This window comes from Daucus carota, chromosome 7 (assembly GCF_001625215.2).
Source record: "Daucus carota subsp. sativus chromosome 7, DH1 v3.0, whole genome shotgun sequence".
Taxonomy (NCBI): Eukaryota; Viridiplantae; Streptophyta; class Magnoliopsida; order Apiales; family Apiaceae; genus Daucus; species Daucus carota.
In genome coordinates this window covers 11,453,142-11,525,230 of record NC_030387.2, presented here as the reverse complement: position 1 = coordinate 11,525,230, position 72,089 = coordinate 11,453,142, and the positions used below count along the sequence as shown (strand labels likewise).

General features: G+C 35.1%; 4 protein-coding genes across 5 annotated transcripts; 2 read left to right on the top strand and 2 right to left on the bottom strand.

Moving 5' to 3' along the window:
* Positions 1 to 21,855: 21,855 nt before the first annotated feature.
* Positions 21,856 to 27,621, bottom strand: LOC135147893 (uncharacterized). Its single transcript, XM_064081929.1, has 4 exons — positions 27,123 to 27,621; positions 26,464 to 26,651; positions 25,004 to 25,678; positions 21,856 to 21,915 (listed from the first exon to the last, which is right to left on the bottom strand). Exons 1-4 carry the CDS (start codon positions 27,619 to 27,621, stop codon positions 21,856 to 21,858), a joined length of 1,422 nt encoding a protein of 473 aa, XP_063937999.1.
* Positions 27,622 to 40,435: 12,814 nt separating this feature from the next.
* On the top strand, positions 40,436 to 43,421 carry LOC108196801 (transcription factor bHLH62). Of its 2 annotated transcripts, none has more exons than XM_017364237.2 (8): positions 40,436 to 41,409; positions 41,511 to 41,675; positions 41,773 to 41,838; positions 41,949 to 42,017; positions 42,115 to 42,186; positions 42,276 to 42,506; positions 42,617 to 42,695; positions 42,942 to 43,421. In XM_017364237.2, exons 1-8 carry the CDS (start codon positions 40,675 to 40,677, stop codon positions 42,992 to 42,994), a joined length of 1,470 nt encoding a protein of 489 aa, XP_017219726.1. In that variant the 5' UTR covers positions 40,436 to 40,674; the 3' UTR covers positions 42,995 to 43,421. The 2 variants fall into 2 exon arrangements, with proteins under 2 accessions (XP_017219726.1, XP_063937632.1); XM_064081562.1 differs by having other exon boundaries at positions 40,533 to 41,409; positions 42,357 to 42,506.
* A 3,652-nt stretch (positions 43,422 to 47,073) lies between these two features.
* LOC108196623 (kinesin-like protein KIN-12B) lies at positions 47,074 to 55,283 on the bottom strand. The gene is made up of 16 exons (XM_017363993.2): positions 54,815 to 55,283; positions 54,130 to 54,267; positions 53,957 to 54,040; positions 53,690 to 53,815; positions 53,547 to 53,606; positions 53,391 to 53,444; positions 53,205 to 53,297; positions 52,396 to 52,491; positions 51,613 to 51,758; positions 51,153 to 51,302; positions 50,925 to 51,054; positions 49,286 to 50,812; positions 49,096 to 49,194; positions 48,865 to 49,017; positions 47,962 to 48,762; positions 47,074 to 47,545 (listed from the first exon to the last, which is right to left on the bottom strand). Exons 1-16 carry the CDS (start codon positions 55,124 to 55,126, stop codon positions 47,237 to 47,239), a joined length of 4,278 nt encoding a protein of 1,425 aa, XP_017219482.2. The 5' UTR covers positions 55,127 to 55,283; the 3' UTR covers positions 47,074 to 47,236.
* An 8,249-nt stretch (positions 55,284 to 63,532) lies between these two features.
* Positions 63,533 to 64,561, top strand: LOC108194602 (uncharacterized). Its single transcript, XM_017361561.1, has 2 exons — positions 63,533 to 64,083; positions 64,348 to 64,561. Exons 1-2 carry the CDS (start codon positions 63,533 to 63,535, stop codon positions 64,559 to 64,561), a joined length of 765 nt encoding a protein of 254 aa, XP_017217050.1.
* The last annotated feature ends 7,528 nt before the right edge of the window (positions 64,562 to 72,089 follow it).

Here is a 72,089-nt window from a genome sequence, read left to right as displayed (position 1 = left end):
CATGTAATTTTGGTGCATGCCTTGTGAATCTGTAACTGATATTTTTTCTCCCAAACGTAGATATCTCAAGTGTGCTCTGGGAGGAAGCGAGAGAGATCGACTCATCCCAATCAAGATGTGCTTCCTGAGGTGATACATAATAACAGTTAACTAAAAGGGCCAAAAGCGTATATTTTATGTGATGGGAAAAGACAAATTTTTTGATGTTCTAGTTTAGTTTTCAATCTTTATAAAGTCGTAATATATGTATATTTTTTTTAATTTGCAGAAGCATTCCAAAACCGGGGGTTCAGATAAGGGCAAACAGAGTATTCCAGAAATTGAGGTTTGTCAGAATTATTATCGATCTTAAGACCTAAAAATACATTGCTTCCTCTTGTAGAATAATAGTAAATGCTTAGCCTAGCATTTTAAATTTCTATAATTACAGTTGTCTTGTACACTATTTTATTGATAATATATTCAATGTAGAACAACAAGTTCTGTAAAGTGATCCTCGATTCATTAAAGTACGTGGGCAAATCGGTATAGTATATGCATAAAGATAAGAAATTAATATAAGATTTGGATGATGGATTTTTACATCTGTTTCCCCAAAAAAATGACTTTATGATTATGTATTTGGTTAAGATTCTCAACACTTTTCTATAAGATTCTGTAAAAGGGAATTTGGTGAAGATACAATTTTTATAAGATAAGATATCTGATTATGTTTTTAAATATGGTAACTTCAAAATTCTTATGTAGTTTTTTGAATGAGTTCTCTTCTATATGTTTCACAACAAATATGAATACTCTATGTAAAGTTCGTAAGTCTCGTCTGATTGTATGCAGACTGAAAATATAAAAAAGCTTGCTGGTGACAAAACTACAGAATTTGTCTGTGAATACACTGATATGGAAGAAGGTCGAACCATTGACATCGAGGTTTGTAGACTATGATAACTAATATTACATATTAATTTAGAATAATAGCATCTTTTGATGTGTATAAACGATTGCGATGTTTTTGAGCCTAGAACCTTTGTATAATCTTTTGGTGTGTTTATTTTTGCAGGGAATAAATAGACAACTTCATTCTTATCAAGAGATACAAAGGAAATTAGTTTTGAAGTTGATTGAACTAAACAGTCGACCGGGTTGCAAAGAATATATTCAAGAACTATCAATGAATTTTATGAATCTGAACAATGATTTCAACAGGATGGTTGAATGTCTATTCGATAGCTCTAAGTGAAATAGTCTATTTGTTCTAGACGAACAAACTTTATCATTTCACTCTATGGCGGTATTAGTAGAAAATTTTGATGATCCTAGATTATTATGTTCTTAACGGAACAAACGTGTTTGTGCAGAAGATTCTAGAACACTTTTCACATTATTGGTCGTCAAACCGAGATTACATTAAATAGCAGTCAATTAATATATTATTATTATGTAAAATGCTTCCAAAATTTACTAGTATGTTCTTATGCTCTAAAAGTCTTTTGTCTCACTTCTAATTAGTCTTACATACCAGTGAATCTACATGCATTGTCGTGGAGATTTTTTGACAATTTTTCATGTTATTGAGTATTCGAGATTTACGCATATTTTTGTTTCACATTAGCTGTCAGTGTCTGGCTCTATTTCATCAGATTTAGAGTATTGTCTGTAATGTATGGAGATGTAAAACACGCCAAAATGTAAACATATTTTTTTTTGAAAAAAGTTTACATGCACTCCAAGTACAACATTTTTTTTTTCATAAATTATGAAAATTAAATTAGGCTTTATTGTCATTTTTTCAAGAAAAAATTCATTATCTTAACAATAGGCATTTTTTATGGGTGAGGAAACCGGCGAGTATAAAATAATGTGTTATACATTAAAAAAATCTAGATACTAATTTGTAAAGCATATAAGAATTAAGTTAGACAAACGAATTCACGTAAAACAAGTAAAATTTTTCTGTAGGGATTCTAGTTAACATAATTATAGAGACCAGAGGTCAGAGATTCCCCTAGTTAGTCTTATGCTGCGAATGTGAATAAAGTTGATCAACCAAATATCATGTCAATATGTATTTTAATTGAAAATCCATTAACAGATTCAGACAGAGGGTTTGTACTTAATCCTCATGCAACATAGTTTTCATAAAAAGAAATTCTTTTACGTTACTTTTTTTCTTAGTTTTATAATTTTCAAGAATTCACATCATTATTCTATTTAATATTGGTTTTTTACTAATTATATCAATTTTGGGTAAAAGACCTAATTTAAATTTTTCTTGATTTTTTCAGTCTACATGCATTGCTAATTCAAATTTTGTAAAGTGAATGCGGATACATCTACTGGTTGTCTTATGTTTTCAACAAATTTCAACGGTTCTTTTTTTATTGTATGTTATGTTCGTTTTATTTATTGAATAAAATATTTTACATTGGTCCTTTCAAAAATAATCATAATATTATATTCATGAGTAAGATTCTTAAAATAGTGAAATGAACTAAAAAATGTTTGTGGAAAAAGTAATAAAAGATATTAATAAAATTTACATCACACGTAACAAATGTTCTAGAATTTTAAATGTAAAAAATTAAATTCCCATGTAGTTTTATAAAAGAGCTTAAAAAAGGATACATATATTCTACTTCGTTTTTTTTTCAATTATAATTTTTTTTATGTTTACCGAACTATAGTTGTAATTTTTTTTCCAGGAATCTGTACATTTAACTAAAATTTTTTAATATGTTTACTGTATGGATTACTCGTATATTAATGAAAATTCATACTGGTAACATTATTTTGTATATTTATTGACATGCAAGGAAAGCATACGATGGACTCATTATTTTTAAAGAGGATCTGTAACAATGTAATAATTGACATTTAATACACCTACCATAAGAAAGTCCAAAATTTTATTAATTTTATTACAAGGATAGTGAATCTGCAGATTGAGAATCGAAAAACGTCAATCACGAGAATCAGTAAAGGGAATTTCAAAATTAGAATTAGCGCCTGTTTTAAATATTGCATTACAACATAAGAAGGTATTCTCTCAAACACAAGAAGTTATTATAAGACGATTAGCTTTGAGAACACTTATTCAAACAATGGCGGATAATAAAGGTATTCTCTCAAACAGTTCTTACTTAAAACTTGTTCATCATTATGACTTTTTTTTCCAATATGGTTTGATTTTTAAAATCTTTACATTTTTGGTTCATAGAAAATATTAATCAGAATCGAGAAGATCCGCTGAACACTATACAAACGCCAAGAAAGGATGCAAACAATGTTGCAAACTCCATGATGCCTATACTAATTGAAAGCGGCTCTACAGGTATGGCTACCTAAAATCATGTTCTGAAGTAAATTATAGGTTACTGGTTATATGTTTGATATCTAGAATCTTTGATTTTAAAATATTCTATAGGTTCGATTCTAAAAAGAGTAAAACGTCCAAACTATGTGGAGCGTTTCAACAACAATGGTGGTTTTCTTAGCCCTACTACATACAGTGATAATCCTAATGATTATCACTCTGTGAAAAAAGTAAGGTTTATGAATGAAAACGGTGTGGTGAACGGTGGACTAAGAAATTCTGGATTCCAAGATTGGAATGTTAATAAGACTAGCGATATTAACAACTCAAAATTCTTGTCAAATAAACTAGAGAGGGACACAGGTCATCAGAGCCTTTGTGAGAAAACAATAATGTGCAAAGAAGCTGATGTCTCGTCTACCTTTGAGGTATTAAAACTGAACATGACACTTAGTTTCTTTCATTTCCTTTTTGTCCTGTGTTCTCCCTAATCACACATGTGTTAAAATAACTACACAGCTCTCTATTGACGATATGATTGATTGCAATCCGAGTGAAAAACCATTTTATGCAAACGAGAGACCAAGGAGAAGATATAGAAAAGATTTTGAACATTGGATGTTGGTTAGATTTCAACCAAAAATCCTGTGTGACGCTGTCAAAACCCTATCAACAAATCAGAGACAATGGGTAAAGAGTACTGGTTTCAGTTCAATACTATCGTTTCGAATGAATCAATATCCCCAAGCATTGGTCTACAACATCGCCAAGTCATTCCAGACAGTCCCAACTGGTTTAAATTGTGGGGGAAGCTTCATTCCCATCACAGATGATGATGTTAATGAAGTGCTTGGTTTACCTAAAGGTCAAATCAACATGCCATTCATTCGAAGCACACATGTTGAGGACATGTGGAGAGATCAGTTTAAACACCTTGGAAGAGTAGGCTGGAAGATAACACCAAACATGGTTCTTGATGCAATGAAAAAATCATGTGTAGCTGATCGATTGTTCAAGTTAAATTTTCTTGTTCTTCTGCACAATGTGCTGATTGAGGGGCCTACTAATCCTTATGTTCGCCAGTCAGTGTTGGGCTTTGCAGGAGATCTAGACAAGTGTTATAATTACAACTGGTGTAAATTAATAGTTAGTAATTTGAAGCTTGCTTCACTAGCATGGAATGAGAACAGAGAAACAAAGTTCTACACTGGCTCTGTGCCTCTACTTGTAGTGAGTATTCCATAACTTATATCCCACCGAGTTGATATACTCTAAATTAAAATTCTTTTTATTTCAACTTTTAGCGTGTTTTGATATTTTTTTGTATTGTTTTTTCAGTATTTTTACATGGACCGTGTGGTCAATGGAAGGAGACAAGTTAGGAGGAAAAAACCAACATTCATTGGTTGGTCCGATACGATTATTCATGACAGGCAAATGTCAGACCTGACTTCGGATCTTTTTTTCGTTGGTAGGATTGCACTGCCAATAAGGCACAAGGATGAGGATGATGAAAGTAGTTATGAGGTCAGCAATGAGAAAACTGTTTGATTCCCTATTTAAATATTATATATATCTGAACTCCAATTCTTAAAAGTTTATTACTTTATTTGCAGGACCACACCTGGAACACTGATGACAATTATTATTCAGATGAAGGTGAAGTCGAAGGAAAATTTAACGAGGAACTTGTTCAGACTTCAGCTTCAATGGATATTGTCCCATTGAAAAGAGTGGATGAAGAGAATTTTTCACATCTGTCAAACAGAGAGTGCAGAAGAAATGTGTCCACAGCTTCAATGGATATTGTCCCAGTTGCGGTAAAAATAATTTAGTTGGATTGGTTGTAAATACTCTATGCATAAAATGTCTTTTTGATTGATATTTTTTATACATTTACATACAGGTGCTAGAAAATCAAGAAAAAAGTGTGATTAATCACTTGTCACCAAATTTGGCTGAGAATGACACAAATTCTTACAATAAGGTAGCTTTAGAGATATTATTATACATTAAATACTGAGATTTTGGTTAAAATTTTATTATTACATTACTAATCTGTGTAAGTTTATTAGGTACCCCCTTATGTCCTTGACAAATTAAAGGAAAACGTCGACTACTATGAGGACGTACAGAAGAAATGCATGATGTATCTGCTATCAGCTAAAAAATTGTTCAGAAAAAACCAGACTCTTGATAAACTTGAATCTAGGTTTTTATTGTTGGTCGAGAAAGCAAATGGTTTCATAAAGGAGGAGTTGATTGGAAGTCATGTGCTGGAAAGCAAACCAAACACTGATGCATCAAGTTGTCCTACTAAGGTTGTTCAGGCTCCATCTGGCCTTGAAATTATTAACATTCCTTCCGGTAAAAGCTGCACAGAATCGATAAATGATCTTGATGAAGAACTTTGTCTATCGTCTCAAGATTGGTTATTGATCGACAACTTGTGTGCCACCAGACATGGATGTAATGTAAAAGCCGCTGATGTATTCAACAGCATGGGATCTCAATCAAAAACCATATCTTTCAATATCAACAGGAATACATCTGAGCTCACCACACCAGCTGATGCTAATACATTCAAAGTACATCTTGATACATCTATTCCTAGTTTCAATTTATTCATCGATGAAGTCGATGTTATAAAGCCAGATAATGTTGATGTATCAACAAACAAGGAAGACCCGAACCTGATTCAAAATAACAGGCCAATACGTGAGAGGAAGGTGGCTGATATACATAAATCGCCGTATTTTGACAGATTGACGAGTATTTATGGAAAATCGTTCAAGAAAGAAGAGACTGAGTTATGGGAATGGCTTCACGCAAATGATCAATATCCAAAGTAAGTAATATAGATTTTATTTTATTTCTACTTGCATAACTGTAGTTTCTAATCCTTATATTTTCAATGCAGTCGGATTCTATTCAAATGGGGTAAAATAATTTGTTACAAGGTAGATTTTCAGTCAATGATGGATGGAGAAATGATTATGACATCTGTGATGGATGTATGGTGTTGCTTCCTTAATGCGCTGGAAGAGCTTAGGGCCCCTGTATCACCTTACAGGCTATTCTGCTATATAGAAACGACAGTAAGCATTCCTTCCTCAATGTATACACTAAATTATCTCACTTCATATGTACATGTATTTTTTTTTTTTGGAAAAACAGCTCGGTACATTAAATGCATCAGACGAGGCTACAGTAGAAGAGAAATACTTGATCTTTGAAACAAATATGGATCATGTGTTAACATCAAATCGAACAACACTCGCTGAGGTTGACATGGTAATATTCAATGAGTTATGGAAAATAATTATCTCATAGTCATGTACCTATAATTACTTATAGTTTGTTTTTCCAATGTTACAAAAGGTCTTTTTCCCCATACATCGTGTCAATCACTATTATGTAGTCTGTTACAATCTCAAGAACCCCGCTATAGAGATCTTGGACAACAGAGTTAGTGAGAGGACAATTCAGTATCTCTATGGACATCAGCTGACTATTCTGGTAATTTGATAACTTATTTTAAATTGAAAATGAAATTCTCATATTAATGAGATAATGAACAATTCTTAATGGTTCACGCAGCATACACACTTCATTGAATTCATGAAGAGAAAGAATTTTGGTAAGTATTCTGAATTCCAACGGATGGATGCGCAGCGACTAAAAATGAGGTGGCAAACTAAGGATAATGCAATAGACTGTGGGATTTTTGCAATGCGTCACATGGAGACTTACTTTGGAGGTGGACCACGCAACTGGGATTCTAAGATACAAGTAGAAAGTGTATGTTTCAATTAATAATAATCTCTAGTCATTTTTATAAAATTATTTTTCTATATTATCGTCTTTTTGATCACAAATTCTTACTCGTGCAGTACACTCAAAAGAAACAAATCAGCAGGCTCAGACTACTTTACACATATAGGGTTCTTACAAGTGCAATCAATTCTTTATCAGAGATGATTTATGACGAGATTCAAGACCCAACACTGGTACCAGATGAAAGTTCCTATCGCAAAGCACTTGAGAAGCTTAGCCAAAATTAAGTGTTCCTGCATTTTTATCATCTGCTTGTGACAATCTTTTCTTTTCGTTTTTGCTTGATTTGGTTTTTAGGTAAAACTATTTGTGATCAACCTGGTTTTGAACTACTAGTAATTTGAATAACGAGTTATATCTGTTTGTAATGATATAACAGTACTCTGTGATATATGCATTTTCCTTATATCTCTAACGTTTTTTTTTTTTGTTATTGAAGTTATAATAACACACAAACATGTAGCTATACAAGCCTGATCTTGATGAAACCATAGAGATGGTTTCCATATGTGATTAGCTTCAATCCATGTATAGTTTCTGATTTTGTCCGTCGGGCTCCTGTGTTATCGTAATAAGCACGGGACTAAATATAAGTTCATACTTCTAGTGCAATTCTCTCACATTCAGAATAACAACTAAGAATTTTAATTGAACTCTCTTCGGAACACAACCAAAATTAATCCACAACAGGGGACCATCTGAAGATATCTACTTCATATGTTACACTTGATATTTGGATATCTACCAAAATTAGACACTGATATCAACCTTTAAATGGAAAACCAATGTGTAGATATCATTATTTCGTATTACTACTTTTAACGAACACTCTAATTCCATCGCCAATATCCACCAGTCAAAAGTGAATTCAGCAGTATTCCAAACCAGTCATGGTGAATTCAGCAGTATTCCAAACCAGTCATGGTGAATTCAGCAGTATTCCAAACCAGTCATACAACAGAGTTTATATGAGTAAATTATTATGTTTTTTGAAGTTCCAGTCATAACTTCACACACAATACTTAAATTTAGTGTTCCTAATGAAGTAGAAATGAGAATCTTGATTAAATGCATACCATTGTTTTCAGATGCCGTTTTGTATCGTATGCATAGGTACAAATTGTTTGATGTGCAAAATGTTTCACAAATTGTTTAATGCAGAAAAGAAATTTGTGAAGTTAGTAATTTTTTACGACAATTCTGAATTCTGAAGTAGAAAGGTGTACCTGGATTCATTTCTGAAATCTGATTAAAAACTCAAACACTCCATGCACAGCCTCTCGTAAAAAACAGACTCGATGGAACTTTTATAGATATATTTATATAATAATCTTTTGTGAAATTTTAGATTCGTATATTCTTATTTAAAATTCCCAACTCTTTAGTTGTTACGTTATTTCAGTATTCCTTATCAATGGATCAAATATAACAACATAATACCAAGAAATAAAGACATATGCAAAACACATATGTTTTTGAAACAACCGTACAATCAATAAAGTCAAAATGCAAATTGTTTTCAAAAGATTCTGTAACAATAATCCATCTAGAACATAATAGGGTAACTTCAAAATTAAGTACAAATGAACTTGAGTATTTAGATGTGGCTTGCAGTATTGGCTGAATGCCAACTTTCCATGATATCCATGACATTACCCCGCTGTTCATTGATGCTGGTGCAAATCATCAATCTCGCATATTCAAAGCGTAGCTTATTGAGTTGGTGCTGCTGCAAGTGCTGTAAAACAGAACGGTGCGAGTGAATTAGTTAAAATTGTATATTAGATACCAAAATACTTGCTAACACAAAACTAGTACTTACACTCTCTTCTACAAATTTTTCAGCAAGGAATAAACCATCACCACCAAAATATGTTTCCATGTGACGCATCAAAAAAACACCACTATCGGCCGTATTGAATTTGGTATTCCATGGTAGATTTAGAGTAACTGGTTCTACCCATTGTAATTTCAGAACACTAGGATGGTTCTTCATTTTCAAGAACTCTACAAAATTATTGTGCTGTGACAACTAGTTAGACAGTAATCAATATACCATATTTAAGTAGATATTCACAAGTAATATATTTATCTTGAATACCAGTAATTCAAGAGTTCTTCCATAAAGGCTTGTTCCGAGACCTCCGCTACTGGAATTGTCAAGAACAACTATTGACGGTTCACTAATGTCATAGCAAACCGTGTAATAATGTTTGCAACTATATATTGGAAAGAAAACCTGCAACATTAAAAATAATAGAAATGTGAGCGAAACCGTATAAAAATTAAGTTTTTATATTAGAATAATCTGCCTTACCATGTTTATGTTTGACATTGCGAAATTGAAGGTTTGTAAGGTTTGTTCAACTTTGTCACCAAACTCATGCAATAGCCCAGCATCATCCACAACCTTACCTGGATGAGTAATATTTGCCTGCTATGAAAATACAATAAAATAGTCAATCACGTAAATATTTGTATTGTTACATTGTATTGCTCTATTGACTAGAGTATTGAATTCACAACCGTTGTATCTAGGAAGCAAAACAATCTGTGTTTGAAAGCATTTGGCATGCTTTTTTCCTTTAAATTCAGTAAGCAGCACCATGCATCAATTGCCCCGACAGAAACATCTTTCCCAAAATTCAAACTACGGATATCTTCCTTTGTACATGAAATCTGATTCCACTTGAATACAACTCTGTCATTCAAAAAAAATAGCAGTAACCTCATTTATCGTCCTAAAAGCATATGCACATTTTTGAGTTGAGATCGGTACTTACGCATCGTCAGCCTCATTTGAGTTCAGCCATTCCCACATGTATTCCTTGTTCCAATTTGTTATGTTGTGTTCAGTAGCTACGTCCTTCTTATAATTACTTATTTCAGTTGACTTCCTTCCAGAATGCTCAGATGAACTAAGTACGCCAAGGACAAAATCTATAGCCTCCTCATTTAGATTAATGAATCTATTCTTCAAGACATCGATTATGTTATCAGAATGGTATCTTAGATTAGCAGCTGTAAACAACTTAAAATGTTGCAACTGTAGGTTTTCTAGTTTATCAACTGCTTCCCTCAAGTACTGGAATATGACCTGTTAAAAAGGAACCGAGGTTATTTAGATATATTATAAAAAGGAAGAAGTTCACTTTGCTGAACAATCACTACCTCATTCTCAACATCTACACCGCATCCATAATCATGATCGATGTCAGCACACACTTTTTTAATTACTTCCATTGCTATTTGCTGTCTTTGCATCATACCAGTTTCACACTATTCAAAATTAAAAAAATATGTAAAGTTTCACATTCATTCGTTTGAGATAAATACAAGAGTAATAGTAATACAGTACATACCTTTGTAGTGTGAGGATCTACAGATTTTATTACCTCTCCCATCTTTGCAATCTTCCCTGAGTAGAAATGTGCTATGTCAATCTTCTGCAATCTCTCCGTTGTCCAGTATGTCAGCGCATGAGTGCTATCCATTACATTCTTCTCCCTCTCCGTGATCCGATCAAGAAAACACACCTTGTAAAATTTAAAATTTTTTATTAAAAACCAAATATGTAAAGTAGTTTAACGAAAAAAGTTGTATTAGATTATACCACAAGGAAAGGAACAGATCCAATAAAGCACTGTTTTGACGGATTTATAATCCACTGTTCAAAATTCTCAGCAAGACATTGTAATAGATACCCACACCAGTTATATTTGAAGCACTGATCCAAATCACCAGAATACGATAGAATCTTTGAAGACACATAAGGTGTTCTGGAACCCTCTATTAGAACATTGGTGAGGATAATGAGAAAGTTCAATTTAAATTCCAAGTTAACCAATTCTGATGATTTGAGAGCATCACATATCACTTCTGCAGAAATCTTATGAGGATACATATAATCTTTGAACTGTGATCTCCAAACATTTCTATACTCTGTATTATAAGAATTCTCAAACATTAACCCCCCCTTCGGCAAGCCAAGTATATTCTGGACATCTTCTTCTGAAAAGTTTACAATATTCTCACCAATTGAAATGCTTGAATCGATTGGATTGTAAGACTTTGATATTATAAAACTCAATGGTTGAGGGTACTCCTTGATGTTGAAAAGTAGAACCTTTTCAAATCCAGTCTCCACAACCCATTGCCTTTGTACATCTGAAAGATTGTCCACGACTCTCATTAAGCAATCAGGCTTGGCTCGAACCAACAAACGGTTGGTGTTCCCATGGAGATTCTTGTCCGCCATTATATATCTGAAGAAGAAGAAAGGTTATTTTGTGATAGTTCGAAAATGAGTACTAAAGTCACAACAATTAAATTGTATGAAGAAGACTTAAGATCGATCAGGATGCTAACAAACCTTCGATTGATGAATAACAGTGTTTTACACGACCTTGTAGCTTTCACCTTCTTACGATTCTTATACGGGGTCTTTCATCACAATGTATATATGTAATGAACTGATACTGATATGGAATGATTTGCGTGCAAAATTTGTCAGCTTTGATTTGATTCTAACAGATGCCAAAATTATAAGATTGGTAATTAATCAAAAATAGATTCTTTACGATTTTACCCCTATGTGTGTTAGATTTTGATTGAATTTATTTTGGGAAATGATATATATGACAAAAATAATCAACGGCATCTAAGAGGGTTCCTCGGTTTTCTTGATAACTCGGTTTTCTCTGGAACCTCACTCATATATATATATATATATATATATATATATATATATATATATATATAGAGAGAGAGAGAGAGTTGGGCTCAATGGAGACCAAAAATTTTGGAGTCATTAGAGACTATAAGATCTACCGTTAAATAATATGGCAATTAATGGACATGATTAAATATTCTTTGTCCTGCATTTCTTGTCCTGCATTTCTGGTTTTGTAATATTAATAATTTACACTATTCTTGTCCTGCATTTCAAGTAATGTATTATTAATATTCTTGTCCTGCATTTCTTGTTTTTAGTTTTAATTCAAAACTATGTTTGTAATTTACACTATTCTTGTTCTGCATTTCTAGTAATGTAATATTAATAATTTGTCCCGCATATTTGTGATATATTTAAGTGTTATTTTGTCTTGCAACAAATTCAATTCGTTGCAGGACAATGACAATGAGTTCAGTGCCAATCATAGTAGTGTCCAACTACATCTTTGTTTTGTATGCAATTATTATTTTTATTTGTTAGGATTTCGGTGATTGAACACCAATATTATGGAATTATTATTTTATGTTATGCAAGATTTAGAAGTACTGCTTGTTGTTCATCGATTTAGAAGTGCAGGACAGGATAGGGAGAGAAAACAAACGTGCAGGACAAAATATATGCAGCCGTTGGATGTTTAATGATTGGATGGCCATGATTAGGTCTCTACAGTCTCCAAATAATCCAGTCTCCATAGAACTTTCTTCTATATATATATATATATATATATATATTGCTCAAAACAGAACACCCTTAAAAGAAGAACAAAGAAGAACATTTTGGAATCGAACATAGAATCTCATCTAAAACTTGAATTAAATTCTAACTTTGAGCTAATTAACCATTTATTATGAATATTAATAGTATCTAACATGTTTAACAACAATTATGGATTAAAAATAATATGATTCTATGTGATATTAATCATGTAAAGAATATATACATGATTCTATTCTGGATTCTGTTTTGGATTCTGTTCCGGATTTTATAATATTTCATATTAATAATTTGGATAGATTTAGATGTTAGGTTTCATATATTAAGTTTAGTTAGTACTTGACTATGTAATTATAATCATAACAAATAATTTTTTATGAAAGAAAAAGTGTTATGATAGTGTTCTGTGTTGTTCTTTTTTTAAAGTGTTCTGTGTGGAGTGCAACCCTATATATATATATGTATGTATGTATGTATGTATGTATGTATGTATGTATGTATGTATGTATGTATGTATGTATGTATGTAAATATCTTTTAGGTCTGGTGCAATCCATCCATTTTCTTTGTCAAAATGTTGTCAATGCCATGTCTCAATTTGTCCAGTAGAAGAAGTTAATGCCATTACATGCCGAATGTGATGTCTTGTCGTGGAAACTGACCCGTTTTTAGAACCCCACTTTCTTTTGGACCGATTATCGATGTTCTTTTTTGCTCGTTCTTAAAAAAGATAATTTGCAAATGAAAACCAGTAGATTAAGTTAGCAGGATTATAATTGAAAAATGAATAAGATACCTTAAAATTTTCAGAACACCAACGCTCACATAAGAACTCCCAGTCTTTTTGTTTGTCATCCTTTAAGTCTGGATGTCGTTTTTTCTTTGCCATGTCAATATCATTTCCACCTCCAATTTGTTTAAAGTACAAGTGTAACTTATACTTTGAACAATATGGCAAGTCAAATAAAATACTTTTTTTACTCCAATTTAACTCATTGGCTCCCACTAGTACAAAAACTTCTTTTGACATCAGTTAAAACTAGTGATTGGCAACGGTGTTGAACCGATGCCTACGGAGACGACGCAAATAATTATACCATATGTAACGGGTATTTAACCGATGCCATAAAATTTTGGCGTCTCCTACTAACCAATGGCATAAGATTTTAAAAATCAATGCCAAAAATTTTAAGTCCAATTCAAGAAACTCTAAAATCCGATGCCCATATTGTTTTTGGCATTTGTACTAAGCCGATGCAAAAAAGTTAATTGACCAATGACAAAGAATTAATGGAAATTTTTGTTACCCGATGCCAATAGTCAATAAAACGATGCAAAAATGTTATTGACATATTTTTCAAACTGATGCCTAAATTTACAAACCGATGCCAAAGTGAAAATGAAAAATTATTTATTATATATAAAATATAACTTGTAAATAAATATGCTCGGGCTAAACACAACATGCACCACACTATAAAATTATAAGCCGAAAAACCTACATGTAGATTCCCAGAATTAAAAATGAATCTTATATTAAACTTGATCCATGATCCATGATTAGATTACATTCTAATATGAAATCTTTACCGCTCTCAGCACCCTCCACATCGGCATCAAACTTCTTCAGATTCACCCTATTGTCAACAACCGCCAATATTTTCTTGCTGCAAAGCCGACTTCGAAGGAAAGATCCATTAAGCATTTCTTTTCCTTGCGGTTTCTTTCTAGTTCCAAACACCTGCTGAAGATAGGCTGCTACCATGCTAGCCCTCAATGGCTTCATAATTACAGTATCTGCAAAACCTGCTACTTTTTCTTTATAAAACTCAGCACTGGTGATATTGGTGGCCAGAAGGATCATCTTAGATAATAAGTTATTATCTTTATCTGCTTGTAATTAATCAGTCGTAGATTTAAGAAATCATCTTCACCAGATAACCATGAATCTTCTTAATCAAAATCATATCTTGTTCCGAACGGTTCCTGCAATAAACCAAAAGTAGTGAAACAGACAGTGATAATGTATACAAATAAGTAGTGTGAAGTTAAAGATTTACCTAGATCTCACAGTATCATTTATACCTGACATTGTAGCTATTATCTTGATGCTATTGGCAATTTCTACTAGGATGCCAAGTCTTTTTAAATAAAAATATTATCTAGGCATTTAATCGAACAGTTGGAAAGTAATCTCCAACTAAAACTTATAAATCAAATTAAAACAAAATTAGAGCACTTTATACCAAAACTACAAATCAAACCAACAAAAAACTATTGGGCATTCAATCAAACAGTCAGAGAGCAATGTATTCCAAAGTCAAGTAATGGTAAATATATCAAACATAAAATTTATATCATGTGAATAATATTTATACATGAATATTCACAAAAAACTGTACTAAACATGCAGATACAACACTTTGTAATTACAGAACTTACAAAAATAGATATAGAGCCAATTAACCAGAAAAGACTGGAATGTGATGAACGGTGATGATGACCTTCAGTCGAGACCATTAGTCGATGCTTCGATTGGATAATTAGATAATAAATGCTTTAATCGATGATTATATTTGGCCAGAAAGGGCATAAGCTGGTGAGATTTTTGCTTTAAGTCGGAAGATGAGAGTAAGCCTAAAAGTTTCTTTCAGGTGTAAGAAAAATTTTAACTCCTCAGATCTAATACTTTTGACTTTTTATCTTATTTTTTAATTGACATCGTTGAATTCAACCTAATGCATCTGGTTGATTGTGGGCATCTCACATATCCAAAAACGATGTTAAAAGTATGTTAGGTCCGGAAGCGATTGTAGGAGGGGGGGGGGGGGGGTTGAATACAATCGTCACAAAATAATCGCGGAATAAATCTGATTGGAATATAATTTTTTTAATCAGATTTTAATTAATTAATATAACAATGTTTGAAGTCGTTATATAATTAAATTGGTTCAGTTTTAATGTCCACTAATGTTCGTAGAATAAATTTGACATGGTATATTCTAGATTAGTGATTAAAATAACCGGTAACAAAGCACAGTAAAACTGTGGATGTAACAATAGCAAGTTTTAGCAAAACTTGAAAGCTTTTACAAGTGCTTGTGTTTGTCAAAGTGAATGAACACTTAGAAATGAAGAATGGTGGCCATATTTATAGGCATAACCATTTGAACTACTAAGACAACTAAGGCTTAGACAATTAAAGAAAGACATGACAAAGTATGGCAAGCTAGGACAAACTAGTAGCTTTGTCATGACAATACAAGACAAGGTAAGACAACTAAAAGCTAAGCATGACAACTTTAGTACTTGTCATGATAAAGTAAAGAAGGGAAAGACAAAAGAAAGCAAGGTAAGACAAAGAGAAACAAGGCATGGCATGTCTTTGCTCCATTAGATGGGAGCATTTAGAAAGACAAGGCTTGTCTTTGTCTTGGAGTAGTCTTGGCTTGCTTTTCCAAAGTAAATGTGCTTTGTCTTGGCATGTGATGAGAAATAAGGTAGGACAAATCATTTAAATGTCTTGGAGTGTCTTTAAAGGAGCTAGACAAAGCAATTGTTTGTCTAACTAATATTGTAGTGCTTTAAAGTGATTTGTTCACTAAATAATAAATAGAATATAATCCACTTAATTAAACTAGTTGAATATATTCATTAGATAAATTAATTCGAGAGGGAATTAATTTACTAAATAAAATATACAACTAATATAATTATATTAGAAGTGAATATATATAATCTATTTAATATTTAATCACTTTCCTTCTTTAGCAGAGCTTCTGTCTTCTTTGAAACTTTAATAACTTCGTCTTGAATTGTCAGTCGATTGAACTACCACCTTTGTTTGACGTAGAATATTTAATCCGAGTAGCTGACACACAAATGTACTGTCTGGTTCATCTGTATCTAGCTGAATAAAATATTCTTCGTCATTAAAACAATTAAGCTGTGGCTTGTTCGTCGAGTCTTCGTCTTGTAAGTTCTTCTTCATAAATTGGAATCATCTGAATAATAAAGTATAGAAACTTCATACCTTCTGAACTCCTGGATGTGCCACAAAAGATTATTTGTGCACTGAGGCTTGAACATATTAATGAACTTCTCTCAGTGGACTGCAGCAGCATCCTGGAATTTTTCTGACATAAAATTCCGATAAATCATTTGACGTTCTTCGTACGGATTCCGGTGACTTGCTATTTACTGAGCTTTCTTATCTGAGTTGAGTTGTACCTCTTTAAATACAAATAGGCTAAACATATGCCTTTCAATCTCCCCCTATTTGTTTGTTAACATAACAGGCAAATTTCCTAGAGGATAACTCAACTAACAGATAAGACAAAGGATTAAACATACGAATGTAAATAGCAAAAGTTTCTGGTATTAAATTAAACATGAACCAGAATAATAATAGATTACAAAAGGATGTTCTATGAACATATCTTACAAATATCCTAGTCAATCTATTTCACTCAGAGCGAGTGACTTCTCCTTCTTCAATATCTGACACATGAATAATAGGAGTAGACGGCTCATCCTGAGTAGGCTCTTCAGATATGGTGGATTCACCACGCTTCTTTCGTTCTCGAGCCAAGGACAGCTGGAACTGAACTTCTGTATCCACAGGGTCTTCTATAAAGTCTGAGGGCTGAGTTGGGTTGATATACTTCATCTTTCTGAAGTAGTGATGTACCTTTCTCTTTGTGCAGTAAGCCACAATCTCAGCATCAGCATCAGCTTTGGCTTTCGAAGCGAAGCCCTTGGAACGCAGAAGAGTAGATACAAGAACCATCTGATTAACACCTTATTTCTGAAGATGTCGATGGTCCAAGTAGAAGGTTCCAAACTTGCTCTCATGAATGAACTTTACACAGTATGGGTTTCTGACGACTTGTGGACTATTATGAACAGCATATTCCATAAGTCGGTCACGAAGGAGTTCATTCAGATTCGAACTGCGTCGGATCTTGTTACGAGCCACCCAGATTTCAGTAAGAGATAACAACTTGAACGAATCAACTGAAACTCTGAATGTCCCGTTTCTATGAGTAGAAATGATAATCTCCCATTGATCGAGGAGATTCCTGACGCCAACAGTTATATATTCTAATTCAAAAGCAAAGGCACGCATAAACATATCCTCGTTAGGGTTTACCTCTCTTAAATCATATATGAATGATTTGAACTTTCTATCTTGAAAAGGTTCCCTTTGAGGTCCAGAGAAGATCCTCCTTGCGATGTCCCAGCTTTCTCCAACTTTCCGAGCAATATCTTCTTTCTTCTGCTTACAAGCAGCATCCCAAAGTTTCTGTTTCTCCAACTTGATATGCTCATCAGTAATCTTCTTTTCATCCACCAGCCTTTGTAGTTCACGAAGCTTTGCCTTGCTAGCTTCATGTTCAGCTTTAAACTTTTGAACCCTTTCCAAGTGCTCAGGGTCAATAGGCTCTTGCTCGGTGAATAAAAATCTTTCCTCAAAATGACCTTCTTCTTCAGCTTGGAAGTAGGCAACATCGAATGCATCATCATCAGCAACATCTTCAGGAATGTTATCATAATCTTGATTAGAGAAGATGTCATCAGATGCAGGCTTTTTGCCTTTAGACTTGTCATGTTTAGCTGCTTCAGAAGAGTCCTTTGAACTTTCTTTCCCTTTGCTTGCTCCACCCTTATCCTCCTGATCTTTGTCCTTATCCTTCTCCCCCTTAGTTGAGGGATCCTCTGGAGTTGACTGAGCTGTAGACTTTGGAACCTTCAAAAAATCAACAACCTGGGCCAATGTTTGCTCCACGCTATGAAGTTTTGACATACAGAGCTCATGATTCTTGTCAATCCGAGAGTAAATACCCTTGACATGTTCGTCCATTTTCCTTTGTAGAGAAGTCTAGGAAGTATTCGCAACTTGCTTCTGTAGAGTGACTAGCTCTCCACTCTTCAACTTAGCATTTTCAGCAAGAAGTCTTTCACATTCAGCTCTCAGGGCAGCCATTTGTTCCTGTAACAGATCCGTGTTGGTGTGTGCACTCACCTCACGAACACTCGAAGAATGATCTCTATTCTCACGTGCATGTGTTTCGCTCGGTGTTTGCCTTTCTTCACTCGTGTTTATCACACCGTCATCAGTACCTGTATAAACTACCAAAGTTCCCTGAGATGGAACCATAGGTAGTGAAGGAACAAATTGTCCTTCGGATGCCTGTGAAGGCAGATGTACTTGCAAGCTGCCAAGTAGTCCCTGATCAATAAAGAAAGAGTGATCAGAAAAGTTTTCATTAAACATGTTTTGAAAATCTGTGCACTCATTAAGTGTAGTAACAAAAGGATCAGGTTGAGTGTTTACTAGCGTGAGTGCTAGTGATGTGCTTGACTCTTTACAGGGTATCGCGGTAGGACGGCAAATTTCAATAAACGCATCCTGTTGAGAGAATGAATCTAGAGACTTTATATTTACCATTTCAGTATCCAAATCCTTTTGGGAGGAAATGGATGCGGCTGCAGTTGTCTCAGGTTCATCCACCCTTAGCTTCTTATGAGACAGAGCTGCGGGTTCACGAATCATAGCACTCCCACTCCGTTTCCGGGCTACCTTCTTAACAACAGGTGTAGTAGTGTTGGTGGAAGTGTTTGACGAAGAACCAGAGGTTGAAAAGAATTCATCAGCTGGGTTATGAACCTGGGTGTTTTCAGGTTCAATGCTGGTAGTCTGACACACAAAACCAATTTCACAATCATAATCTGATACATCAACAGTAAAATTAGATGACAAGTTAGAAAGTACCTCAGCTACCTGTAAGTCGTCACGAAAGTTCTGTAGCTCAATGTCGATGTCAGAATCAGCTGGCAGTGGCTGAGAGGTTGATTGTGTTTGGAGGAAGTATTGTGTTTGGACATTTGAGGGTGTAGGTTCAGATTGTGATGGAAGGATAGATGATTGTTGTACAGGGAAGAAGTTGTATTGAGGTGGTTTTGTTTTAGGTGGTGGTGAAGGGTGATGTAAAGGTGATTGGTGAGGAGATTGGTATGGAGAGTAGTGTGAGGATTGACTAGAGGATTGGTAGTCTTGGATGAGAAGAAGTGGTGGAATGTGATGTTGTTGTTGCATCTCTTGTGGTTCTGGTTGTTGTTGAGGTTGTTCTTGTTGAGGTTGAAATGGTGGAAGTGGTTCTCCTGGTTGAAGTTGTTGCAGTGGTTGAGGAGGTAGTGCCACTTGTAGCTGATATGGCTGTAACTGTGCATTGAACTGTTCCAGCATAAAAGGAGTGACAGTGAGAGGAACCCGATTATGTTTCTTTGCAGCAGTAAGTATGGTCATCAGCTTAGTACAAGACTTAGATGTAGGAGCCACTGGTGAGTTCATGTAGAAGATCTTGTCTTCTTGAGACATCTTGTCATTCAAAAACAACATAAAGAACCTTGGATAAAAGCAGTCAACTCTGGCATTGTTTTGCACATTCCGATTCATTACGGGACCAAGCTTGTTGATAATAACCTTCATAAGAATCTCCCCAAAATTGATAGGACGATTATGCGCACAACAGAATCCAAAGACCTGTAGAAGGGAAGATATATTATCAAAATTTCTCCGGTCAGTGGGAGCAAATACTTTCGCAAAAGTATCAAAGTACAGATCCCACTCAGCTCTTAGGTTGCCCTTAGACATCTTTGACAGCTGGATTTCCCCTTGGTAGTGGATTGTCTGAAAGAAGTGAGTCAACTCATGGTCAGACGGAACCTCAGCAAAATTATTCCTCGGGAATTCAAGTATTCTGTTCACATCATCCGTAGTAATTGTGATTCGCTTGCCTCCTCTAATTTCACCAATGATCTTGTAATTGTCCAAAGTAGTTAAATTAACTGCAGTGGAATAAAAGTCATAGAGGGGTTGCACTTGAATGTCTGCATAGGCAGTAATGGCCGTGCTGACTAAACACTGTTCATTCAGAAAACGAATCCATGGTCTGAAGCGACGCGAGCAAGAATCGGGATCCAAGTATCCATAATAGTTAGTCTCCTTAATTTTGAATTGACCATTCATTTTTATAATTAAAAATTGAATTAAGCGAGAATTTTTCAAATAAAAAGATAATTCTCAAATATCTCGCAAATTTCAACTAATAATTAATGGACAATTAATTAATTAGTGAATGGTCCAAAATTCAATTTAGTCCAATAATCACCAATAACCAAACGCGGTCTTAAGTCCACAAACTCCAAAATTTCCAACTTGAGCTTAGTGTGCCAAACAAACCCTTAAATCCAGACAAGTCCTTATCAAATAACCACAAACAAACACAGCCTTAAAATTAAAAGTAACCCAAGAAGTATCCAAAGCACCCAAACGCAGCCTTAAGATTAAAACCCCCCCAAATCAGATTACCAAAAACCAGATTAACATTCAAAAGCCCGAATAAAACTAAAAACCCCAATTTCAAGTCCAAGAACCCTAATTATACTAAATCAGCAGCAGACCAGACGGATTAAACAACAGCAAATCGGCTGAAAATCAGTCCCCAAACGTTGTTAAGCATACAAAACACCGATTAAAACAAAAAGCCCCAAATCAAGAACTAAAGAACCCTAACTCGGTAACCCCTAATCACAACCAACAGTTCGATTTCGACACTCAAATCACAACAGATCAAACCCAGAAAACGACGAGCAGACTCAATGCAAGGGGTTCGATTTCGTCACGTAAACACACAGGAAGAAACCCAGACACTGAAGCGATCTTGACACAAACAAACACCCGACGAAGTGACTCAACGAAGCTTCGATCAAACCCAGGCGAAACTCTCGAAAATCTGATGAAAAACCGGCAGCGATTCGGCTGTTGTTCAAGCATAACCTTAAACCCAGCAAGCCTTTCAGCTTGAAATCGAAGGAACAAGCAAGTTTTTTCGGGAGAAACTTGAAAACCAGAGCAGTTCGTGAGTATATGTTGCAGTGTACTGGTGTGATTAGCGAAGAAGAGGAGTGTATGTGATGATCGATGAAGATGAAGATGTGCGGGCTAGCAAGACAAAGGGTCGAGTTGTCTGGGGGGTGTGTGATTTTAAAATGATTAAGACAAATGAATAGTATACAGGGGAGTTGTGTAGATGTAGTGTGTGTGGGAAGATATAACTCGGGTAAGACAATATTCGATATTGTCTTACCGAGTCGTGTGAGTACAGCGCGTGTAGGTGTTGTAATGACAAAAGAACTCGTTGTCTTACGGGTTTAATAAGTGGCGCGCGAGTGACTAAGCAGTACTAGGGGAGTGATCAATACCCGGTCAAGACAACTAAACCATTTGTCTTGTCGAACGAATGAGTTGAACCAGGCTGTGTGTAGGACAAGTAAAAAAATGAAAAGATAAATGTCGTACTCGGCCAAAAACAGCTAGCCAACCGAAATACTATAAATATATAACTGTGTTTCTTTGTGTTTTGTTTTTTTTTTTGATTAAAAAAAAATTAAAGATAAAACGTTTTTAATAAATAAAAACTAAAATAAAAACAATAATATATATTACACAAATATTTTATAAACTCCAACTTTAATTAAATATAAATATTTATGAACTTAACTTTAATTCAATAAAATGAATTAACTTAAATTCTAATATTTATGCTTATTTAATTTTGAAAAATACAAAATAATTACAAATAATTATCTAGATGCTTATTAAATAATACAGGGGAGTACGCAAGCATTTAGAAAATTACAAACTAATATACAAACATGCATAATTACACAAAATATTATCAGATAATTTACAGGTTATCATATAAAGTCTAATAACATAAATATAATTACACAGAAAATTCACAAAATTATATAAAAACATATAAAGCATATGAAAAATATATACAATGAGAACTATGTCATATTTAACATCCCTAGCTCACAAACCAACTTAGAGAAAGTGGATTCATCAAGTGGTTTAGTGAAGATGTCAGCAATTTGCTCAGTCGTGGGTACAAAATGTAACACCACTGTACCATTCATGACATGTTCTCGAATAAAATGATACCTGATATCAATGTGCTTGGTCCTTGAATGTTGAACTGGATTGTTGGAAATGGCTATGGCACTTGTATTGTCACAAAATATAGGAATTTTGTTTACTACAATACCATAATCATTTAATTGATTCCTGATCCAGAGTATCTGAGCACAGCAGCTACCAGCAGCTATATACTCAGCTTCAGCAGTAGAAGTAGACACGGAGTGCTGCTTCTTGCTGTACCAGGAAACCAACCGTCGTCCTAGAAATTGACAGCTTCCAGACGTACTCTTCCTATCAATCCTGCATCCTGCATAATCAGAATCTGTATAGCCGGTTAAGTCAAAACCAGTATTCTTAGGGTACCAAATACCTAAGCCAGGTGTACCCTTAAGATATCTAAAGATTCTTTTGACGGCTATAAGATGTGATTCCTTAGGATCAGCTTGGAACCTAGCACACAAACATGTTGCAAACATAATATCTGGCCTACTAGCAGTGAGATAGAGTAATGAGCCAATCATACCTCGATAGCTTGAGATATCAACTTTCTTACCAGATTTATCCTGGTCAAGCTTTGTGGCAGTGGCCATGGGTGTCTTTGCCGGTGAAGAGTCTTCTAGATTGTACTTTCGCAGAAGATCTCTAACATACTTAGATTGGCAAATAAAAATACCATCTTCCTTTTGGCTTACTTGAAGACCAAGGAAGTAGGACAGCTCACCCATCATATTCATCTCGTAATTACTCTGCATTAACTTAGCAAATCTCTTGCACAAGTCATCGTTAGTAGAACCAAATATAATATCATCAACATATATTTGAACAAATATCATATTATTATCATGCAATTTGTAAAAGAGAGTTTTGTCTATGACACCTCTAGTGAAATTATTTTCAATTAAAAACTCAGAGAGGGTGTCATACCAGGTTCTTGGTGACTGCTTGAGGCCATAAACAGCTTTGAATAAGAAGTAAACAAAGTCAGCAAATTCTGAATTTTCAAAGCCAGGAGGCTGTTCAAGATATACTTCTTCTTCAAGCTTTCCATTCAGAAATGCACTTTTCACATCCATTTGATAAACCTTGAAGTTGGAGTGTGCAGCAAATGCAAGAAATATTCTGATGGCTTCAAGACGAGCAACTGGAGCATAGGTTTCATCGTAATCAATTCCTTCCTCTTGGGAATAACCTTTTGCAACCAGTCTGGCTTTGTTTCTCACAACAATGCCATCACCGTCTAACTTATTCCGGTAGACCCATCTAGTTCCAATTATAGACTTACCCTTAGGCCTTGGAACCAGGGCCCAGACTTCTTGTCTCTCAAATTGATTGAGCTCTTCTTGCATGGCAAGAACCCAATCAGGATCCGCAAGTGCTTCATCTATTTTCTTTGGTTCTAATTGAGATAGAAAACCAGAAAATAAACATTCATTAGACGTAGCACTTCTAGTCTTTACACCAACATCAGGATCACCAATAATTAAATTAAAGGGATGATCTCTGCTCCAGATCCTTTCCCTTGGAAGATGTGATCTTGATGATTCAGTAGTATTGTCATTATGCTGAAATGTGTGACTAGTTGATCCATCAGCTCCCCCTGAGTTGCTGCCAGGATGACTTGATGATCCACCACTAGCATTAGTGGAATCTCCAGTATTTCCACCATTTCCTCCACCATTGCCTGGATCATCACCATTATTGTTGTCATCTCCTGTTGCAACCTTAGGTGGCATATCATCATCTGAATCAGAATCTGAATAGTTGTCAAACTTCAGAGACTCGGATGGATCAGCAGATTGTAGACTTGGGAGTTTAGTGTCATCAAATGTTACATTGACACTAACTTTCACTGACAGAGTGTCAATCACAAAAACTTTATAAGCTGTATTAGTGTACCCAACAAAAATAGCTTCATATGCCTTTGTTTCAAACTTGTTCAAATGCTCTTCTCCATCCTTGAGAACAAAGCATTTAGCTCCAAAGACATGAAGATGTTTGACATATGGTTTCTTGTTGTTAAACAGCTGAAATGGAGTTTTCATGTGATCCTTATTGATCAAAGTTCGATTCTGGGTATAACAGGCAGTGCTCACAGCTTCAGCCCAAAAGTACAAAGGAAGCTTTGCTTCAGCAATCATTGTCCTTGCAGCTTCAATCAGTGTACGATTCTTTCTTTCGACGACTCCATTCTGTTGAGGAGTCCTTGGTGCTGAATACTGTCTGTTAATTCCTTTTTCAGAGTAATAGTTGACCAAATTTTGATTCTTAAACTCCGTACCATTATCTGACCTTATAGCTTTTACAGGAACACCCTTTTCTAATTCAACTTTCTTGATATGATTAATTACTGTCAGGGGAGTTTCATCCTTGGAAGATAGGAAGTAAACCCAAGTAAATTTTGAGAAGTCATCCACAATAACCAAAGCATATCTTCCTCCATCAATTGACATAACATTCACTGGGCCAAACAAATCCATATGCAATAGCTGCAATGGATCAGTGATGCTATTGATGGTCTTGCTTTTGTGAGATGCTCTCTTTGCTTTTCCTTTCTGACAAGCTTCACAGATATCATCAGTTGTAAATTCTAGGGAAGGCAATCCTCTCACTAGATCTCTCTTGACCAGAGAGTTCATAGTTTTGAAGTTGAGATGAGAGAGCTTCTTATGCCATAACCAACTATCTTCAGCAGATGCCTTTGCATAAAAACACTGTATTGCATTTCCTGGTCCAGAAGATAAGTCAGCTACATAGATATCACCTTTCCTTATGCCAAATAGTGAAGGACGTTCATTCTTGATATGTCTGATTGTACATGTCTCCTTTTCAAAATGAACAGAGTATCCCTTGTCACAGAACTGACTGATACTGAGGAGATTATGTTCAAGTCCTTCAACTATAGCAATCTCTTCTATGATGATCTTTCCAACTTTGTACTTGCCATATCCTACAGTTCGACCTTTGCTATTGTCAGCAAAAGTAACTGAAGGGCCAGTTGTCTCTCTTACTTCTGTCAGCAGGGAATTCATGCCAGTCATGTGCCTTGACGCTCCACTGTCAAGCACCCAAACAACTCGTACAATTCCTCCGGCACCCTGCACAAGACAACTGATTAAACAATCTTTCGGACCCACACTTGATTGGGTCCAGCATACTTAAAGAATTGATTTGTATCTGGTAAGACAACAGAGCCTTTTGGACTGACATTCGATTCTGACTTGACTGAACTTACTTCCTTAACAACAGCCTTGTAAACTTTCGTTTTAGGCTTTGGAACATAAGTCTCCTTCCTAACACGAGGAGGACTAGCAGTCTTTGCCCTAGCATGCTTGCAGTTTGTGTGTTGTCTTGGGGATGTGTTTTCATTTTTAGCATGCAAATTTCTAAAATAAGCAGACATAGTATTGAAAGCACAAAGCATACAGTTATCAACACCACAATATTTATGACATGCATCAAAAACATGGGCAACAGGAATATCATTCACAACAGTAGGAACATCAATAGATTCTACTCTAACTTTGTTGACAGATTTGAAGTTCTCAGTAGAATTGCATCTATTGTCTATGTTCTTACTATTCATAAAATTATTAGGCTTGTTGAATTTTGTTCTTTCTGAGTTGACACCTAAACCAGCATTAGGCAACCTAACATTGCCTTTCACTTTTATTGGTTTCAGTGATGTCAGGATCTCATCTCTCTTCTCATTACTCTCTTTCAGTTTAAGGTCTTCCTGTTTGAGTTCATAGTTAATGACAATAGGTGTCTCTAACAGGGGTTCAGCTTCTGAGGATTTAAACAGTGGTTGAGGGGAATCTTTCAAAACAAAAGGTATCCCTCTTTCCTCAGCACTCTTCTTAAAAGGAGTAATGTTACTAGCCTTGCCTACAGATTTGTTATAGTCATAACCTATTCCAACAGTTCTGTTAATCTCCTGTTGATCATTTATCTCTTTGACTAAAGTGGAGGCATCCTTAAAGGCTTTACACCTAATTCTTTCTTCTTCTACCTGAAGTCTTAAAGCAGTTTCACTCTTTTCTAAAACTCTGACTTTAGCAAATTGATGTTCTAAATCCATAGTCAGTTTTTCAATTTTAGGCTTTAATACTTTCATCTCATTCATTTTATAATCATGAATTTCTAAGACTAAAGCATTATTTTTAAGAATGGCAGCTTTCAACTTTTTAATAGCATCATCTCTATCTAATCCCAATTGCATAAAAAGTTTAGGGCATGTAGGATCTACCAGAGAGCTTCCAGCATGAGGAGGTGAAGATGATGCAGATCTAGCCATGAAAGCAACATTTCCAAGCTGCTCCTCTTCATCACTATCCGTATCATCCCAGCTTTTCCCTTCTGCTAGATATGATTTGTTCTTGAAGCTTTGACTTCCAGAAGTACCCTGATGCTTTTTCACTAAGGCATCATACTTGTGCTTCAGCTCATCATAGGAATCTTTTCTCTTTCCTTGAACCTTGGGTTGCTTGCACTCAGTTGCAAAGTGTCCAGGTTCACCACAGTTGAAACATTTAAACTTACTTCGATCAACCATTCCAGTCTTGTATCCTTCTTTGTTGGAAGAAGATGAAGAACCTCCCTTTTGAAACTTGTTAGCAAAGGGTTTGTATTTGTAAGAAGGGTTCTTCCTGAATCTCATGTTTCCAAACTTCTTGGCAAACAGTGATAGAGATTGATCTACTAATTGCTCCAACTCTTCCATTGTGTAGAACTCATCATCACCACTAGAAGAAACAGTCTGACCCATCTCAGGCACAACAAATTCCTGAATGGTTTTAGAAGGAACAACAACATCCTTCTTTTCTTCCAGTTGAGGTGTTTCAACAATTAAAGCTCTCGAGTTCCCAAGTGTTTTACCCCAGCCATATCTCTGCTTTGTCTGAACTTGTTCAAGTTCATACGTTTTTAAAACCCCGTAGAGTCTCTCCAGAGATATCTCATGCAGATCTCTGCTTTCCCTGATTGCAGTGATTCTGTGTTCCAGATGTTCAGGAAGTGTTAAGAGAAACTTCAGATTCATTTCTTTGTTGTCATAATATTTCCCGTTCAGATTTAGATTATTAATCAAGTTATTAAATCTGATAAACACTTCTGAAATCCCTTCTCCGGGATTGGAACCAAACTGTTCATACTGAGCCATCAGTATTTCTTTCTTGTTTTCCCTAACCTCTTCTGAGCCTTCGTTTATGATCTCTAGTGTATCCCAGATTTGCTTTGCATTTGTACAGTTCACAACAGCATTGTACATGACAGGGTCTAGAGATTCAACTAATATTAGTTGAAGAGCATCATCTAAATTCATTAGCTCATTTTCTTCATCAGTATACTCAGAGGGTTCTTTTGGAACAGTTTTATGAGGAATTACCACACCATCTACTTCGTGTGATAATATGACATTCGTCGGAGTAGTAACACCCTTGTTCAATATCCCAATATATTTTCTATTGGCAGTTCGAAGGAATAATAACATGTGTCTCTTCCATAAGCCAAAGTGTTCTTTGCTGAACGGTGGGATTTTAATGCTACTAATCTTTTGTGTACTCATTTTGAAGATTTGAAAGTGTATAGTGTTTGGATGAGATATAGAAATTGAAAGAAAAATAATATAATATTAAAATTAATTTTTGGAATAAAATTAATTCGAATAAAATATTATTTGGACGTTTCAGAGTGTGTATAGGATCTAACACGGTATATTCGTATTAACCGCTCTGATACCAATTGTTAGGTCCGGAAGCGATTGTAGAAGGGGGGGGGGGGGTTGAATACAATCGTCACAAAATAATCACGGAATAAATCTGATTGGAATATAATTTTTTTAATCAGATTTTAATTAATTAATATAACAATGTTTGAAGTCGTTATATAATTAAATTGGTTCAGTTTTAATGTCCACTAATGTTCGTAGAATAAATTCGACATGGTATATTCTAGATTAGTGATTAAAATAACCGGTAACAAAGCACAGTAAAACTGTGGATGTAACAATAGCAAGTTTTAGCAAAACTTGAAAGCTTTTACAAGTGCTTGTGTTTGTCAAAGTGAATGAACACTTAGAAATGAAGAATGGTGGCCATATTTATAGGCAAAACCATTTGAACTACTAAGACAACTAAGGCTTAGACAATTAAAGAAAGACATGATAAAGTATGGCAAGCTAGGACAAACTAGTAGCTTTGTCATGACAATACAAGACAAGGTAAGACAACTAAAAGCTAAGCATGACAACTTTAGTACTTGTCATGATAAAGTAAAGAAGGGAAAGACAAAAGAAAGCAAGGTAAGACAAAGAGAAACAAGGCATGGCATGTCTTTGCTCCATTAGATGGGAGCATTTAGAAAGACAAGGCTTGTCTTTGTCTTGGAGTAGTCTTGGCTTGCTTTTCCAAAGTAAATGTGCTTTGTCTTGGCATGTGATGAGAAATAAGGTAGGACAAAGCATTTAAATGTCTTGGAGTGTCTTTAAAGGAGCTAGACAAAGCAATTGTTTGTCTAACTAATATTGTAGTGCTTTAAAGTGATTTGTTCACTAAATAATAAATAGAATATAATCCACTTAATTAAACTAGTTGAATATATTCATTAGATAAATTAATTCGAGAGGGAATTAATTTACTAAATAAAATATACAACTAATATAATTATATTAGAAGTGAATATATATATAATCTATTTAATATTTAATCACTTTCCTTCTTTAGCAGAGCTTCTGTCTTCTTTGAAACTTTAATAACTTCGTCTTGAATTGTCAGTCGATTGAACTACCACCTTTGTTTGACGTAGAATATTTAATCCGAGTAGCTGACACACAAATGTACTGTCTGGTTCATCTGTATCTAGCTGAATAAAATATTCTTCGTCATTAAAACAATTAAGCTGTGGCTTGTTCGTCGAGTCTTCGTCTTGTAAGTTCTTCTTCATAAATTGGAATCATCTGAATAATAAAGTAACTCCTGGATGTGCCACAAAAGATTATTTGTGCACTGAGGCTTGAACATATTAATGAACTTCTCTCAGTGGACTGCAGCAGCATCCTGGAATTTTTCTGACATAAAATTCCGATAAATCATTTGACGTTCTTCGTACGGATTCCGGTGACTTGCTATTTACTGAGCTTTCTTATCTGAGTTGAGTTGTACCTCTTTAAATACAAATAGGCTAAACATATGCCTTTCAAAGTAATTATTTGCATTGTTTTAAAAATAATCGATGCCCGAAATTGTTATTTACATTGGTCTTTATAAAACCGAGGCCAGTAACTAGTATTGACATCAGGTCTAATTATGTTCTTTTTCGCCATGAGTGTAGTGAGCGTAAACAAGACAAAGGAATGATAGGAGTGGTTAAGAAAAAGGGTCAACTTACTATTTCGGGTTATGCTAGAAATAGTTAAGAGACAAAAGTGTAAGGGACTACAAGACAAGCTTTTTTAATGAGCTACAGAAAAAATTAGGGTTTTTCTTGGTTGGAGTTTGCTAACATGCACATGGTCGGGAAGATCATATCTGGGGTGGTTTTGAGAGATTTGAGGTGGATTAGAAACTCAGGTGAGTGATCGGGGTTGCTTTTCGGGAGTTTTCTCGGTGAGGGTGGGTCCAGTGGCTTAGTTTCTACAGGACAGATAGTAGCCCCCTCCTTCTAGCGCCAAATGATAACGCCAAAGTCCGTCGGGTGCTCCTTCCACCGTGTGCGGTTGTTCTGAGGTGTTGCTGCAGGATGGGCACCTACAAAACAACACCGGAGGGGGGTTTTGACCCCGCGGCGCCTCCGGCGTGAGAATCAGTAACGGCTTCGGGGTTATGAACAGTAAATTGGGTTATCTATGTGTGTGGAGGGTGAATATATGGTGGATGTGTGGTGGCTTGGTAGCTTTAATGTTTGTTTTTTAGCTGAGTGCATGTGTGTGTGTAATATGAGTGTGTAGAGAGAATGTAACCCTTAAACCTTTGATCCTTGGTCTATTTATAGGCCAAGGATTAGGGTTTAAGGGTACGTACCTTGGATCTCGACCGTACACCTGTGAGGGTTGGATGTTTGACACTTGTCCAGGTGTCAACTGTGGAATAGTATTTTGGAATGTTCCCACCATTGTCTCTTCTGTGCAGTAGTTGACCGTTAGGTGTTGTCTTTATCATGTCAGATTGCAGCTTGTTCAGGTGTCGGCTTGGACTCTTGTATCCTGGTCCGGGGGAAAGGTGGGGTGCTTGGGTCCGGGATCATCTCCTGGGTCCGGGATCATCTCCTGGGTCCAGGACCATCTCCGAGGTCCGGGACCATTTCCTGGGTCCGGGATCATCTCCGGGGTTCGGGATCACTTCCGGGTTATGTGGTGCTCGGGTCCGGATTCAGCCAGTCTGGGGTCTGGATTTGGCTAATCCGGGTTATACCCTATCAGCTACATCTACAGGTTCTCTTACACCTAACAACAATATTTCAACTGTCAATGATATCTCCGACAATGCACCCATCATGCCTTCATCTTCCTTGCCTGCTCGACCAACCTGGTATCGTATTTTGCTTGGTAAGTTGAAGGATTTTGTGGTTCTACCGGCATCTTTCCCGTCATCCTATGTTCACTTCACCTCTACTTTGTCACCTTATGCTGTTGAACATTCTTTAGATTACTCAGGAGTAAGAGCATACAAATTTCCTGGCCAAAATTAGTAAAATTGTGAAGTCTCATACGTAAAAACGGGTCTCTTGACTGGTGTACAGCCATGAACATTGAACTTGTTGCGTTGGAAGCTAATGATACCTAGAAAATAGTTTCGTTACCACCTAACAAAAATACAATAGGTTGTAAGTGGCTTTACAAAGTTAAGTATAAAGATAATGGAAAAGGTTACCGATTTAAAGCCCGACTTGTTTTCAAGGGATTCACACAAATTGTCGGGCTTGACTATTTTGACATGTTCGCTCTAGTAGCTAAAATGGCTACTCTTCGCATTATTCTTACTTTGGCTGCCAAATTTAATTAGAGTATTGGACAATTAGATGTCACGAATGCTTTCTTTCATAATCAACTACATGAGGAGGTGTACATGGATATCTCACCCAGGTTTGTGAAACCTGGTCATATTATGCAATGCTATCTTAATCAGAAACTTATTTGCAAGCTGGTGAAGTCATTATATGGCCTTAAGAAGGCTCATCGTGAATGATTCCCTATCTTGTCTCTACCTTTCCTTGATTTTGGTTTCAAACACACATATAGTAATTTAGTCTGTTTGTGTTTAGTCTGGGTTCTAAAATGGTTGTCCTTTTAGTCTATGTTGACAACATGATTCTTACAGGCAGTGATCCTACCTTTATGCACTAAGTTTTCAACTTTCTGTCCTCCAAATTTAAGATCAAAGATCTGGGATCACTCAAATACTTTTTAAGGATTGAAATTGCTCGTTCCACTGATGGTATCTATCTGAACTAGCGTAAATACTCGTTGGATATTATTCCTGATGTTGGCATGCTTGATTTTAACCTACTCTTCTCCCCATGGAACAAAATCACAAGTTATACGCTGATATGGTTTCTCCCATATTTCATGATGAATCTTGTTATTGCAGACTTTTAGGGCTTGATCTATCTTACAATAACACGCCCTGATTTGGCTTATCCTGCTCATATACTCTCATAATTCATGCACCAATCACGTGTTTCTCATTGGAAGGCAGATCTCAAGTTTGTTAGATATGTTAAACATACTTGTGGTCAAGGAATACACTTGTCTGCGTCTTCTTAGTTTGTCCTTAAGGCATACAGTGATGCTGACTGGGGTGCGTGTAAAGATACTCGCCAATCCCTCACTAGTTTCTGTATTACTCTTCATAGTTGTCCTGTCTCTTGAAAATGTAAAAAACAACATATTGTGTCTCGTTCTTCGGCTGTGGCTGAATATCGTGTAATGGCATACACATGTTGTGACATTACATGGTTGGTGTCACCCCTCAAAACACTTCAGGCTCTTAAAGTCACTTCAGTTACCCTTTACTGTGACTACAATAGTGCCCTCTATATTGCTTCCAACCCTGTGTTTCATGAACGCACGAAACACATTAAAATTGACTGCCATTTGGTGCTTTATAAACTGCTGGAAGGAATGATTTCATCTAGACATCTTTTTTACTCTGGAGCAACCTGCAGACTTGTTTACAAAGTCATTGTCTTCTACTCAGCTCAGTTACGTTCTTTCCAAGTTAGAAATTTACAATTTCTTTCGCACTCCTAACTTGAGGGGGTTGTTAGCAAAAGATATACGAGATGATTAACAAAGAAGTTGTCATAATGAAAGATGTCACGAACAATAAAATAATGATACTAATAAACACGAAGGTAAAATTCAAAAATAAAGCATGATCAAATAACTAGAGCTTAGTATTGCACAAATAGTTCTAACTACAAAAAAATATTATTTCATATTTTATTTTTATTTAATTGTATAGTTTATTATTGATAAATCATTTTTTATCATTTTGAATATATTTAAAAAATTATAAAATAATTAAAAGGATCCCGGACATTGCACGGCTATAAGTACAATAAACTACTCCACTCGAGTAGCACTGGTATATATAATCAGTTAACTGCAAATCCTGTGTAATTATAGGAAGCAACCGTTCTTTTTCCTATTTTTACAACAAAAAAAAAACTAATTTAATAATAAAAAATCATACAATATCTGAAAAATAATCGAGTCGAATAAATATAAAACATATCATATTATTAAATATTAATCTAGTCTTCAAGCAGCCGTTTATAATCAGAAATAAGCTGCGGCAATTTGCTAAGCTGGGGTTCTGTAGCTTCTCACCAAAGGCTTCCAATTCCATCTCAATCCGAGCATTTATTTCAGTTTTGATATTTATATTTAATCAATTGTCATTCGGACAATTCACGGACAAGTTCGTTTTCAAAGGAGTGCGACACCACTGGCTTTGACGTTTGCACCATGCCATCACCTTCCACAGTCCCTTTTAACGTTGTTTTATCTGCGCTTCTTTTCTAAACAACATACACTCTCTTCCCAAATTGCAGCTTTCAACTTTCTTTTACCGGATATCAGTTAAAACCCGATTTCAGTTAAAATCCGACACAAATCTGACTCGGCTTATTGTATGATATTTTATAATTATATATACTCACATATTTTATTTATAATAAGAATATAATCTCAGACATCATTCTAATGAGAATGTTAAAAATATGCTTTTTGACATTAAAAGAGACCTATACATGTAGTTATAATTAATAATATAATATAAAACATATTATAACTAAATAGATGCATAAACCTAAACAATGACCCATCTTACTAACCTAATTTTTAAGATTTTGGTTTAGTAGTTAATAAAAAATATATTATAAAACGTTACAAATTAAGGAGGTCTACGAGTCGAATAACAATCGGCTCATCAAACTCGACCGACCAACGGACCATCTGGATTTTTCATGTTTCGACTTTAATAGTATAATGATATATAGTATAGTTTACTTTTAAAGAAATCATTGGAGTATTGAAAAATAATGTTAAAGTATTTTAATTGAAAAATATCACTGGCTATTTATTAATAATTATATCTAACAATATTATATTTTTGGTTTCTATATTAGTAAAAAGTTGGAGTTTTGAACTGTATTTTCTCTCATCAGAGTCGGCCGTCCCATATCCCTCTAACCCTAATCGCCTCCATCCTTTATCCACATCCTCTGCCCATCTTCATCTCCACCTCCATCTCTATCCTATTTCTTCTTATCACAATACTCTCATTCTCTCATCTCAATTCCTAATCACCGCTTCTCCATCTACAATACACCGCTTTTCTTGTTTTTAATTTTTTATAATAAACATCCTAGTTTGTTTGTTTCTTCATCAATAAATCGATTTTTGTGGAACAAAACCTTGTAAAACCCATTTGAGTTTTTTTTTTTTTTGTTTCTTTCTGTTTGAGTTATTGTTTGTGTGTTTGAGTGTCTGCTTTTGTGTGATACTATGGAAATCTCGCATCAACAACACTTCTTTAGAGTATTTAAAATTAAAGTTAATGTATTTTGGTTGAAAAATATCACTGGTTATTTGTTAACGATGATATCTAATAATATTATATTTTTGATTTCTATATTAGGAAGAAGTTGGAGTTTTGAAAGTATTTTATCTGATGAGAGTCGGTCGTCCCGTCTCCCTATAACCCTAATCGCCTCCATCTTCTTATCCACCTCCTCTACCCATCTCCATCTCCACCTCCATCTTTATCCCATTTCTTCTCATCACAATTCTCTCATGCTAATCTCAATTCCTAGTCATCACTTCTCCATCTACAATACACCGCTTTTCTTGTTTTTAATTTTCTATCAATAAACATCATCTTTTGTTTGTTTCTTCATCAATAAATCGAGTTTTGTGGAACAAAACTTGTAAACCACATTTGAGTATTTTTATTTCCTTCTGTTTGAGTTATTGTTATTTGTTTGTGTGTTTGAGTGTCTCGGTTGTGCGATGTGTCTGTTTTTGTGCGATGTATTGTTGTGTTAAGAATGAATTTTACGGTGTACTGGGAGATTTGGAAATCTCGCATCAACGACACTTCATGAGAGTATTTAAACATAATGTTAATGTATTTTGATTGAAAAATATCACTGGTTATTTATTAGTATTTATATATAATAATATTATATTTCTATATTAATAAGAATTTGGAGTTTTGAACTGTATTTTCTCTCATGAGAGCCGGCCGTCCCATCTCCCTTTAACCTTAATCGCCTCTATCTCCTTATCCACCACCTCTACCCATCTCCATCTCCACTTCCATCTCTATCCCATTTCTTCTCATCACAATTCTCTCATGTTAATCTCAATTCCTAGTCACCGCTTCTCCATCTACAAAGCACCGCTTTTCTTGTTTTTAATTTTCTATCAATAAACATCCTCTTTCATTTGTTTCTTCATCAATAAATCGAGTTTTGTGAAACAAAACTTGTTAAACCCATTTGAGTATTTTTGTTTCCTTCTGTTTGACTTATTGTTTGTGTGTTTGAGTGTCTCGTTTTGTGCGATGTGTCTGGTTTTGTGCGATGTGTTTGTTGTGTTAAAAATGAATTTGACGGTGTACTGGGAGATCTATAAATCTCACATCAACAACACGTCATTAAAGTATTTAAAAATAATGTTAATGTATTTTGCTTGAAAAATAACACTGCTTATTTATTAATAATTATCTCGAATAATATTATATTTTTGGTTTCTAAATTAGTAAAAAGTTAAAGTTTTGAACTATATTTTATCTCATGAGAGCCAGACTAACATCTCCCTTTAACCCTAGTCGCCTCCATCTCCTTATCCACCTCCTCTACCCATCTTCATCTCCACCTCCATCTCTATCCCATTTCTTCTCATCTCAATTCACTCATGCTAATCTCAATTCCTATTCACCGCTTCTCCATCTACAAAACATCGCATTTCTTGTTTTTAATTTTCTATCAATAAACATCCTCTTTTGTTTATTTCTTCATCAATAAATCGTGTTTTGTAGAACAAAAGTTGTAAAACCAATTTGAATTTTTTTTTGTTTCCTTCTGTTTGAGTTATTGTTTGTGTGTTTGAGTGTCACGCTTTGTGCGATGTGTCTTGTTTTATGCGTTGTGTTGGTTGTGTTAAAAATAAATTTTACAGTATAGTGGGAGATCCGTAATTCTCGCATCAACAACGCTTTCGGCAGGTCTATAGCTGGTGTCCGACAGATAGATAGTTGGGGTGCGTTTGGAACGATAGTGAATATCACATGTGCTCACCTCTCACAAAAAATATGTCACAGACATGAGTCCTCTAAAATCAGTTTTTCCAACTGAGTCCTCTGAACTTTGCACTATACATGAAATTATTGTGAGGGTCAATTATTTAGCTCGTTTATTTATTTTTCAACTTGGTTCCACGATCAGTTGAGGGTATGTCCTAGGTCTATGAAAATCACTCCTCCTACTCAAAGTCTTTGTATTCGAGTACCAGAAACAGGTCAGACTTTTACGCACACAAGAAGAACAGATCTTCATTCTTGGTAATCATCATCGAGTGCGGATGTCAGATCAAGACAACGTTTTCAAATCCGGTCTTCGGTTGAGTCATATATTTGAGTAAGTTTTATATTTAAAGGCAGTAAATTCATGTCGATATCAAGATGATTTTATCAGGTTAGTTATAATTCGTGAATTTATATTCTTTTTTATTAAAACCTCTTTTAATTATAAATCTGTTCTTAATTTGCATATTTCTTTCTTTTCTTTGTTTATAATTGAGAATGTATCATCTTTCTTGCGAATCACACTGAATTGGTTTTGGATCATTTCTTAGTTTGATGTATATATTCTTGATTTAGTGTGCATGAAGGTGCTTTTTATTAATTTATTGAATTTGAGATATATGATTATTTGATCGTGATGCTTGTTTAGTCTTTGTACGGAAATTTTATATTAATTTTGTTCTTTGGTGATGAGTCACAATTTTGTTAAGATATCCTCATAAATTTTACTAGTTTGTGTGTGTTCCCGTGATTTCTTGATATGTATCTGTAAACAATTTTTTTACTAGTATTTTTTTAGATTACGTTATCAAGGATCATGAAAATCTTTTACAATTATCGTATCTATCTTGATTTTAAAAACGATATATTAGTATTGTTCTTTTTGCTAAAACTTATATTTTAGGCGAGTAATTGTGTAATTTATTTGTCTTAAATGTGACTTTAATGTTTTTAAATGTGTTTTTGTATATTAAGAAAGTTGGTCAATTATTCTTTGATTATAATCAGTTACCTTCTTAATTTGAAAGTTGACTCTTTTTCTTAAGTTTCTAAGATTCAAATTTTGAATTTTTTAAATCATTGCTGTTAATTATATATAGTTATATTTATTAATAACATATAATTTTTTTTTAATATTAATAAATTACTTTTAATATAATGTGTGAATGTGGGTGTTTTACTTAGTGGAGATTGTTAGATAATTGACTACCATTTCTTGGCGGTCAAACCTTATGGCTTGTTTAGTTGCTTTTAATAGATTGAGTACCATTTCTGGGGGTCATAATCGATGGCATAATTGTGCCTTTAAGAGGTAATTTGGTGTCATATTTGATGACTAATAAATATTAGTATATTTTATTGATAATTATTTAGAGTAATATTCTTTGTATTAAATTGCACTTACCGCTTTTTAGCTCTAATTTAAATTATTTATATATTTATACAAATATATATATATATATATGTATATGTATATGTATGTATGTATGTATGTATGTATGTATGTATAATTTTTTTTCATTAATATAACTAGTGAGCTTATATTCATTATTTATGGAATATATATATTTTAGTATATTTATTTTTAATGCCAAGTTTTTGCAATTTAGAGGTTAAATATTATTAATATATTTTCTTTTTATAATTTTTTTAATGATCAAATTCGTAGTCCGTATCTAACCAAAGGGAATCCCTTTGGTTAGATTTATTATATATATGATTTTTTAATTAAATTATTTATTTCGTTTTTTCTAACAAAGTTTAATAGTAGTAGCTCTTTAATTATTTTTATAATTATTATTTTTAGTTTAGTATAATTATTGTTCTGATATTAGTTTGGTTTTTTTTTTTTTTCAGGTTTCATTGGTTTCATTTTCATACATGAATGTTTAATTATCTAAATGTCCGAGGACATCTTTGCATGTCTTTCGGTTAGATGATAAACCTTCTTGAATGAAAGAACTCCATTTCTACGGGTATTGTATTTCGGCACAATTCATCCACGTGAAAGTGATTATGACCAAAAAAGAAAAAAAAAGTTGAGGGTATGTCCGGAGTGAGTCTCTTTCAAAGTATTAATTAAATCCGCTCTAAATTGGGAAAAAAAATAATTGTATTAGTTTTTTATATATATGTCGCTTGTGTTAATTGCAGAAAATCGGTTTTTTAGTTTGAAAATTTTAAAAAGATAATGTGTTTTAGTTAAAAAGGTAATTATTATGTTGCTCGATGTTATTTTAGAAGATTGAGTTTTTTTAGTTAGAAAATATAAAAAAGATAATATATTTTAGTTAAAAAGAATAATTGATTATACAAATAGGCCCGTATTTTGGCCCAATTACTGATCGACCAAATTTTGGTTTTATTAGTACTAGCTTATAACACGTGCAATGAACGAGACCCTTTTAATTATTTTATAATTTTTATTTTTTATATTTCAAATGATGAAAAATTTATTTATCAATTATAAATCATAATTTTTAAATAAATATAAAATTATTTTTTTTAAGTCAGATTTACTTGTGCGGTAAAAAACTGTTGTCTAGTCCTTGCATTACCTCTTATTTTGATTTTTGACTTAGTGCTTATTTAATAGTATTATTGCATTGTTCACGATATCCTTTATTAGAATAAGTTCTTTATTGATATTCTTATGTATCTTTGACATATTTCTCATTAAATCGTGTGCTTATTTTTGATCCTATTGTTCTGTATATGTGATGTCATTAAATTACATTTTGAATGTGTTTTATATTATAATCATTAGGGGTGTTCGCGGTGCCGCGAACCAGCATGCGGTTTGAAAAACTTCCTAAACCATAACCGCACCGCGTAGACCACACCATAAAATTGCGGTGCGGTGTGGTGCAGTTCGTGTGGTTTCTACATTTAAAAAATTTATGCTTTTGAACGATAATATAAATATAATTTTTAACTATATATATTTAAAAGTAAGAGTTGGGCTCAATGGAGACCAAAAACTTTGGAGTCATTAGAGACTACAAGATCTACCGTTAAAATAATATGACAATTAATGAACATGATTAAATGTTTTTTTTCCTGCATTTCTTGTCTTGCATTTCTATTAATGTAATATTAATAATTTACATTATTCTTGTCCTACATTTCTAGTAATGAATTATTAATATTCTTGTCCTGCATTTCTTGTTTCAGTTTTAATTCAAAACTATCTTTATAATTTACACTATTTTGTCCTGCATTTCTAGTAATGTAATATTAATAATTTGTCCCGCATATTTGTGATATATCTAAGTGTTATGTTTTTTCTTGTCACAAATTCAATTCGTTGCAGGACAATGAGAATGAGTTCAGTGCCAATCATAGCAATATCCAACTACATCTTTATTTTTGTATGCAATTATTATTTTTGTATGCAATTATTATTTTTATTTGTTAGGATTTTGGTGATTGAACACCAATATTATGGAATTATTATTTTATGTTATGCAGGATTTAGAATTTCTGCTTGTTCACCGATTTAGAAGTGCAGGATAGGATAGGGAGAGAAAACGAATATGCAGGACAAATATCTGTAAGCCCTTGGATGTGTAAGAAATGGATGGCTGTGATTAAGTATCTAACACCTCCACAAAAATCAGTCTACATAAAACTTTTCTCAAAGTGATACTATTTTTAAATATAGCTAACCATTTTAGTTAGTACCACTGGAGGACAAAACTTAGAGATTCAACAAATTTTTACATAATCATCTATATTTATACTTTTAGCTAACCGTTATAGTATCTCCCTCGGAGATTCTCGAATATAATAATAATACTAGAGAAGTATAGATGTCAAGTTTATGTAATTTGAAATATATTTAATCTGAATCAAATCAAACCGTTGATAAATACGAACCCTACTTATAATCCGAAACGATCAGCACGGCCAAGAGCAGTGATATCCGTTAAACTTATGAAACTCGAATGAGAAGAATTAGAAGTTGTGGTAAACAAATGATAACCCAGCTAATACCATCATCATAACATACAGTTTTATTTCAAAAAGGTCAAACAGACAGTTTGTTTTAAATTTTTTTATTTAATTCTTTTTTCTTGCTTCCTCTCCACTTTCCTTAAATTAATAACTCTCTTTATACTTTTATAATATGTCTGCTAGCTTTTCTGCAATACCTCCCTCCCACTCTGTCTTCTCTCTCCAACTTTTTAAGTGACTTCCAACCTCAACAACAACAAAAAAGAATACCCATCTCATAATTCTCATCAAAATTCATTTTTTAAAACTTTAATCAAGATTTTCTTGCTATGGAGAGGGATAAGATATGGAGTTCACTACAATTTGGCATGGAAATTCAAGCTAATGAACTGAACTCCACTTCAGAACAAATACCCAGTTGTTATTTTAATCCAAATTATGATAATTCAGTGGATCAAAGTGATCCATTTGAGTCTGCTTTGAGTTCTATAGTGTCATCACCAGCTACATCAAATCTTGGACTTCAAGCCAAGAATGGTGATCAGCAAAACATTGTTTTAAGAGAACTTATTGGTAGACTAGGTAGTATATGTAATTCTGGTGATTTGTATAATGCTAACAATAGTACTAATACTTCTTGTTATAATACTCCATTGAATTCTCCTCCAAGATTGAATCTTTCTGTGATGGATCATCAGATCAGAGCTGGGAATTTGCCTTTTTCACCTGATCCTGGTTTTGCAGAGAGGGCTGCTAAGTTTTCTTGTTTTGGTGGTGGGAGTGGGGGGAAATTGGGACAGGTTGGGGGATCTCAGATGGGAATTCAAGAAAGTAAAAATGGGTTTTCGAGCGAGGGGAACATGAAGGTGGTGTCAAGGTCTTCAAGTTTGGAGAAATGTGAGGTTGGTGCGGAGTCTATGGAGGAGTCTTCAGTTTCTGAGCAGATCCCAGGTGGGGAAATTGGATTGAAAGGACAGAAAGATGGTAATGGTAAGAAAAGAAAGGCAATTCCAAGAGGGAAAGCTAAGGAAATTGTATCTGGTCCTTCTGTCAAAGAAGATAAGGTAATTCAACTTGTTTTGTGAAATTTTCTGACATTTTGAATTTTAATTATGTACATATGTATGAGAATTGAGAAGTTTGTGTGTTTAATTCAATTTCAAAGGTTTCGGATGAGAATGATGAATCAAAGGCGAAAAGAAGTAAAGCAGATGAAGGAAATCAGAAACAATGTAAAGACAATTCTAAGCCTCCGGAGCCTCCAAAGGACTATATTCATGTTAGAGCTAGAAGGGGACAGGCCACTGATAGTCATAGTCTGGCTGAAAGAGTAAGAATTCAGCAGTTCTATAGTTTTCGATCTTTGTTCCAATTATCATTAGTAGAATTAAGTTGATCAGTATTATAATCACCAATTTACTCAATAGGTTCGGAGAGAGAAAATTAGTGAAAGAATGAAGTTCCTCCAAGATCTTGTCCCTGGCTGCAATAAGGTAATTAAATTAACAGACTTTGCAGTGTTTTCGCTAAATTACATAGGAAATACTGGGTTTAATAACAAAATTTGTGTGAAGATTTAAATTGAAATTGAATTTTGATTTAGGTTACTGGGAAAGCTGTTATGTTGGACGAGATTATAAACTATGTGCAGTCATTGCAACAGCAAGTTGAGGTAAATTCGGACAATTTTAAATCTAGAAATAGTTGCTGCAATTCATAATGCTTGAGTAGTTTGATCTAAAATTTTGAATTGTTTGTGTTTCTCTCAGTTCCTTTCGATGAAATTATCTACTGTTAATCCTCGAATGGACTTTAACATGGAAGACATTCTCTCGAAAGACGTAAGTTGGGGTGTTCTCATGGTCCATGCCAATTCAGTTTAAGAATAGTTTATGACTAATCATATATGTATATTTGTGCTAATTTCCAGATTTTCCAGTCTTGTGCTTCCCTTCCCCAAAACATTTATCCAGTGGATGCTTCGGCTCAGACTTTCCCTTATGCATTTCAGTCTCAGCAAGGTTCTAATTTACAAAGTTACATGATGCCTAATGGAACAAAAAGTCAATCACTCATGAATTCTTTAACTGCTACAATTCGTCGAAACCCGGGAACGCAACAGCCTCCAAATGATGGATATAACACTGGTGTTGCCTCTCAGGTAATTCATATGTGCAGTACCCTCAGCAGAAGTCAATCTGCAAAATGCCCTAGTATTGAGTATAAAGACTACATGCATACTTATGATGATGTCTTGTTTTTCATGTTCAGATTCCTTCATATTGGGATGATGACCTCCAAAATGTTGTGCAGATGGGATTTGGCCAGAATCAACAACAAAACTTTTATGGTGAGTATAATTTTTATTTGTACAATTACAATTATTTAGACACAATTGTTACTGTTTTAAATTTTGAAAGATTACATTTAAATATGTTGAGAAGACGGTACAGCTGCTTTCAGTTTTTGATGTAGAATTACCTCTTCCAACAGTGCTTCATCGATTCATATTCAGACACATCACACAAACCATAACCTCGATTAATAGTATCAAGATTACTAGATAAGTATTAATCTTGTATCATCTCATGTGCAGCACTTCCTAATGCAGCCTCAGATGCCACAAACCATATGAAAGTTGAGCCATGAATAGTGCCTGTCAGCATTACGGAATTGATTTGAGGCCCCAGCTGATGAGGGGCATCTGTATATACAGAGACAGGCCATGCCGAAACAAATTTATATCAAGATAATAAGAGGAATTTTTTTCCCTCATTCATTCTTGTTTTCTTCTTTATAGTGATTTTATCTGAACTAATACAAATTTTTTAGAATTTTTTGAGATCCGTCTATTGTATAAGTTTAGAACTAATCACGGCAAAGTGATGTCCAAATCTCTACAACCACATGTCGTATATTGTGATAGCACAGTACAAAGGTGTTGTAGGGTCATGAGAAAGAAACATCTCACTGTAAGCTTTTGTATTTTCCTCATTGTATCTTAACTTTTCAGAAACTTCTCATCAATGTATCTACCTTGTGAATTTGTTACATTTTGTGGGGATATTTTACTTTATTCTCGGCTTCTTGCTGATTCTAAGCTTTGCTGCTGTACAAGCCTCACAGAAACTTTAAAATCCTGATTTGTAGAGTGTTTGTCCTTTTTACTGCATATTCTGAAAGGGTGCTCATATTATTACAATTCAAGCAGTCGCCTCTTTGCCGCATAAGATTTGAATTCTAAGACGACATATCATCTGTTTAAAGTGATTCACAGATCTGTGATGCGGTTTTTTCATTTCTTTGACAGACGCGCATTTTTCAAATGGTATCTTCCCAAAGCCCCTTCAGAACTCATCAAAAATATGTATTCAATGTGATAAGTTATCCTCAGTGTTCAAACTATGTTAAATCAAACAGCTGAGAAAGAAAGAAACTACTTGGTACTATTCTGTCATTCAAGATTGTCAAAATCAGTAGCAGCAAGAATTAGACAGAGGGTAATGACAAGAGGATGGTAGTTAAAATTGCGTAAATCATGCAGGATTAGATTTATGATAACTAACAGCTGTTTGTGGGGACAAATGGATTGTTATGTCTAGATGGTTGATTAAAGGTCAAGAACATTGTCAAGTTTTTTAAGCAGCTGGAATCCAAAGTCATTTGAAAATTCAATCTTCAGTTCCCGATGATTACTTACTGCGCGGATATAGGCAGCAAAAATTTTCTTCAAATCTTCCTGTTTTAAAGGTCGTGTTTGACATGACATTCAAGCGTTTACAAGAGTTCTAACTTCCAACCATGAATAGAACTCATTCTGTAAAATCGTGAAATTTCCTTTTTCATGGTGATGCGAGAGTCTGGTGCAACTCATACACGAGTATGACACTTGGAATCTTTCTTTTAGATTAATTAACTCTGAGAATGAAGTAAAAGGAGCACTAAGGCTTAGTTGAGGTTGGCAACAGTGAGGTTATGACTTGGCTAAGGTTCAATTTCAGTCTCATCAACTTTACAACACTAAGAAATATATCAAGGAAAGTTTGGATTAGCAGGAGAATAAAGTAGTGGAGTTCTGATAAAGATTGGTAGATCATCAACTGATAGATCGATACCTTTGTAACATGCACAAACTTTCCATGGATTGCTCTTATTTGCCAAAACCAGAAATCTAAACTAGTCGGAGCTAAAATTCAAAATATATATATTTTTAAAAACTATCAATCCAAAATCCCGCGAAAGGTTGTCAGAAAACCCGAAATTCAAACTTTATACCGAAGGAAAAGTCTCCGAAAATCGTTTCATAAAAAATTTCTGTAAATTATCAAAAACATTATTTCCGTGAACTGCTGCAGAATTTCAGAAATGAAAGATTGCTCGAAAAAAATAAATTAAAGTCGATTACTAGGTCCTGACATACAATGAGGACGTATCTGACTGGTCGATGTCAAAAGAATCGTAGGGTCCTGGAATATAATCAAAGTACTAAAGAAATGAGTTGAGTGATTTAGAAAAAAACGCAGCAGTGAAATGAACTGTTTAATCGACTTTTATTAGTTGGAGCTATTCAATATTGGCATTGATGGAGACTGAGAAGCTGATTACAGACACCCATCAGAGCAGGATTCTATCCTATTCCAGCCTAACTGTTGTTCACATTAATAATTATACTTCTTCAGTATCACAAGTTAGATTTGCTTTGTTGGTCTTCGCGGTAACAAGAGTTTGAGGGTTCGAATTTTAATAAATTATGAGTGTCCGTCGATACCCCTCCGTTTCAAATCACTTGTCCTGCTTCGACTAGCTCAATTCATTTCATTGCACTGCGATTCATCTAATTCATATGAAATCGTATGATTTTGGATTTTGTCTAAATTTTGGAGACATAACAGTCTTTTTTATTAAAACAAATTTTCACGGGAACAATTGATCAGAGTAGAGGCAAGATCTTCGTACTGAATATACTTGTTAAATCTTAAAAAAAAATTCCCAACCAGGATATATTTTTTAAGATTTAATAGTATAAAATCGAGCTGAATCGAGTTGAATATGCTCAGAATCATCTTGCTGCGATGGTGTTTTTCACCAATTACTCGAGACATACCAGGATCCGTGGTACCAAGATTGTTATAAGAAACCGAAGGTAAGCCTTCTTGATGAATGAATGATTAGCGGATACGATGAATTTTGGCCATGACAAGGGTGGTCCTAAACCAGGCTGTCAATTTTCCTAGAACTACACTCCTTCTCTTTATGTCTCTTTCTGTAATCTAAACCAGATTATGCTTTAACTTAGGTTGTTGGATACTCTATGATTGAACTCATACACTTATAAAACACAGCCTGTGAAGAATTACGATATGCTTGAGGGGCCATTCTACCTCGAAGATAAGTGCATTATCTCCATTCTTTAAGGTTGTGTCAACCTTGTACAGTTCAATCCACTCAAGAAATGGTCCGGACTAATTATTTAGTAAACAGAACATTGAAATTGTACGAATTTTCTGTTCGTATGACTAATCGAGCCAGCAATGAGATAGAGTTTTGCAGAAACAGTTGTAACATCCATTAATGCACTTGCAAACACCACCATATACGCTTGAGCCAGACCAACTAAACATACGTGGTGCATCCGGCTCATAGAGTACAGTCTGAAGATAAAAAAATTATCATGCAAGGTTTACCTCGAGTAGAGAGACTGTTTTCATGTAGGCCTAATGCTTCTGGAAGTTTGGGCTGGATTAGAAAAATATTCTATGTATTTTCTTAAAAATTAGCAGATTACTTCGTATAATCCCCAACTGATTTCAAATAATCAGTAAAACAAATTGTTATATTAGATTTCATTCCGGAGTCATTTCAATTTCTGGTTCCGCTACTGTTTTTATGTGCATCAGAATTTGCATATGAGTGAAGACAATCTCACAAGCAATTTGTTTGATGGTCTCCTAAACATGATGTGATGGAATCCTTGTAAATCACATAAAATGGAGAAGAAAGGCTGCCAAAGCAACTAGTTGTCAAGTGTTTGGTTTTGCCTTTGATTACCACATACACAAAGGATGTACACTGGACACACCATTCTGATCCATTAGGAGATTGCCCCCTATCCTCCTTACACCAAAACCAAACAATTGAATTCTATCAGATTGTAAACATTTATTTATTTTATTATTTCTATATTTATTCTGTTTTTTATTAGTTCATTCTTCAGAGATCAGAGGACCACCATAACCACTTCCAGTCTTACCATCTGAAGAACTTCAGAACTTGATTGAAATTTCTAAATTTTTTCGGTATATCTAGAAATACTTGCAACATATTGGGAAAGAGTTATGTCATTGTCGTTTTAAAAACAATAAGAATACAAAAGGTACTTGCATGATGTAACAAGAATCTACCAAGGGCTACCTGCATACTTTCAATATGTTTTACGCTGCCATCAATTACTGAGACTGATGAAAGTTAGAACTATGGTTGATGAGCGAACAAAGATTATGCAACTGACAAGGGAAAACTGTATTCGACATTGCAGCAATTGAAGAATGATGATCAGAATTTCTCGTAGAAAGATACAACTCGTCAAGATTATTCATATTCGTTGGAAATCAATTTCATGTTGTCTTGTTATACCCAGCTCTCCGGTAAATTTTGTGAAGATGCATGAAATATCTGGAACACATAAATCTAACACTTCTCTATGAACTGAAAAAGGAAAAATCAAGCTCTGCTCAATTTAAAATTTCTTGGACGTCCTTTTAATAAACAACAAATGTGATGTTCTTAAATCATTATTTCAAAATATAAGCGATGAACATGTTTGAATAGAAGATATTCAGCACAATATAGTTTTAAAACATATGCTTTTCCCTAAAATTCAATTCTACATATCTATACATTGCACCGGTCATACCCAGAGAACCATGAGGGTTCTGCCAATCTACTCGACTCATCTTCAGAATTATAGAATGGCTTGAACTCATCTCTCCAATGTTGGTCGGCTGTAGTAGGATCTAGTTCCACAACATCATATTTTGCCGTGTTGCAGTCATCATAAACTGGTTCAATGGCTTCTTTAGGAAGCCTGGATTCAGCAAGTAACTGTTTCCACGCACTAATATCTTTCTCATGCTTCCTTTTCAATTTATCGATTTGCTTGTAAGCCTTCTCGGTTTCTAGCTCAGCTTCTGCAGCTTGATTCTGATATATCAAATTCAACAGATACTCCGGTCAGATAGTTCAAATCTATTCATTCAGCAAAAATCAGAATACCATGTTACCAAACTAGCAACACTAAAGAAACTTTGATCCATGACTAGAATTACTATAATGCTTGATATATTCGCCAAGTACATTGAACTCAAAAGTTACAAATATAGTAAATTGTTGCCATTCTAAGGAACGGAGATGCAAGAAATTTTAAATTTTGATCATTTGTCATTTAGCTTAATGGCATGCATGCATGACGTGAAATGCAAAACAGCAAGATCAAATTTTGAAATTTCTTGCATGAGATGTATAGTTCCACAAACTTAGTATACATTAGCTAGCATCTAAAGTTTTTATAAGCCACGAAATTCTGAAGCAGCTGTTACTAACACAATAAAAAGACTGACCTGGGCAGTGGCAATGGCTTCTTCTGCTTCTTTGAGCCGGACAAGTAGCTCACCAGCAGCTTGTACAGCTTCAGCAGTATCCCTTAACTGTGCCTGAAGTCCTCTGTTCTCATCCATAAGATACCTTCTTTCTTTTTCTCTTTCAACTTTTAGTGCAGATATTTCTGCAGCAAGGGCGTTTATGAACTTAGATTCGGCACCCCTTACTCCAGCTCTGGAAGCTGCTTTCTTGACATCGTCTATTCCATCCCGAATTCTCCTGTGTCTGTCAAGCAATTGAATATGTTTCTCCTGAAGATCTGCATATTGTTCAATCATGCGGGCATGACCCTCCATTGCCATCTGCATCGACACCTTTAGCTCTTCCGAGCATTTCTTTTCTATGTTCAATTCTTCTTTTTGCTTTTCAGCAAGCACGCGATTTGCTTCAAGTTCGACTCTAAGTTCTTCTGCAAGAGATATCCACTTGCTCTCTGCCTCTGTCCAGTGCATCCGCTCTGTTTCTAATTTCTTTTCAGCACTCTCGTCAGCAGACTCAGGAATGGAGCACAATGATGGACCTATACTAGGCTCACGTGAATGGTGTAACTTTATGACAGAACTTCTTTTCATACCTAGGTTTTGTGAAGTTTCTGTATAATATTTAAGTTGAGTTCTTAAATCTTGAATTTCCTCAACCAACACATCCCTTTCACCCATATCATGAAAGTTCTGGTAACGTTCCAGCTCATCTCTAACTCTTTGTAACTCAATCTTTATGCTCAATAGTTCTGGATGGTTTTCATATTTGTCCTTTAAAATCTGTAGAAGTAGACAATAGCTCATGTCTTACTATCACAGAAGGGGGAAAACTAGATCAAGATTCTTATATAAACAGAATCTGGTAAATTTTAGTACCCATACCTTATTCTCATCTTTCAATGATAGTAGTTCATCTTCAAGAAAATCTTCAGTAGACAAAATGCCATCCATCAGGCTTTCAAGTCGACCAATTTTATCTTCACGTGTTTGCCCAATTATAGCATTGCATTCCCTCTCATGTTTAAATTGTTGGACCTGATATCAGTAACCGTATTAGATGGACAGAAAGCAAAATTTAGTGATTCTTATTTAGCACTTGGAACAAAACCCTACCAGACGATTAAGCTGCGTAATTTCTGAAGATTGCTTAGCACAATATTCCTCTAGTGCCATCTCTCTCCTGAAAGCTCCTGCCAACACTTTTTCTACTGCCTGCAAGACATCATAAAAATGATTCACAACCCAGGAGCTCATAAGAGGTATAAAAAAAAAAAAACAAATTGTGTTATGCTTTTAGGCATACTTTTGGAAGTTGCTTCATTGACTTTTCAGCAGACTGTGACCAATCTTCAACAGTAACTAACTGCAGATTTGAATTCTCGGTAGCATCTTCAGAAACTTCTTCTGAATCCCTACTCTTGCATTTACTGCACAAAAAGTTCACCGGATCTGTGTCTGCAGTTTCATCATCATGACTAATAGCTTGGACACCCACATCAACTTTGTGAGCTAAAAGTGGTTTAATATCACCGGGCCTGTAAGAAAACCTAAACGATGACCGCCTCAAACCTGAACTCTGGCGATTATTATCAAGAATATCAAGACCACGCTGGAGGCTAGCAGCCAGTTGTTCACTTGGTTGGTTAACTGATTTACCTATTCGACTGGTCTGCGCATTGAAACATTTACTTTTTGAGGGCTTAGCAAATGATAGGCGTATAGTCTCCGGGGTCAGGCTGCTGTCTCTAAGATCTTTCTGTGAAATGGATGTGCCTGACGAGGATCTAGAGAATTTCTGGCTGCTGTTACAAGTTGTTGTTGGAGAAACTGTTGGAGTCGGAGACTTTAAAACAGGCAATGGGTCACATGGCACGATGCTGAGATCAGATCGATTTGCAGAGTCATGCGCTCTGACATCAGCTGCAACATCTGCAGAATCTTGTCTAGGTGGAACAGTTGGAGAAACAGAGTCGAGAACTGGGGATACCTCACATGTCACTGTGTTTTTATCAGAAGGATTTGCATTGTCATCTGAGACACACGTCACTACGTTGAGATCAGAAGGATTTGAACGATCATCTGAGCTAAATGAATGCTTTGGTATGGTGTCTATCACATCATCTGCAGATAATTGCCTCAGGGAACGACTGAGTATATCCATCACTGAATTTCTTGAGCTTTCTTCATCTATCATTTCACTAACAGTGTCAGAATTATGAAGAGCATCACGCTGACGTGGAAAGATTATCTCACTCTTTTGAGATGATCTGGTCAAATTTTCTTTAGAAGTCTTATCAGTGTTAAGCTGTGCTTCAGAAACTATTGAACCATGTAATTCCAATTCTCCAAAGGTTACAGACATAGTTTCATGCCTATCAACAATGTTAACTTGGTCTTCCATATTTGCACCAGTACATTCAGAACCACACGGTTCTATAAATTGCTCAGATTCCTCGATATCCTTCTTAGATTTCGTTTCCAGTTCACTTTCCTCAATGGAGTCCCTTCCTGTTATCGACATCCTTTGAGATGCATTTTGATGTCCTTCTGTAGAGTTCAACTGTTTTGAATCTGCTGACTGTACCATTTCAAGTTTCTTTCCATCAGTGCTCTTATTTCCTTCAATTCCTGCTAGCAGCAAACCAATTTGCTCGGCTTGTTCAACAATTTCCATCTCTTCATCACCTTCATCATCAATATGTGGTAACGTCATAGGACGGTTGAGGCTAAATTTCAGATTATTTAAGCTCCTTCGAGCAATCCACCCTGTTGAATAGCCTCCATTTGGTTCCATACAGTTTCCCATTTGCTTCACTCGAAAAAGTTCATCCTGCCATATTCATCCAGCCAGAGAAAACTTTTTCTTTGAGTCAAATCTAGTAGCAGAAGGAAGTAGTATTATGGTGTGAAGTAGAAAGCAAAAGAGCAGGAAAGAAGAATACCTTAAGCTGTCGTATTACTTCTCGCAAGACATTTACGTCATCCTGCATTTCCTCATTAACAACTGCCTTATTCTTGACTGCCTTTGCACGTTGGGCAAATCTCAGTGTACCAAGTGTCTCACTTTTACAGCTGCATTTTAGGATCATGATTTAGTCAAGGAAAAATAAAAAAGAAAACTAGAAAAGTGAATTTGGATCTGAAAAAAAATATAAAGATTTTTATATCACCTCTGAGCTGGAGATATGGCACAAACCATTGCTAATTTCGCGTTTCCTCCAAGGGATTCCTGCAACAAAAATGTCAGCTTTGAATCCCTGTAAGGTATATGCCTCTGCTTTCCAGTTTGAGAAACTTCAGCCAAGATGTTTATCAAGTTCCTGATAAGCAAATCACAACCATGTAAAGAAAATACCACACAAGAATCTTAAAATTACAGACTTCAACATTTTTTAGCTAAGTGTTTGACAAAAATCAATAAAAACAGTTTAAACTGTAATCTTTTTCTTTAACTTGGTTTTAGCATGATTATGTACATAAATATAAATAAATTGCAACAAAACTTAAGCATGTTATTACACTGTGAGGAATCAAATAACTGCAATGTATTATACATCAGAGATATACTTCTAGTAAAACATAAATAGTCAGAATTAGACAGTCCAACAGCAAAACAATGCAAAGCCTCACCCTAGCTGGGAAAGTGACCGATTAATATTCCCTGCTTCCTTCAAACGATCTCCAGCTGCCCCTGTTAGCTTTTGTCTTTCTGACCCGGCAAGATCAACAAGATTTATTCTACTTGACTTGAAACAGCTCAAGCCATCTGCAACACCCTACAAGTTAAAACACATATCAGAGTCTTCGCATACATACAAAAAATATAAGCAATTAAGAATGATAACATTAATCTCACATAGAGGCCAACAAGTACTCTGACACTCATAAAGCAGTCCTTACATACTATACAAATTGTACCTACTTGTTTACCACAAATGAAACAATTAATATCTACCCTATAATATATTTTTATTTTTTATTATATATATTTACTTTTATTTCGAAGATACAGTTATGATAGAATCATTTACATTTTTTAATTAGTATATATTTTTAAACAATTAATTAAAGTGTTTGGGTTAATATATTGGGTATGTTCAGTAAGTAATTTTTATTGAACAGTGTTAAATAAGTGTCTAATAAGTAAGCCCCTCAAAAAAAAATTATAAATAAATAGGCCCATAATATATGTTTTGATGAGGAAGTTTCATATTCAAAAGAGGCATTAAAACATGTTATAAAATTTAAAAAATCCCGCAAATAGGCCCAAATTTCGACCGACGGACCGACCTAAACTTTTACTGTTTTGGCTTTAATAGTATAGTATAGATATAATCATTTAATAAAGCCTCTAGTAATGTATGTGTTGGACCTGCTGGTAATAAGTACACATTACATTCACAGTCTCCTAACCTTGCAACGTGACTCAACAACACAAGTGAAGACACTGTGTGAGCGGGAGCTTTCAGTGTTTATGCTTGTTGCGCCAATCCTTCTGTTTGACAAGCCCTGCGTCATTTAAAAAAGAAAAAGAACAGTAATGCAATGTAATTAGATAAGGTATAACAAAACAAATCAAATAGAAAAGCCAACACAAATTCAAATTGACTATAATATAAAGAAAACTAAAAATAATCAAACATTCTATTTAAAGAGGATATAAACAATGCAGTGATCTATGGATTTTTGTAAGAAACATCACAATTCACACATTTAGTAACTACTAAAAAAACAATAGAGATAAGGAATCAAATGCTATGTAGTGTAAGATATTAAATTAAATACCAATCCACTGTGAAACAAAATATGTAGCAATGATCTATGGATTATTGTAAGGAAAATTCACACATTTAGTAACTACTAAAAAAATAATAGAGATAAGGAATCAAATGCTATGTAGTGTAAGATATTAGATACTTATCCACTGTGAAACAAAATATGTAGGGACTTATCACCTATATTTTGTCTTGCTACTTTTTGTCCCTGACTTTATTATGAGAAATAGTGTGCAACAGTAAACAAATTGCTTTGTAGTCGTACGACTTGGAAACTACTTTCACCAAAATTTTGCAGGTATCCATGAAATCAGTAGGAAGTTAGTACACTGAAGAGTAATCGTATGAACTTTGAAGCACGGTTACTAATCGGATTGTCCTTTTTTATTGTCTTTCAAGCACAGTAAGAAACAGTATTGCATAACAGAAGAAATAAAATTTACAGACCTTCATCAACAGTTTGGTCACATCCTTCATCGTGCTAACACACTCCTCCCTTAGATTCTCTACATATACGCCAGTTTTTACATCTTCTCTAATCTATAAGAAGCACCAAGATTCAAGATAATAAAGAAGGGAAATTAATAAAAAAAAAAAAATAGCCAATGTCAATGGCCTAGCAATACACTCTACCTGGAGGTTCCTTTGAGTTGGGTCCAACAAATCAGTGATTTGTTCATTATATATCTGTTAGGAAAGCTTAAAGGATTTAATGGCAGGTGAAACTGGGCTTAATTGAAGTCAACATATCAATTTTATTAATGAATAAGGATTAGATCAAATATTAACCTCTAGGAAAGAACAGCGGCACTGATAACGAAGTTGTTTGTCAGTATGCTTAGCTTGCTCCTATATAAAGTAAAACCACAATAAGTTTGAGAAAAAGAGTGCTCTATTAATCTAACTATCATGCTAGAAAACCTAACACAAACCTCATCTATGCGGGAAAAAAGCCGTTCAAAAACGCGGGGTGTCAATCCTTGTTGATCACTTGATAGATTTTCTTCCAACAATGCATTGGATGGTCCCCATATAGTATAGGTCTTTCCACTCCCAGTCTGATCAAGTTTTTAATTATTAGTCATGTTCATCTAAACAACACTTAAGGTTATGTGCAGGTAATTGAGATTGTGTGTGTATAGGATAAGTCCAGTAAACATTGTTATTAGAACCACGAGAGAAAATAATCAGGAGCGAACCTGTCCGTATGCAAACACCGAACTATTAAATCCAGCAAGACAGTTCTCCACAAGAGGAGCTCCCACAAGTTGGAATACATCCATCTGCATATGCACAGTGAACAATACAATATTCCACGAGTCAAATCTAACAACTAACATAACCAGTTATCACAGGTCTGAAGTAAACTTGCCTGTGTTGAATTAAAATCAGCAACCGAGTCAAATGTAAATGTCTGACCAACAACTGATAGAGAATCTGCTGAGTTTTTCTGAACTATCATCTCTCCTTCCTCTTCATCCATATTTGGTGGTCGCATTCGAACTATGACCTATATCACGTGGCAACAATACCAAAAAATAATAAATTTCTGTAAATCTATTCCTTGAAAGTATGGCAACCAAATTATACAACCCTGGAATTATCACATCGTTACTCCCACTAACTAAAGCCCAGAGCAACTCGCATCTCCATCAACAGACCAAAATGTCATATATATATAACAAAAAGCAATCTTGCATTCTTAAGCCATAATTCATCATCCAAATTTGTAAATAAATCAACAAAATCTAATATCACACGTCTACATGATTTTCCAAGCTTTTGGTCAAAACGCCAAATGGGGGATTAATAACAACAAGAATAAAAATTTAAATCCGCAATGACAATACAAGATATCTTACGAAATCAATGACTTAGAAGAATCGCATTCCATATACTGAACAATAGTTCGAAGTACAACAATTCGAAAGTAAGATCAAAATAACATTCAAGAACTAGGGTTTCAAAATCATACACACACACACACACATTTATATATGAGTTAATTAAACTTAATTTCGAGAAATATCAAGAACTAGGGTTTCTAAATTAAACACCTGAACTCCAGAATCAGAACCACCGATGTTTCCTCCATTATCGGCAACATTATCCAAATTAAGCTTCTTCAAGTTCTTCGGAGGCCTCGGAGGGAGCGGCGACTTCAGTTTGGCAGTGGCCGGAGACAATTTACCGGCATCGACGGCTGGAGAAAAGGAAGAGTCGGATATCGAATTGGAATCGGGCGGCGGAGCGTTCTCTTTCGAGAACTTCTGCTTGCGGCTTTGAGATCTGTTCTTCGTTGAAGAAGAGAGAGGCGGATCTTGATTCTCTCTCAAGATCGAGCTCTTCGGCTGCATAAAATGCTTCATTGAAGGAGAGAGAGGGGGAGAGAGAGAAAGAGAGAGAGTGTCTGTGTGTTAGGGTTTGGTGAAAGAGAGGGATGAAAGAGAGGTAGATGAGGGAGATTGGGGAAAAAGTAGCCGTTGGGTTGGTTTTGATTTTGAATTGTATTGGAGCTGACGGACATTGTTATATTCATAAAATAATATTGATAATTATACAGGTAGATACAACCGTCATAATTTGAGATGCCTTTTTAAATTATGTTTGGATCGGCTCTCTTGCATCCTGTTCACTCTCCTGAGGGGAACGATATTTTCTGAATGGTTAGAATATCTAAACCAGTCAATTTCTGAGCCATTCATTTATATCATTTGACTGTTCTAAATCATAATTCTTGAACAAATTAAATTTTTTGAATTAAATATATAATATCAAAAATTATAAAATTTAAGCAGATTAGGATAATTTATCCAACATGTCTTAGGAATATAATATTATCAGTATAAACACTTAATAATATCTATATAATTAATAATTCAAAAATACATCATTCTACTTCTTCGATAATTCTAAAATTTAAAATTATTATTAAAATGTAATAAGGATACTTGTTATTGTAAGTAATAATTATTTTCTAGCGGCCATAGTAATTGAATAATTTAAAATACATTTTCTTAATAATTAATTTATTTTACATTACTGATATTATTAATAAGTAATTATATAAAATATTTTAAACTATTTTGACAAGCAAGAGCACCTGGCTTATGTTTATGAAACATGTATACCATATGGCTGTCTACTGAATGGTCCAGAGTAAAATGCAGTACATTTGTCCAGCTAAATTTTGATTCGTACAGAATTCAAAATAATAAAACAAATGATCTGGAGGAGTCAATCTCTGTCGTCAAGTTCAAATTCAGTCATTCATGGGTTATCAAATGGTCCGTTTTCTTTCTTCTTCTTTTTTTTGCCAAAATTTAGAGCGGATTTCATTAATATGAAAAAGATTCAATCGGGACAAACCCCCAATTGATCATGCAATCAGGTTGAAAAACAAATAAACGAGCTAAATAATTAGCCGCTTTGTTTCCACATTGCTTTATTAACTGAATACAAATATTCTGAAAATTAAAAATGAAGATGATGGCTTCCTAAGCAATCCAACCGGCATCTATCCCGAAAACAGTAGTTTCACAATTGACCCTCACAGTAATTTCATGGATAGTGTCATGTTCAGAGGACTCAGTTACAAAAACTGAGTTTAGAGTCCTCATATTATGAACAAATATATTTTGTGAGAGGTGAGCACATGCGATTTTCACTATCGTTCCAAATGCACCCCAGCTATCTACTTGCCGGATACCAGCTATAGACCTGCCGAAAGTGTTGTTGATGCGAGTTCTCCGGATCTCCCAATACACCGTAAAATTCATTTTCAACACAAACACATCGCATAAAGCGAGACACATCACACAAAGCGAGACACTCAAACACATAAACAATAATTAAGAAGACAATGGAAAAACCCAAAGGAGTTTCTCGAATTTTGTGGAACAAAACTCGATTTCATTGAAGAAGAAACAAATAAAGAGGATATTGATAGAAATTGAAGAGAAAAGAAGAGGTGTTGTGTGGATGGAGAATGGGCGGCTAAATAATTGAGATGGGATGAAAAGAGATAGTGATAGATATGGGTAGAAGACGTGGAGAAGAAGGTGGAGGCGGCTAGGGTTTGCGGAGGATGGAGTGGCCGACTCTCATTCTTCGTCTGTTTTCTAGTAAACCGCAGAAGAGTATCTCCAAGGGAGGTAGTTATAACTATTAGCTAAAAGTATGAATACAGATGATTAGGTAAAAATTTGCTGAACCCGTAAACTTTGTCCTCCAGTGGTATTAGCTATAATGGTTAGCTAAATTAAAATTCTGTTATTATGTTATTTTGAAATTCTAATAATTATAATTTCAAATAATAGTTATTTGTTGTAAATAAATTTCATATATAACTTTCTTATAAATTCACTCAGATAAACCTTTTATGCAAATATATATTTTATTCTAATTAAGTATAATAATATTATTATTTAAGAATCTATTATTTAACTATTTACAAATTTTAACGGCTAAATTTTCACATTATAGTTATGTATTGTGAATAGAACTCATAAATAAATTATTTTCTAAAAATTTAATCAAATGAAGTTTCTATACAAGAATATATGTTATTTAAATAGTTAAGTCCCCGTTTTATTGGACCATTTGAGATACTAAAGAAAGTTGGATCAGTTTCTTATCAACTAGCTTTACCACCAAAATTTGCAACATGTTCACAATGTATTCCATGTGTCATTATTGAAAATCTACAAGACCGATAATCGACATATCCTGAATTATAAGCTAGTAAACGTACAACCCGACTTGACTTATGAAGAAAGGCCAGTCCGGATAGTGGATACTAAATTTCAAGAGTTGAGAACGAAGAAAATAAATTGGTGAAAGTAATATGGCAAAATAGAGCTGTTGAAGAGGCGACTTGGGAATTAGAAGATGAAATGCAAAAGAATTATCCCTTTTTATTCAACAATTAATTATGATTCCGAGGACGGAATCCTTTAAGGGGGAGATACTGTGACGACCGTATAATTCCAAGTATGTACAACTACAGTTTACAAAAGTTATTTATTTATTTAGTTATTTGTTTATTTATTTGTTGGGCGACAAAATATAGTATTAGTAATTATTAGTCCGGGTGTGAGTAACGAGTTGTTAACTGTACTCTGGACCTCAATTAAGTGAAGGGGTGTAAGAATTGATCAGAAACTTTAGCGGTAGCATGGTGCGAGTTAATAAGTGTTGTGTAGCAAGTATTAAATAAATGTTTATATTATTTTAGGAAATAAACCTCAGCACATATAAGAAGGAATAAGAGGATAAGGAAAAGTGAATAATAAAAAAAATTAGAAGTCCTTAAGTGCAAATAGTAGATAATTATTTCTATAAATAGGTAAGAAGTCATAATGGTTTAGTAGTGCCACAAAAATATTAGGTGAGGTTAAGGAGAGAAAGAAGGAGATTAGGGCGTGAGCATCAAAGAGGAAGAAGGAGACTTTTCAGCTAAAAATAAGGTAAAGATTCTTCTTTTGTACTCATCTTTATTACATTCTTTAATGGAGCATCTATATTTATTACAGTGGTGGAAAGGACCCACCACTCTTTGTGATGAATCTTGTACAGTCATTTTACCTCTGTATACTACTGTAACTATTTAATTGACATATGTCTTTGTCCTTTTTATGTGTCAATATCATCAACATTAGCTTGTTATAAACTTTTCCCCAAATAGTATAATTATGGTTAGGGTTTGTAAATCAATTTTGGCTTCTAATGTTGGTTAAGTTGATTATTGAAATTGATTTGGGTTTTTGCTATGTGTGAGGGAAGGGTTTAGAGGCTATGGTTGTTTTTCCCCAAAACCAAGGGTTAGGGTTCATCCATTAAATTTGGGGCTTTGATATTTTGTTGATTGTTTTGTGAAATTGGGTGAGGGGTTGTGTTTAAATGGGAAGGGGAGCACTCGCAGGTGATTATTGGGAAGAATGGTGGTCGACGACGGCGACTCACGGCAGCAGTGGGGGAGTGTGGATTCGCAAGGGGAGAAGGATGGTCGTGGTGGCGTGTATGTTGCGTGCAGAGGTCGACGGGTTGAGGGGGGTCAGAGCAGTGATGAGGCCACCGCTTGTAGCAGCAGCGACGCCGTCGCCAGGATGGCGAGAGTTGCGGTGGTCGCGACTCGAGAGAGAGGGGTGGTGGGTGGTGCTGCAACGGAAATGGTCGACAGAGGACCTCCGGTCAAGGTGGCGGAGGTGAGCGGCGATGGAGCTGATGGGGAGAGGGGGAGGATGGCATGAGGGTAGTTTTGTAAATTCACAGCTCGGTTTAATTAGTTAAAACATAATAATTAGGATTGATTAAGTGGGATTTAAACCGAAATAAAGTAGTTTAAAATATTTGGTTAAGTTGTGAATTTTGCGGAATTTAGGATTAATTTAGTCATTAATACTTAAGTTGGATCGAATATAAAAGATTCAAATTGTTAATAAGTTGAATGGAATATTAAGAATTTGATTTTTGAGACTTGGATAGTTGATTAATAAATCGGATTATTAGCTAGTAAATTATTGGTAGTAAAAGAAGTAAGATAATAATAAAGGAATAAGTTGTTTATAATAAATAATTATAATTAATAAATAATTTAGTAAAGAAGGATTATTAAGAAAAGGTGTTACACCGTAAATATTAACTAATTGAAAATTTGTTTCATAAGAAATACTAAATCAATTGTTTCTGTTTTAATAGAACATTAACTGCTAGAAAGCAGCCTCATTTACTTATATTTGTGGATCGAGCTAGTAGCAATAATAATCAGGAAAGTTCACTTAATCCGTTCCCTTGACGTACTGAAATAGTGCATTCATTCTGTTCTATTGTATATGCTTTTCTGTTTTAATTATTGTTGTTTTTGAAATTTTGATATTTTGAAATATTCAACAATATTGGAAGATTAGAACGAGAAGAACGGCTGAAGATCTTTATTCTATCTCTATTTACTTTAACCCTTCGTAAAGACTACATTTCTTCACATCTGGAATCCACACATCCTTCGGGTCGATTCATGATTTTAGATATTATACGATTTAGACCGACTTTATTTGAGAAACTCACTTATATTTTTTGAGTTACTCTTTCATTACGAGGATCGTTCATATAAGTTGCTTTGAATCTACGATTATTCTTGGTCATCTTCATTGCACTATCGGATCCCTTTTCTTTGAATTCTTTCTTGTTTTCAGAATTATACCTCTTTTTTTAAATACCCTTTTTAAGGAATAGTTATTCCTAGTAGACATGTTCAATTATCAAGATTTCAGTTTAAAATCTCTAATTCGACTTGTATTCCGACTTGGATCGTTGACTTTTACTCTCTAATTAAGAAATTCTTGATTGATAGTTGTAAAGGCGCATTTGCTCGCACCTGAAGATTAAATGTGAAATTGTTGGGAAGATCCGAGTATCATTGTAATCTGGGGAAGAATTCTGGTATACTGGTCAACACGAATGATTTGCATTCGTGGTAGAAAAGAGAATGGACAGTATCCCTTTGTGGGAAGATCTTAAGGGTTGAAAATGATAACTCTTTTTCTAGCAATGTGTGGATGTGTAGTGGCGCCAATCGACAGTCGCGATCAGGGTGCGATGGCGACACAGGGTGGTACTTGCGCAATGGCGGTGGTCGAGCCTTGTGTGGGACCACTGGGTTGGAGACCAGTATTCAATGTTTCATTCTTTCTTGATCCTTATTCATGTGTTTATTGCACTACTTCATTTAAATCTGTTTAAATTCTTTTGGAATTGTTTGGTTTTACTTATAAGTGATAGTGGACTTGCTGAGCATTAAATTGCTCATACTTGCAATTCTTTATCTATATCCAAACAGTTAAGACAGAACATGGCACGGATGAGACGGAAAATCCGGAAGCGCACAACTGCAATGGCAAGGGCAAGGCGTGAAGTGGTAGCAAGACGAAGGGTGCGAAGGCTTGTTCCCGTGACGTTGGTGTTTACTTTTATAATAATTTTAGTAGTTTGTACTTTTGGACTTATCGTTGTAGTAATCTGCTAACTATATGGTTGTGTAATATCGGCCCTGGACTTGTGGGGCAAGTTATGTAATATAAGACAGGTTTGCCGAGGATGTGTGACGATCCAAGTCCGGACAAAACGGATTTGGGGGCGTTACAGTTTTGGCATCAGAGCCGAGGTTATATTCTTAGGAAACGGGAACCCTAGGAATATAACGTGAGGAAGCGTAGTAGAGATGTAGGTACAAGTGTGTGTGTGTTTGTGTGTGTACTTACGAGAGGGTAAAAGAACTTATACCCTAGATCTCGGACGGTAAATAAACTTTTAGTTATGAAAATACGATTATATTATATGTATCTAGTAAAGCAAGAGTGCTTTGTAATGATATTCCTTTGTTTATATTGTAGATGGTAGGATCCAGTACTGTTGTTGGGAGACCATCTACACCTTACCCGCATGGTTAACCGGACTCTGGTACTGACAGTGACCCTTCTAAGGGGTTTATGGGGATAGAGACTGATTCTGTCGACACATCCATCCAGATCTTAGACCCCTCACCACCGATGATCATAGATCTGGTGAGCGAGGCGGTAGAGCCTACACCCCTTGGTACTCCTGTTTCTGCTGCTATTGTCGAGGGGGAGGGGTCTAGTTCCCCTTTCAGATCTTTGTCAGTCATGATTTAAGTTTCTACGTTGACCACTACTGCTTTACTCACTTCTACACTGGGGACTCATGCTTCGGATAGTGGAGCGGATCCGTTCTTGTCAGATCTACTTGGATATTTTCAGACGACATCATCTGAGATGTCCACTTTCTCTTTCCACCGATGACACCTGTTATTGATCGATACCGATTTTATTTATCTACATCTCAGTTCATGACTTCAGTGGGTGAGGTCCCTGCTCTCAGTGCTGGTGATGTTTAGCCAGTGTATACTTTTACAGATTCGAGGGTTCAGATATCGGACTCGGGGATTGCTACTACGGGAGTCTATGTTCCTATCTCAGATATCATCTCGGACTCTATGTATACTGCTTGGGACATTCCACCACCTACTACACAGGTTGCTACTGCAATCCCTACTATGACTTATTCAGAGATGACACTACCAGCATCAGTTCCTGGATATGCACTGGTATCAGTCCTGGTATCTTCTGTGACTCCGCCTGATGGGAGTTCTGCATCACTTTCTTCTCGATTGGCCATACTTCGGCAGCTGCATAACAAGACCGAGAAGTATATGGAGTTATCTGCTGCTTATAGACTTTATTGTAGACAGGAGGATCATCTGGTCCTAGTGCCGTTTCGGGGGGTTCAGGATCTAGAGCACGAGATTTCAGTGTGGAGATAGTCCACCAGATAGCCGTCTCGGTGTTTAGAGGGTTGACCGCACATATCCAGCGCCTTCCCTCTACCAGTTCTGGGCACATTGATGCCACTCGTGTTATTGATTTTGTTGAGAGTGCTAAGGGGGAGTTTCATCACAGGGTTGCTGAGCTCTTTGGATCCTGATCTTCCACCTCTTCACGGTACACACAATTTCTTTTGCGGGTTAACACTACTAGTATAAGTGTATCCCGAGTATTACTATGGCATATATTTTGATTACTAACATTGTATAGTATCGAGCTAGAGAGTCGCGCATGTCCTTATTTTTTATGCAGACTTAATGGTGTCGATCAGCTGATTCTCCTGGCATCTAGTGATGTAGTTAGGCTCTTTTGTATATTTTATGATATGCCAATATGATGTATAGATGGACAGATTATGTTTAGATCTGATGGGATTATGATGGATTAGTGATGATCATAATAGAAGTAGATGGTTGAGATTTCTTTTGTACCTAAACCTTGTATCTTATGATGATCATGAGTATTGATGATGGATGGTTAAATTTATTGCACTATTACCCTGTTTATTGCTTGTTTCTCTAAAATCATTATTCGTACTGTTCACATGTATCTTCGATTTATAACATTCTATTTCCAAGATTTGCAAATTGTTGAACATTTTTCAATAAAAAAACAAAAAATTGAACCATTCTCCTATTTAAACTTAAACCGGAAACTTGAAATTGCAAACTTTTCCAATTGAGCCAGTAAGCTTTTATTAATTCACCTTAACACCTTGCTTTATAAACAAAACTTTTGACAAACCTTCAACATTCGACTGTTTACCACTATTGAAATACTTCCTTGTGATAAATATATTATTTGTTCTTTCTAAACCTGTAATATAACTCTACTACAACCAAGATAAATTGTGAATTATATTGCTAATATTTTGGAACTACCTTTTGTGGAAACAAGATGGATCAACAATCAAATGAAAGCCCCTTGAAAGAAACCCCTCTAGAGCAAACCCAAGAGTCAGCACAAGGTCCACCTCTCGGATTTTAAAATTTTAATCCCCACATGATGCAAATGTTCTTTAACTTCCTTCAACAACAAGCTCAAAATAATCCAAATAACCCCGGTCAAAGCTCAAGTAGCCAACCACCCAAATCAACAGTAACTTTCAAAGCTTTTCAAGCAGTGCGCCCTCCTGAGTTTAAGAGAACCACTGACCCTATTGTAGCAAGAACCTGGTTAAAGGAAATTGAGAAAGCTTTTGAAATAGTGGGTTTGGAAGATGAAAAGAAAACTCTGTTTGCAACTTATATGCTCAAAGGGGAAGCTAACTTTTGGTGAGAAGCAAGAAGAGGATTAGAAGGTACTAGTATTATAACCTGGGATAGGTTTACTAAACTCTTCCCAGATAAGTACTATCCTAAATACCTCGAAAACCAAATGAAGCTCCAGTTTCTAGAACTTAAGCAATGGAATCTATCTGTGGCTGAATACGAGACCAAATTTTCAGAACTTTCAAGGTTTGTGCCACATCATGTTGATACATATGAGAAAAGGGCGCTTCGTTTCCAACAAGGGCTGAAACCTTGGATTCTGAATAGGGTAGCTGTCTTTGAACTTACTAACTACGCAACTCTGGTCCAGAAAGCTGTTATTGTGAAAAAAGAGAGCGAACTCTATAACCGTGAAAGAAATGACAATAAGCGTAAGGCTCCTCAATTTGAACGAAGTCAAGGGAAGAAGTTGTGGAATCAAAAAGTTAAGAAACCTTTTGTTAACAAGGAATTCCGGAAGGAGGGGAATCTTCGGATGGGTAACCGAGAAGCTCGTGAAGAATGTCAGAGGTCTAAGCCAGCACAGTCTGCGCACCTACTTCAGGGAAGACCACCCCTACCAGAGTGCAAAACATGTGGGAAAAAACATCCGGCTCCGTGCTATCAGGAATCTGTTACTTGTTTTCTTTGTGGACAGAAAGGTCACATTGCTTCCAGGTGCTAGGATAAGGCAGTTATTTGCCATAAATGTGGGAAGAAAGGTCATATGATCAAAGATTGTCGATCTGTGCAATAAGAAAACAATGTTCCAAGGCTACCAGCACCACCATGAGGCAACAAACCAACTGCTCGCACTTTCAACATGACTCTGAAAGATGCCATAGCTGACAATGATGTTATCTCTGGTATGCTTACCGTAAATTCTTAAAATGCTTGTGTTATTATTGATTCGGGTGCTACCAAATCATTTATTTCTGTAAGATTCATGCAAAAGTTGGGAATTGATCTGATAGCCTTAGTGGAACCTATGAATATAGAGACAGCGAATCAAGATACTATTTCCGTGGATCGAGTGTGTCCTGATTGTGAAGTAATGATTCAGAAACAACTTTTCATTGTAGATTTAATTCCTTTTAAGTTAGGAGAATTTGATGTGATTTTGAGGATGGATTGGTTAACGCGCTATGATGCTTAGATAAATTGTAGGCAAAAACGTGTAAGTCTAAAAGGTGATAGTAGAAAGAGAAAAATTTTAAGAGGACAAAAACGGACTAAGAAATTTTTAACGATGGTTCAGGCTAAGAAATTACTTCGACAAGGAGGTCAAGCGTATTTGGCCCACGTGATCGACATTAAGAAACAGACTCCCAAAATAGAAGAAATCTCGGTAGTAAACGAATATAAGGTTGTTTTCCCTGATGAATTACCAGGATTACCCCCAGATACGGAAATTGAGTTTACAATAGATCTTGTACCCGGTACCGCACCGCTATCAAAGGCTCCTTATAGGATGGCCCCTGCCGAGATGAAAGAGTTGGCGACAAAGTTGCAAGATTTATTAGAGAAAGGAGTCATTCGACCAAGTGTATCTCCGTGGGGAGCTCTAGTTTTGTTTGTAAAGAAAAAGGATGGAAGTATGAGGCTATGTATTTACTATAGAGAGCTGAACAAGGTGACCATTAAAAATAAGTATCCACTACCAAGGATAGATGATTTATTTGACCAATTAAAGGGAGCAGCCCATCTAAAATCGATTTAAGGTCTAGATACCACCAACTTAAGATTAAGCCAGAAGATGTGCCAAAGACGGCTTTTAGAACAAGGTATGGACGTTATGAATTTCTAGTGATGCCTGTTGGATTAACCAATGCACCTGCCGCCTTTATGGATCTTATGAATAGAGTGTTTAAGAAATGTTTCGATAAATTTATGATTGTTTTCATTGACGATATTCTTATCTACTCTAAGACACGAGAGGAGCATGAAAAGCATCTGAGAACAACACTAGAAATTCTTAGAAAAGAAAGCTTGTATGCGAAATTCTCAAAATGCGAGTTTTGGTTGGGGCAAGTACAATTCTTAGGGCATGTAGTTTCAAAGGATGGCATATCAGTAGACCCTGCAAAGATCGAAGCAGTGACAAATTGGGAAAGGCCAAGGACCCCGACCGAAGTTAGAAGCTTTCTTGGATTGGCTGGTTATTATCGAAGATTCGTACAAGATTTTGCATAGATTGCAACTCCTTTGACACGATTGACCAGGAAGGAGGAAAAGTTTGAATGGACACCAAAGTGCGAAGAAAGTTTTCAAGAACTTAAAAAAAGGCTTACCTACAGCTCCTATTTTAACCTTACCTGATGATAGTGGTAGTTTCGTGATTTATAGCGATGCGTCTCACAAAGGCTTAGGGTGCATACTAATGCAGCACGGAAAAGTAATTGCTTACGCTTCTAGGCAACTAAAAGATTACGAGCTAAGGTATCCTACTCACGGTTTGGAGTTAGCTGCGATTGTGTTCGCATTAAAGATTTGGCGACATTATCAATACGGTGAGAAGTGTGAGATCTACATTGATCATAAGAGTTTGAAGTATTTGTTTACTCAAAAAGAATTAAATATGAGGCAGAGAAGGTGGCTGGAATTGATCAAGGATTATGACTGTACAATTAATTATCACTCGGCAAAGCAAATGTTGTGGCCGATGCGCTAAGTTGTAAAGAAAGACTAAACTTGTTAACCATACCTGTGGAGTTGAGAAAGGAAATAGAAAAGCTAGAGTTGGAAATCAGAGATTTGAGTTTGGAGGGAGAAAGATACTATGAGATGTTGGTACAACATGAACTTTTGGAAAAGATTAAGAGGTGTCAGGAGAAGGTAATGGAAGAACAAAGGAATGAATTGTCAGGAGAAGAGTATCTGTGCCCGAAAGACGAGAAAGGGATCAAGAGATTCGCTAATCGGATATGGGTTCCTAAGGTCGATGAGTTAAAAGGTGAAATTTTAAGTGAAGCTCACGATTCAAGGTATTCTATACATCCCAGAAGTACAAAGATGTATCAAGACCTTAAAAAACACTATTGGTGGCCAAACATGAAACGAGAAATCGCAGATTGGGTGAGAAAATGTCTAACATGCCAAAGGGTGAAGGCGGAACACCAACGACATAGTGGACTACTCCAGCCTTTAGAGATTCCGGAGGGGAAATGGGAGCATATTACTGTGGATTTCATTGTAGGGTTGCCACAAACTCGATCAAATCATGATGCCATATGGGTTATCATAGATCGACTTACGAAATCAGCTCATTTTCTACCAATCAGCGAAAAGTATACAATTGAAAAGTTGGTAGGTATGTATTAGAAAGAGATTGTGACTCGTCATGGAGTGCTTGTGTTGATAGTATTGGATAGAGATGCAAGGTTTACCTCAAGGTTCTAGCAAACTTTTCAAGAGTGTTTGGGGACTAAGTTAAATTTAAGTACTGCTTATCATCCACAAACCGATGGGCAAAGTGAAAGAACGATTCAAACAATTGAAGATATGTTAAGAGCCTGCTCATTAGACCTTAAAGGGAGGTGGGATGATCATTTTCCTTTGGTGGAGTTTGCTTATAATAATAGTTATCATTCAAGTATTTTGAATGGCACCTTATGAGGCTTTGTATGGAAGAAAGTGTAGATCGCCATTGTGTTGGGCCGAAGTTGGTGAAAAGCGGATTTTGGGTCCTGAATTGATTGAGCAAACAAAGCAATCAGTAGAAACAATTAAGAAAAGGTTAGTGCCTGCTCAAGATAGACAGAGGAGGTACGCTTACTTGTGGAGGAAAGACAAGAGTTTTGAAGTAGGTGAGAAGGTGTTATTAAAGGTGTCACCATGGAAGGGTGTAGTGAGATTTGGAAAGAGAAGCAAGTTAACTCCTCATTTTATTGGACCATTTGAGATACTAAAGAAAGTTGGATCAGTTTCTTATCAACTAGCTTTACCACCAGAATTGCAACATGTTCACAATGTATTCCATGTGTCATTATTGAAAACCTACAAGACCGATAATCGACATATCCTGAATTATGAGCTAGTAAAAGTACAACCCGACTTGACTTATGAAGAAAGGCCAGTCCGGATAGTGAATACTAAATTTCAAGAGTTGAGAATGAAGAAAGTAAAATTGGTGAAAGTAATATGGCAAAATAGAGTTGTTGAAGAGGCGACTTAGGAATTAGAAGATGAAATGCAAAAGAACATCCCTTTTTATTAAACAATTAATTATGATTCCGAGGACGAAATCCTTTAAGGGGGAGATACTGTGACGACCGTAATATTCTAAGTATGTACAACTACAGTTTACAAGATTTATTTATTTATTTAGTTATTTGTTTATTTATTTGTTGGACGACAAAATATAGTACTAGTAATTATTAGTCCGGGTGTGAGTAACGAGTTGTTAACTTTACTCTGGACCTCAATAAAGTCAAGGGGTGTAAGAATTGATCAGAAATTTTAGCGGTAGCGCGGGGAGATCTAATAAGTGTTGTGTAGCAAGCATTAAATAATTATTTTAGGAAATAAATCTCAGCACATATAAGAAGGAATAAGAGGATAAGGAAAAGTGAATAATAAAAAAAATTTAAAAGTCCTTAAGTGCAAATAGTAGATAATTATTTCTATAAATCGGTAAGAAGTCATAATGGTTTAGTAGTGCCACAAAATATTAGGCGAGGTTAAGGAGAGAAAGAAGGAGATTAGGGCGTGAGCATCTAAGAGGAAGAAGGAGACTTTTCAGCTAAAAATAAGGTAAAGATTCTTCTTTTGTACCCATCTTTATTACATTCTTTAGTGGAGCAACTATATTTATTACAGTGGTGGAAATGACCCACCACTCTTTGTGATGAATCTTGTACAATCATTTTACCTATGTATACTACTGTAACTATTTAATCAACATATGTCTTTGTCCTCTTTATGTGTTAATATCCTCAATAGTACTTTTTATAAACTTTTCCCCAAATAGTATAATTAGGGTTAGGGTTTGTAAATCAATTTGGGATTTTATTGTTGGTTAAGTTGATTATTGAAATTGATTTGGGGTTTTACTATGTGTGAGGGAAGGGTTTAGAGGCTGTGGTTGTTTTTCCCCGAAACCTAGGGTTAGGGTTCATCCACTAAATTTGGGGCTTTGATATTTTGTTGATTGTTTTGTGAAATTGGGTGAGGAATTTTGTTTAGATGGGGAAGGGGAGCACTCGCAGATGGTTATTGGGTAGAATGGTGCCGGAGTCAGCCGAGTCGTGGCCGACGGCGGCGACTCACGACAGCAGTGGGGGAGGGTGGATTCACAAGGGGAGAAGGATGGTCGTGGTGGCGTGTGTGTTGCGTGCAGAGGTCGACGGGTTGAGGTGGGGTCGGAGCAGTGACGAGGCCACAGCTTGTTGTGGCAGTGACGCCGTCGTCGTGATGGCGAGAGTCGCGGTGGTCGCGACGAGAGAGAGAGAGAGAGGTGGTGGGTGCCGGGTGGTACTGCAACGGAAATGGTTGCCGGAGGACCTCCGGTCAAGGTGGCGGAGGTGAGCGGCGATGGAGCTGATGGGGAAAGGGGGAGGATGGCATGATGGTAGTTTTGTAAATTCATAGTTGGGTATAATTAGTTAAAACATAATAATTAGGATTGATTAAGTGGGATTTAAACCGAAATAAAGTAGTTTATATTATTTGGTTAAGTTGTGAATTTTGCGGAATTTAGGATTAATTTAGTTATTAATAATTAAGTTGGATCGAATATTAAAGATTTAAATCGTTAATAAGTTGAATGGAATATTAAGAATTTGATTTTTGAGACTTGGATAGTTGTTAGTAAATCGGATTATTAGGTAATAAATTATTAGTAGTAAAAGGAGTAAGATAATAATAAAGGAATAAGTTGTTTATAATAAATAATTGTAATTAATAAATAAGTTAATAGAGGAGGAATATTAAGAAAAGGTGTTACACCGTAAATATTAACTAATTAAAAAATTGTTTCATAAGAAATACTAAATCAATTGTTTCTGTTTTAATAGAACATTAACTGCTAAAAAGCAACCTCATTTACTTATATTTGTGGACCGAGCTAGTAGCAAGAATAATCAGGCAAGTTCACTTAATCCCTTCCCTTGACGTACTGAAATAGTGCATTCGTTCTATTCTATTGTATATGCTTTTATGTTTTAATTATTGTTGTTTTTGAAATTCCGATATTTTGAAATATTCAACAATCTTGGAAGATTAGAACGAGAAGAACGGCTGAAGCTCTTTATCTATCTCTATTTACTTTAACCCTTCGTAAGGACTACATTTCTTTACATCTAGAATCCACACATCCTTCGGGTCCATTCATGATTTTAGATATTATACGATTCAGACCGACTTTATTTGAGAAACTCAGTTATATTCTTTGAGTTACTCTTTCATTACGAGGATCGTTCATATAAGTTGCTTTGAATCTACGATTATTCTTGGTCATCTTCGTTGCACTATCGGATCCCTTTTCTTTGAATTCTTTCTTGTTTCGGAATTATACCTTTTTTTTTAAATACCCTTTTTAAGGAATAGTTATTCCTAGTAGACATATTCAATTATCAAGATTTTGGTTTAATATCTCTAATTCGATTTGTATTCCAACTTGGATCGTTCGCTTTTTTTCTCAAATTAAGAAATTCTTGATCGATAGTTGTAAAGGCGCATTTGCTCGGACCTAAAGATTAAATGTGAAATTGTTGGGAAGATCAGAGTATCATCGTAATATGGGGAAGAATTCTGGTATACTGGTCAACACGAATGATTTACATTCGTGGTAGAAAAGAGAATAGATAGTGTCCATTTGTGGGAAGATCTTAAGGGTTGAAAACGATAACCCTTTTGCTAGCAATGTATGGATGTGTAGTGGCGCCAATCGACAGTCGCGATCAGGGTGCGAGGGCGACACAGGGTGGTATTTACGCAGTGGCGGTGATCGAGCCTTGTGTGGGACCACTGGGTTGGACACCAGTATTCGATGTTTCATTCTTACTTGATCCCTATTCGTGTGTTTATTGCACTACTTCATTTAACTCTGTTTAAATTCTTTTGGAATTGTTTGGTTTTACTTATAAGTGATAGTGGATTTGTTAAGCATTCAATTGCTCATACTTGCAATTCTTTATCTTTATTCAAACAGTTAAGACAGAACATGGAACGGATGAGACGGACAATCCGGAAGCGCACAACTGCAAGGGCAAGGGCAAGGCGTGAAGTGGTAGCAAGACGAAGGGTGCGAAGGCTTGTTCCCGTGACGTTGGTGTTTACTTTTATAATAATTATAGTAGTTTGTACTTTTGGACTTATCGTTGTAGTAATCTACTAACTGTATGGTTGTGTAATATCGACCCTGAACTTGTGGGGCGAGTTATATAATATAAGACAGGTTTGCCGCGGATGTGTGACGATCCAAGTCCGGACAAAATGGATTTGGGGGTGTTACATATATCCAATCCAAAAAAATTTCGGGTTTCGGGTATACCCGAATCCGATACAAAATCTATTGAATCGGGTTGGGGTATTTTAAGTTTCAGGTCGGGTTTGGATATAGATTTTGCCATAACTAACCCGATTCCACCCGTTAGACATCCCTATTGTCTTGATGTTATTTAACATAACCCGTGAAAAGTGAAAATCTTAAATTAGTACAATTTTCACATTTTGTATGATAAATAATTTATAAATAATTAAACATATTATAATAGTATTTATACATGTTAATATATTATTCGTAAGATAATGATATTAATTTTTATTATATAAATCACTAGAATAAAATAAGATATTGCAAAATATCACCCCCAAAGTTCATGGAGTATTTTTCCTAAAATTTTTAAATCAACACGCAAACATATTATTATATCTATACTATATATACTATACTATTAAAGCCGAAACATTAAAATTTTGGTCGGTCGGTACTTGGGCCAAAACACAGGCCTATCTCTATAACTAATTATTCTGGGTCTATCTATATAACTAATTATTCTTTTTAATTTGGACCAAAATACGGGCCTATCTATATAACCAATTAATAATCCCTTTAAAGCCGAAATATTAAAAATTTGGTAGTTCAGTACTTTGGCCAAAATAGGGGCATGTCTATATAACCAATTATTCTGGGCCTATCTATATAACCAATTATTCTTTTTAATTTGGGTCAAAGTACATGCCTATTTATATAACCAATTAATCCTTTTAATTGAAATATATTACCTTTTTTATATTTCTGCCTAAAAAACTCAATCTTCTAAAATAACACTGAGAAACATGGTAGTTACTTTTTTAACTAAAATATATTATTTTTTTAAATAAATTTTTTAACTAAAAAAATTAATCTTTTACAATTAATACAGACATGGGCGACATATTTATACGTAAAGATGTGTGCCAAAAGTCTAAAATGTCAAATAATAAAAAAATAGGGGGAGTATTATTATATTGGTCGGGCGGTTGATACTTGGGCCGAAGTACGAGCATATCTATATATATAATCAATTATTCTTTTTAACTAAAATAAATTATCTTTTATATATTTTTTAGCTAAAAAAACTCAATATTCTAAAATAATATCGAGCAATATAGTAATTGCCTTTTTAATCAAAACGCGTTATCTCTTTTAGATTTTCTAACTAAAAAAACCGAGTTTTTACAATTAACACGGGCGCCATATA

Coding starts and splice junctions, on each gene's coding strand:
- LOC108196623 (XM_017363993.2), bottom strand. CDS start 55,126: ATGAAGCATTTTATGCAGCCGAAGAGCTCGATCTTGAGAGAGAATCAA. Junction 53,607..53,689: donor TTTTTTCCCGCATAGATGAG/GTTTGTGTTAGG, acceptor TACTTTATATAG/GAGCAAGCTAAGCATACTGA. Junction 53,445..53,546: donor GCCGCTGTTCTTTCCTAGAG/GTTAATATTTGA, acceptor CTTTCCTAACAG/ATATATAATGAACAAATCAC.
- LOC135147893 (XM_064081929.1), bottom strand. CDS start 27,621: ATGAATCTGAAGTTTCTCTTAACACTTCCTGAACATCTGGAACACAGA. Junction 25,679..26,463: donor ATAACAAATCTGTAGGCAAG/GCTAGTAACATT, acceptor TGTCTTGTGCAG/GGTGCCGGAGGAATTGTACG. Junction 21,916..25,003: donor ATGGAGGAAGATATGCTTTG/GTTATTGTGGAT, acceptor TCCTACACACAG/CCTGGTTCAACTCATTCGTT.
- LOC108196801 (XM_017364237.2), top strand. CDS start 40,675: ATGGAGAGGGATAAGATATGGAGTTCACTACAATTTGGCATGGAAATT. Junction 42,507..42,616: donor ACACTGGTGTTGCCTCTCAG/GTAATTCATATG, acceptor TTTCATGTTCAG/ATTCCTTCATATTGGGATGA. Junction 42,696..42,941: donor TCAACAACAAAACTTTTATG/GTGAGTATAATT, acceptor TCTCATGTGCAG/CACTTCCTAATGCAGCCTCA.
- LOC108194602 (XM_017361561.1), top strand. CDS start 63,533: ATGAAGCTCCAGTTTCTAGAACTTAAGCAATGGAATCTATCTGTGGCT. Junction 64,084..64,347: donor AAAGGTCACATTGCTTCCAG/GTGCTAGGATAA, acceptor TATTTCTGTAAG/ATTCATGCAAAAGTTGGGAA.